The 72,089-nt window shown below is 33.3% G+C and overlaps 2 protein-coding genes across 2 annotated transcripts; one reads left to right on the top strand and one right to left on the bottom strand.

Annotated features, from left to right (window-relative positions):
- Positions 1-13,047: 13,047 nt before the first annotated feature.
- LOC137397192 (angiopoietin-related protein 1-like) lies at positions 13,048-45,142 on the bottom strand. The gene is made up of 5 exons (XM_068083480.1): positions 45,112-45,142; positions 17,031-17,249; positions 15,674-15,810; positions 15,262-15,382; positions 13,048-13,199 (listed from the first exon to the last, which is right to left on the bottom strand). The coding sequence occupies exons 1-5, from the start codon at positions 45,140-45,142 to the stop codon at positions 13,048-13,050; spliced, it is 660 nt and encodes a 219-aa protein (XP_067939581.1).
- Positions 45,143-52,506: 7,364 nt separating this feature from the next.
- On the top strand, positions 52,507-62,691 carry LOC137397191 (microfibril-associated glycoprotein 4-like). Its single transcript, XM_068083478.1, has 6 exons — positions 52,507-52,819; positions 53,464-53,526; positions 53,659-53,877; positions 54,913-55,049; positions 61,600-61,726; positions 62,113-62,691. Exons 1-6 carry the CDS (start codon positions 52,507-52,509, stop codon positions 62,241-62,243), a joined length of 990 nt encoding a protein of 329 aa, XP_067939579.1. The 3' UTR covers positions 62,244-62,691.
- The last annotated feature ends 9,398 nt before the right edge of the window (positions 62,692-72,089 follow it).

Genomic DNA, 72,089 nt, shown 5'->3' with positions numbered 1-72,089 from the left:
CTCTTTTGTTGCTCCATACTTTTCAGTGTCTTTATAAAACTTCTCACAAAGCAAGCTTTTTTAGAACAGGGCAAATTATTTTAAGAAATAAAAAAACTCGTTTTCAAAAAATATTAGCAGATTTTAAGTTTCTACTCGATGCTGGAGATTTTCGTTGCTACTAAAATGCCCAGGAATCTGAATAAAACATGATCCACCTGTTCAAAGTATCTGTAGAACTAACAGCTCGAGTTATGAACATATGTCCTGTGAATGCATAAAGTATAATATCACCATAGACATATTTATTTTAAGTAACTGTGTTCACAAGTTGAAAGTTGCAAAGCTAGAACATAATGTTGATGTCCGACTCAAATAAACTAATAACTAGTGTGAGTACCTAATTTGCTCATTACTGAGTTCTACACAGAAAGTTTATAAAACTGTCACACTTTCACTTAGGAACAATGAGATGAACAACATAAAATATGTAATAAGTGTGACCGTCTATCAAAGCTACAAAGATTTACGCCACCTGATTACAACACAATCGAAATTGTAACCAAGAGTAGATTCTTATTCGGTGGAATGAACTTGATTCGTGCAAAGTGCCTGAAGACAACTCCACACTTTTTGTACATATCCTTGATTTACATAGGCATACAGAGAAATGTTGGCAATGCCATATGTGGTTTGAAGAACTTGCGTGACATACCCTTGAATATAAAAATACTTATCAAGTTTCTCTTCATCTTTGAATGCCAAAAAAGCAACCATTGTGGCGAATCTAGTAGACAATGTTCTGTAAAACAGAATGCTTGTTCCTCTAATATACTGAGAAGCTTTAATCAACACTTGATCATCTTCCTTTAGGTTACTTCTTGCTTTCATTCTTCTTAGCTCTCGTGTGATTCTGATCAGCAACACAGAGGTAGAAACTATTATTATAATGCTAATCAATGCAAAGAGTGCTTTCGCGATATTCTTAGCTAGATTGATGCTATCACTTTTGCCGTTGGAGTTGGTAGAGTACAGCAGATTCAGTGGTAGCATCGAACAGACACTGATTATCAGAGCAAGACAAGACAGCTTTCCAATGTTCTCCACAATTTTAGAAGTTGGGTACTGAAATGGCTTACACACTGCGTAGAATCTGTCTATACAAGCAAGCAAAATCTGCCAATATTGAAAAAGAGTCACACTGTGTGTTAAGCTGTCTACCACAAACATAACTTGCACGATCTTGTGAGCAAACTTTGATGTTGTGAGAAGCAAAAGAGAGCCAATAATATAGAAGCTGCTGTACAGGATATCAGCTAGGCCCAAGTATACAAGGACCCAAAAGAAGCTTAACTTCCGCACCTCAGAGAATCCGCTCACCATCTCAATATGTAAAGCATTCAGTCCTATAGAGAACATGTTAAGGAAGACTAGGCAGATGATGAAAACTTCATGTTTCTCCCACTTTTCTTCTACTCCATTGATATGTCCATCAGTGTTCACAGACTTGTTCATTGTGCCAGGCGACCGTTACCGAGACAAACTTTCTTTTTTGTTGCTTCTGCTTCAACTGACGATGTGACCAAACCCCACTTGCTATAAAACACATTGATTACTTTTATTAAGGATCCTTGATTTGAACGTTGAATTTGTTTATAGTAAGAAGCAGCGAGTTACAAAATAAGTGGTCTGGATAAGATAGATTTGTAACTACTTTCACTGAACAACTTGCTTTAATCTTACATCAAAAAGCATCAAGGAGGATTTGCCTATGTCAAGTTTGAATATCTATTTGAAATTTTTATTGATTCATTGCAACTACAAAGGATCCAATCTGCAAACGGATCATCAAATGAATTATCGCAACTTCAAATGATCATCTGTAGTTGTGGTAAATTATTACAAGTTAATTTTAGCGAATGGGCAGTTTTGATCCTTTCCTCTGTAACTACACCGAGAGAACACATAAAACAGCAATATAACACTTGATGAACCTAATTTAATTACATTTGTGTGATAACTAATAACCTATTAACCATTTGTGAAAGAAGCCGGGCAAGCTTGTGTACTATGTCATACACAAAATCTTGATCAACAACAAAGTTGTGTTCAGATCAATATATATGTATATCTGTGTATAATAATACATGTCAACTCACACATAACAGCAAGGCACAAGTATTTTTCTAGATGGTCTTCTGTATTGGCCTCTTTATATATGGATGGCGTTGTTAGGCTCTGCCTGTTACCTAATCATGCTCCAAATTGGATGTCCGTGCCAAAAGTCCAGCTGTTCGGATTCGTTCAAACTGAGCTGAGAGTCAACCTGAGCCTACTTGCCTTCATTGCTGGGTCTGACACTCATTCTGTTGGACTGCATTTTGGTGTTTATGCTTTACCTATTATTCTAACTGTGATTTATCGGCAGCCCAGCGCAGGTGTTGCTGAATTTCTTGATGATCTTGAACGCCACATTTCTTCTTCTCACGCAAGTAATCACATCATTGCTGGTGATATCAACATTGATTATTTAGACAATTCAAGTGATGACTATGCCAACTTGTTAGCAACTTACTGTTTTTATAACACTATAACTATTGCAACCCACCATTTTAAGCCCTCAAACAAATGGACGTGCTTGGATCACATTTTGACAAACTTTGTTAGTCCGACAGTGACATCTGGAACTATAAGCGCAGACTTTAGTGACCACTTGCCCACATTTTCATTTTTTCACAAATTTAAAAATAATCAACCCATCTCCCGAAAAACTACTAATTCATATCCTGTAATTGATTATAAAAGTCTAAGAATCATGCTTGAAAACACTAATTGGGACAAAATCTTTTCAAATGATGTCGATTACTTCTATAACGCTTTTTTTGACAAATTATCTGATTGTTCCCAGAAATGTAAATACCAAAAATTAGTAAACACTAAATCTAATCAAACTTTCTTAAAGCCATGGATGACTGAAAACCTTTTGTTGAGCGTTAAAAAGAAATATCGTCTTCATAGAAAACTTCAATCTTACCCACTTAATTTAAAATTGAAGTGCCAATATAACAAACTTAGAAACGATGTTAGCAGGAATTTGAGGGACTCCAAATATAATTATTTTTCGCAAGCTTTCAATAGCTGCACCAGCTCAAAGCAGATTTGGCAGCTTGTAAACTATGAGCTTCTAGGAAAACAAAAGACAAATAGCCATAAACAGCCTTCTAAACTGATTTGTTATCTTAATCCTGATGAACTAGCCATAACGGATGTTGAAATAGCTAATGAGCTCAATTCCTTTTTTAGTAATATTGGTAAAAGACTGGCCTTGAAATTTGTAAACTTAGTACCTCAACCCCCTATCCAAAATCAAGCATTGTGGCTTGAAAATAATGCTGGTGAAGCTTTTGAATTCCAATACATCGATATAACTGGTTTATTAAAAATTGTAGATACAATAAATTCAAACAAAGCCTCTGGCCTAGATCAAATTACTGCTAAATTTATGAAATCGGTTTCACAGAGTATTGCTTACCCTTTATGTAAGATTTTTAACAAATCACTAGAGACTGGGAAGGTACCTGATGCACTTAAAAAAGCTAAAATATTACCTTTGCACAAAGGGGGTTCTTTAAATGAATGCGGTAATTTTCGTCCAATTTCAATTCTACCAGTCTTTAGTAAAATATTGGAAAAACTTGTTAATCAACAAATTGTTGATTATTTAGAAAATAAATCACTTTTATATAAAAACCAATTTGGATTCAGAAGAGCTAGAGGCACATCTGATGCCATCTCAACTTTTACTAACCAAATTCTAGAATCGTTTGACCGAAGTGAATGTGTTATAGGAATTTTTATAGATTTCAGGAAGGCCTTTGATACGATCGATCACGCAATATTATTTAAAAAACTAGAGCAATTTAATTTTAGTGAGTTAACCATCAGATGGATACAAAGCTATTTAACCCGCCGAACCCAAACAACAAAAATTAATGATACTTTTTCTAACGCTGACAATTTGACTTGTGGCGTACCTCAGGGCTCGGTGCTAGGCCCGACTTTATTCTTAATTTACATAAATGATCTTTGTGATTGTTTAACTCATCTAACTCCTATATTGTATGCTGATGATACCAATTTGTTTATGAGTTCAAAGAACCTAAACGACGATTTACCTAAAGTCCAATCTGATCTTAAAAAACTAGCTGATTGGTGTCAAACGAACAAATTAACCATTAACTTTGACAAAACCTGTTTTACTGTTTTTAAAAATTACCAGAGCAAAATTAAATTGGATCAGCCTATTCTTTTTAATAACACTTTTATTAAAGCAATTGATGAAGTCAAATTTCTTGGAGTGTCAATTGATAAAAATTTGAACTGGTCTTCCCACGCTCGTAAGCTTTTATTAGATTTACGGCCTATATCAGGCATCTTTTACCGCATAAGTGCTTTCATTCCAAAAAAATTGCTGATTATGCTTTATTACACACTTATTCACTCCAAACTATGCTATTCAATAGAAACTTATGGCAATGCATCCAAAATTCATCTTAGCAAAATAATACAGTTTCAAAAGAAAATTGTCAGAATCATTAACCGTAAGCCATTTGGATTTCCAACAAACGATTTATTTAAAACCTCTGATATTTTAACTATTGATAAATTGCATAAATATAAGTTGCTTATTCAAGCCCATAAATTATTTTACTCAAAATGTGATCCAGCACTACCATTTTATAATACTCGTCATCAATTACTTTCTCTTCCCGTACCTAATCATCTAACTTTAGCCGGTCAACGATCCTCAAACTTTGCAACACCTGCGCTGTGGAATCGACTACCTAATTCAATAAGATCAATAAAATGTCTCGGTAAATATAAGGTGGAATTGAGGCACCATCTCCAGTCTGGAGAGTGAGTGTTACGGTCTGGTTTTTGTGCTGCTGACTCGGGCTCGCGTACCACTGGCTTTGCCATTTCGCAATGGGCCCCATCATCATTTCTTACTTATTGTTATTTTTTCACGCATTGGTTAATTATATTTTGTCTCGAGTATTAATTCAATTGTGTAATCTTTAAAGGTGAAATAAAACACACACACACACACACACACACACACACACTTCTGACTGGCTCGCTTGACCAATTTTTTAAATTTAAATAAAACACCTGTCAGCTAAGGTCAACAATCATATTTAACCATTTTTTGTACCAAAACCAACTATATCGGGATTATAAACTTGTCTTAGCATACCAATCCCATAAAATGCTAATAGAATCCGATCATTTAAAATCCGACCTTTTTTTAAATCCTTTTATTTATTGAGAAAATCGCATCATACCTTCTAATTAATGATTTGAATAAATAAGATGGGCTTTGTACTACTATTTTGAGACTAATAATTGTGTCTATTACGCATGCATGAGATGTATATGTGGCAAAGATTTGATCTTTTTTCATAAAAAGCTATTCAACATCAATGCATGCGATTATTTAAGCCATGCAAAAAGCTTTATTTGAAGGAAGACATCGGCTGGTTTGGAAGTGAAGAAAAAGCTTTCAGGTCAGAAGAAAGGGGGAAGAGATAGAAGTGAAAAAGAAGATCAACAGAGTAAATCGTATTGCAAAAATGAGAGGAAAACAGCCGGTGCTGAACGAAGGGATACGGATGGATTTTAAAGAGGAGCTGATTTAAAAGAAAAATAATTACGTATTGATGAAAGCTTGGCAGGAACAAAAGTTTGAAGTTCTGGACAGGTTAATATTTTTAATAATTAAACTATTTGACCATACGAATGTTATAGTTAATGAAACAAATATATATTGCTATTAAAAACATATTAATGCCTGGAGCTTGTCGATGATAAAGATATCTGGGGGTTTTGGGTTCTTTTTGCTTTTGGGTATTCTGACATTGGTCTGATATATCTCACAGATAATAATTACAGTCAAATAGACACGTTGAAGACACATAAAGAATATATATATATATATATATATATATATACATGTATATATGTATATATATATAAATTGTATGTATATATATATACATAGTATGTATATATAGTAAAAATGTAAGAGCCGAACAGAGTGCTCAATGATAAAATCAGATCAAGTTAAAATCAATAAAAGTGACTATAACTTTAAATAAAACACTTTATTATATTAGTTTTATGTTGGGTAAGAACAATCCTCAGGTAAAGTGCTTGTACCAGTTTTGGTTACTTATATAAAGTTATAACTATTAAAGTTACTAAAACTTTGTAGCTGGAAGATTATGGATTAGTCCAATCTTAAAACCTAATGCTTCTATGAATCATTTAACGACCATGATCATAATATGAGATCAATATTATGACCTGAAGTTTTATTTTGATTCCTAGCAATCAAGAGTTTTGCTTCAATCATACCAATGGTTCAGTTCCAAGTTAAATCTTGAAACTATGTATATATTATAGAAACTCCAAACAAAACCATCTGAAGGTCTCCTCAAAAAATTGTCATTCTGTTGCTTTTTTATCTTCCATATGTATGTTAAGGTGCAGAAGTTGGTTTTGGAAATTGTTGGATGGTAACATTTATCTAAGCAGATCAAAGAAAATAATTCCTTGTATAACTTTAAACATATTCTTTTGCTCTCCACTGCCATCTTTAGAAAATTTTACATAATTATATGTTGTATCAATATTATAGAGCATATTTCAACCTTTGTAATACTTTTATGCTTGGTAAGAATAGTCCTCAGATAAAGTGCGTGTACCAGTTTTGGTTACTTATATAAAGTTAGAACTATTAAAATTGCTAAAACTTCGTAGCTGGAAGATTATGGATTAGTCAAATCTTAAAACTTAATGCTTCTATGAATCCTTTAACGACCATGATCATAATATGAAATCAATATTATGATCTGCAGTTTTATGTTGGCTCCTAGCAATCAAGAGTTTTGCTTCAATCATACCAATGGTTCAGTTCCAAGTTAAATCTTAAACTATGTATATATTATAGAAACTCCAAACAAAACCATCTGAAGGTCTTTTCTAAAATTGTCATTCTGCTGCTTTTTTTACCTTTTATATGCTTGTTAAGCTGCAGATATTAGTGACTGTTACTGGTACTAGATACTGTGACCAAACCCCACTTGCTATAAAACACATTGATTGTTTTTAGTAAATGTTCATGATTTGAACGTTGACCTTGTATGTAGTAAAAAGCAGCAAGTTTCATAAAACAAATTGTCTGGATAAGATAGATTTGTAACTACTTTTAACTTAACAACTTGTTTTAATCTTACATAAAAAGCATCAAGGAGGAATCGCCTATGTCAAGTTTGAATAACTATTTGAAATTATCGATTCATTACAACTAAAACGGATCTAATCTGCCAATGGATCATCAAATGATTTATCGCAACTTCAAATAATCATCTGTAGTTGTGGTAAATTATTACAAGTTAATTTTAGCGAATGGGCAGATTTGATTCTTTTCTCTGTAACTACACCGAGAGAACACATAAAACAGCAATATAACACTTGATGAACCTAATTTTATTACATTTGTGTGATAACTAATAACCTATTAACCATTTGTGAAAGAAGCCGGGCAAGCTTGTGTACTATGTCATACACAAAATCTTGATCAACAACAAAGTTGTGTTCAGATCAATATATATGTATATCTGTGTATACTAATACATGTCAAGTCACACATAACAGCAAGGCACAAGTATTTTTCTAGATGGTCTTCTGTATTGGCCTCTTTATATATGGATGGCGTCGTTAAGCTCCGCCTGTTACCTAATCATGCTACAAATTGGATGTCCGTGCCAAAAGTCCAGCTGTTCGGATTCGTTCAAACTGAGCTGAGAGTCAACCTGAGCCTACTTCTGACTGGCTCGCTTGACCAATTTTTTAAATTTTAATAAAACACCTGTCAGCTAAGGTCAACAATCATATTTAACCCTTTTTTGTACCAAAACCAACTATATCGGGATTATAGACTTGTCTTAGCATACCAATCCCATAAAATGCTAATAGAATCTGATCATTTAAAATCCGACCTTTTTTTAAATCCATTTATTTATTGAGAAAATCGCATCATACCTTCTAATTAATGATTTGAATAAATAAGATGGGCTTTGTACTACTATTTTGAGACTAATAATTGTGTCTATTACGCATGCATGAGATGTATATGTGGCAAAGATTTGATCTTTTTTCATAAAAAGCTATTCAACATCAATGCATGCGATTATTTAAGCCATGCAAAAAGCTTTATTTGAAGGAAGACATCGGCTGGTTTTGGAAGTGAAGAAAAAGCTTTCAGGTCAGAAGAAGGGGGGAAGAGATAGAAGTGAAAAAGAAGATCAACAGAGTAAATCGTATTGCGAAAATGAGAGGAAAACAGCCGGTGCTGAACAAAGGGAAACAGATGGATTTTAAAGAGGAGCTGATTTAAACGCAAAATAATTACATATTGATGAAAGCTTGGAAGGAACAAAATTTTGAATTCCTAGACAGGTTAATATTTTTAATAATTAAAGTTTTTGACCACCTTAATGTTATAGTTAACGAAACAAATATATATCGCTATTAAAAACATATTAGTGCCCAGAGCTTGTCGATGATGAAGATATCTGGGAAGTTTTGGTTTTTTTGCTTTTGGGTATTCTGACATTGGTCTGATATATCTCAGAGATAATAATTACAGTCAAATAGACGTGTTAAAGACACATAAAGTATATATATAATCTATATATATATATATATAATCTATATATATATGAGTAAAAGTGTAAGATCCGAGCAGAGTGCTCAATGATAAAATCAGAGCAAGTTAAAATCAATAAAGGAGACTAAAACTTTAGATAAAACAATTGATTACTATTAGTTTTATGCTTGGTAAGAATAGTCCTCAGATAAAGTGCGTGTACCAGTTTTGGTTACTTATATAAAGTTAGAACTATTAAAATTACTAAAACTTCATAGCTGGAAGATTATGGATTAGTCAAATCTTAAAACCTAATACTTCTATGAATCCTTTAACGACCATGATCATAATATGAAATCAATATTATGATCTGCAGTTTTATGTTGGTTCCTAGCAATCAAGAGTTTTGCTTCAATCATACCAATGGTTCAGTTCCAAATTAAATCTTGAAACTATGCATATATTATAGAAACTCCAAACAAAACCATCTGAAGGTCTCCTCTAAAAATTGTCATTCTGTTGCTTTTTTACCTTCCATATGCTTGTTGAGGTGCAGAAGTTGGTTTTGGAGACTGTTGGATGAGAACATTTATCTAAGCAGATCAAAGAAAATAATTCCTTGTATAACTTTAAACATATACCTTTGATCTCCACTGCCATATTTAGAAACTTTTACATAATTATATGTTGCATCAATATTATAGAGCATATTTCAACCTTTGTAATACTGTTGTAAAGTTTTCTACACACCAAATAGCCAATGTTTAACTATGCTATTATTAATAGTTCAAGCTACCGTATGATAGAATTTTCTTGCATTCTTCAGGGAATTAGATATAATCAGCAAGGTTTATAGTGGTCTGTAGCTAATTTCTGCATACAGTTAAACATGGTCAACCCCAAATTACCACACCAAGGAAAAGTGTCTGAGTTATCAGATTGTTGAAATTAACAGAAGTCTGTCACGAGTGCATGTATTTATCAATAGATACATGTGTGTACACAAACTTTGTATAAATCAGAAACATAGACTGTTTGCTGCAAGTTAAATGGCCAATCATGTCAATTTTTTAAAGATTTTATAAGAAAGTACAGATAACTTTTATCATTTGAGAGTTTACTTTTGTTTTTTATGCTTCAAGGTGATGTGACTGCTAGTATGTGTCAAGAGTTAAATTGGTAAAACTTGATTGTGGTGAACACGCTTAGAAAAAAAATACATGACAAACAAAATAAAAAAATATATTTTTCTTTCATCTACATTGAATACATCAGCGTATGATAGGTGTGATGGAGTCCATGCTTTATCGTCTCCCCCTTTCATCTCTCCAACATTAACCATAACTGATTTTCTAACAACTCTGTGACTACCAATAAAAAGTCGTTTCTTTGACTTTACACCTTCTTTGATTCAACCGTAAGAAGCTCTGGTACTTTTTAGCATCCTTAATTAAAGGTTGACCTGCAACAAATTTTACGTTACAGTTAATTGGTATTAAAAGGTTTTTCGTATCTTGCTCTGCTGTGTTGTAGGTTCAAAATATGTGGGAATGGGATTGCAAGTTCTTGAAAGCTGAAAAACGAACAGCTAATAGAACTGGCCATAGGATGGAACCCTTTTATTTTGATGACGTACTCAACTCGACGTGGTTATTGTTTTGACACAGGATGCTACGACAGCAAATGAAAGGCTAATACGAAGCGCAATAAAGCACTTCGGGAAGCAATAGTTTATGAAAAACACTTTTGGTTCTGCCACTCAGCCCTTATAAAATATAAATGCTCACTACTTTACAGTTCCTTTTCAGCTTGTTCTGATCATCTAGACATAATCTGATAACGTGATTGAGATTTTCTGCCAAATGGCGTGAACAACAGTTGCAGTATTTTTTGACCATCGCGGAGACTAACACGCTTTTCATTTCTATCAGAAAATGATATGCATCATTTCGAGCTAGGTTAAAACTTTGATTACTTTTAGGCTAGGTTTTGAGATATCAGTGCTCAAAGTGACAGCCTTGAGATGACAATTAAATAGACGCATGAGGACTATAGACATGGTTTTATTGAATGTGTAAAGTTTATTTGTGTAACTAATTCAATAAATGAGGTTGCAAGAAAGTGTAAACAGAAGCACATCATGTTCACTAAATCACATTTGAGCCATTTTGAAAAGAAATCCGGCCTACGGCCGTTTTCATTATGGCTGCAATTAGCTGTTCGTTCTTGACCTTGTAATCACATTTCTACATAGTTTGAGCCTTCCAGACAGCGGAGTAAGACACGGTGAACCTTTTGATGCCAAATAGCTGTAATTTAAATTTGATTGCAAGTCAACCTTCAAAGAGCTAGTTAGCTTTTTTAGTAAAATCAGCTCATCAATAGTTGTAGTTTTATCACATGCTACTCAACAACATACTAACTAAACTTAAAAAATTCTCTCAGCCTTGATGAACTGTTATCAAATAGTGACCTCATCCTCCTTTTCCCTTAAGGCGATGTAAACACTGTACTTCTCGGAACGTTTTTTGCTTTCTTTATCAATGATATTTTCAATCAGCAGCAATGTCTTTTATGATTTTTGGTATATCTATAGGATTTCAAGTGTTCTAGTGCTTTTTCGAAGTCATTTCAAGGCAGATGTTTTGTAAAACATTGATTTGCAAACTTTTAAACAAGTCTTCTACAAAATGTTTTACCAAGTAGAGTAATAACCGCATCTAAGAAAATACAAAGTGTAATATTTTTTTATGGTTTAAATTAAAATGATCTTCCAAAGTGATAATTACAGTCTCGATAGTTCAGCAAAAAGCCACTGTCGGAATTAATAATTTTAGATTCGAGTTATCTAAAACAACTTATCATTGTGTAAGACTGGATGAGACTAAACTGTATAAGTTAACAATCTGTTTGATGTATTCGTGGATGAGTTATCCAGATTTTGCTGTATTTTATTATAAAATTTGGGTTGGGGAACTATCATCTAATACCACATCATTCTAGAGCTAGAATAAGTAAACAATAGTCACTGTGATAATATTGCAAGATATCTTTAGCAAACACCCATCTGTATTTTTTAAAATCGCAAAATGATTTACTACTGCAGCTATTCAAATATCCTTTTAATCTGTCTTATATTCTAGTGATAATGATGTGCCACAAACAATTAATGTAGTAATTCAAAGGTAATGCTTTGCCAATGCATTAAATTTTATAAGTAAATAACAAATATGATCTATTTCCTACAGCTGACCGTAGATATTTAATTTTTGTTTTAAATATCTTAGTTAGTTGAATCAACATTTTTATTGTAGTAAAACTATGCGAATGATAGTGTCATTATCATGCATTTTACATGAGCACTACAGGAGTTGTTTACACTAACAGTTGTAGGAAAGTAACTCTCACATTTAGCTGGTAGCAAAGTGCTACTACAGTGGGTGTGATGAACACGCTTCAGCAACTGACAAATAACCAAAACCATAATTGTGTAGTATCACAAAAAAGTATATATAATCCACAATATTTCAGGAGATCATTTTCTGTCAGTTGCCGGTTTCTGGAGATGCTGCACCATCTTATAGTGCATATTGTAAAATGTTGCTTATGCCATTACTTATTGGTTTTGTGCATTGAGTTACTTACTAGATTGTAAATCATAATAAATGCCTTTAATTAAAATACAACAATGTAATACATAAAGATTACTTTGTAAACAAAATGATGTTGTATTTTTAACCTAAGCCCCTTTAAAAACTATTTAGTACATATCATATAAAATTGAGGCTAATTGATATTCACAATTAACTCAATATTTGCAAACTTAAGTAATGGTTTTCAATAATATTATGAAGGCTCCATGTCCTATTTTTTCTTTATTTGCTCTATTGCAACAATAATGTATTTAATATAGCCTCAGTTTGATCTTAATAGAAACTAGTTTTACACTAAAGAATTTCTGAATGAGTAATTTGAATTGTTTTACAATTGTATCATGAATAAGGTATTTTAGAGGTTTGGGGTTATTAATTGTAACTTTATCTGTAGATTTTATTTATCAGGGTAAACTCTTATTACAACAAAAACCAATTATTAAAATATACACTCATGACAATGTTCACTATGACACAGCATTTTGCGCTAAGCGAAAGTTTGTTAAAAGAACCAAATTAGTTACCACTGTACTTATAAAGTTCAAAAAACACAAAACAATTATGATTAGAAAATATACGCACATCACTAACGACAAGAAACACTTTCACAAGATTTAGGTAATCATGCAAACTTAATTTTTACTACAACAAAATATTATAAAATGTTCAATTGTAAAATATCAATATAATCTAGTCTGATCCTCATCTTCCCAACTTCATGTAAACTATTCTCAAAGAATATTCCTGTGGCTTCCAATTAGACCAAATGATTCCTTTTCCACGAGCACAGTTGCCTCCTTCTATCCATGGTCCATTCAAGTTGGAAGGGATACAGCTTTTGTACCACCAGGCACCTAAAAAGGTTATCAGTTTGAAGAAAAATGTACAAGAATATTATATGTAAAATAACTATATGTATTGTAGCAATAGCTGGTGAGTGGCTAGCATTTTATTGGATATTGGTAGTTGAATAAACTTCATTTATGATAATCTCTTTATTGCCATTGAAAATATTATTAACGTGTGTATATTAATGTTTGCCATAACTTACAAAACAATTTTTGTAAATCTGCATTATTTTATGGCATTCTTTAGATTGATTAAACCATACTTATTATGCTGCTTTTGTTATTATTCATACATAAAAACATGGGACTTTGTCTTTGAGGGAAAAAATCGCATCAGATATTGAATTATTAAACACATCAAATGAAGCTCAGAAAGTACTATGTGTACTAGTGATCTTATCAAATTGGCTACTGTAGTTTTCTACATACGCTCAATGGAATACATTCTGTAAATCTCATAGTGTAAGAATATATTTGCATACTGACTGCTTTTTCTTAAATGAACTTCAACAGCCCACGCTGTACTTTTAACTTAGTAGCAATGACAAAAAGAATAAAGATTAAAAAATCATTTCTCCAGAACTTTGCTGGTTCGAACTCAACCACCAAACGAGATTAGCAAAATTTTAAAACATTGAAAATATGTTATGTTATGTTAAACTTTCAGAATAAACTATATGTTTTAATCATTGGCTGTTATTGATTTACTTTTGATGCTTTAGTAAGTTAAATGCTAATGAGTTTCAACAGTTGTTTATAATTTCTTCTTTGTCAGCTTGCTAGAGAACTTATAACATTGTTTTAAATAATACGGCAGCTCTGCTTTTCAACGCAAAAATTAGATTTGAACTTAGCCAAATCTTTATGCCATATTATCATAATAATGATACATATAATCTATTGATCAGCAGAAAGGGCTCATCTTCCTTTTTATCTTGTTTCAAGTTTAATAAAATTAGTTTTTGAGATTTTCACTAAGATATTGGAAACCAATCATAATTAACTGAAATGATTCACTTTTTCTTGGATTAGGGAAATCTAATTTATTTTGTTAAGTTTGTAAGCTTTAATAAAAAAGAAGAAGATTGCATTATGTTTTATACAAAACCATGACTTGTTGCTGTGAAATCACAAAAGCGTACTAAGAGAGTTGTCAGTAACACAAGACAAAAATGAAAAAAGGTCTCAGCAGTGAGAAGCGTGCCATCATCGTTCACCTGCGCAAATATAAAAAATCTGCCAGAAAAATTTCTGAAGAGTTAAGCATACCCAAATCAACTATTGGACAAGTCATTTAAATATTAAAGGAAGCAGGTGCAGTGAATGAGAGATGTAATAGAGAGAAAAATAGCTGCAGAAAAAGATTTGCGAAGGTTTTGACTAGACATTATTTCAAAAACAGAAGGCTACTGGGTGTAGAGATGAGTAGAGAATTAAAATAATCTACAGGCACAGTATAAGCACCATCAACCATTCAAAGTATCGTCCTTAGAAATGGTCCCTATGGCTGCAAAGCTAAATAAAAATCTCTCTTGACATAGCTCCAAAAAGTGAGGTTGCGATGGGCAATAAATTGTGAGTTCCGAATTCAATCGCAATGGAAAAGAATACCGTTAAGTGGCTGTTGGCAATGTTTAGTTTTCATTTTAACTATAGTAGCAACAATTTCATTTGTAGAAAACCAGGCGACAATTACCGACCTAACATCGTTCTCCCAATCATAATTTAAACACCCAACCTCTAAAATGATATGGGACTGCTTTTGCTGCTAGTGGATTTTTGCATATAGTTGAGGGAACCATGAATGCAACAAAGTATAGTGAAGTGCTTGAAAACAAAATGGTTCTATCTGTAAGAGATTGTTCCAAGAAGACTGGTTCTTTCAGCAAGAAAATGCATTTTGCCAGATAATGAGCTCTTTCTGTAGATATATATTTTATATGTAGTTATGTAATAGAAACAGACATACGCTATAGTTAAATTATGTACGTTTAGGTTTAATTTTCAAGTATCACATTACTTAAGAACAGTGTTGTAGTGATTAGCTCTACTAAATACTCATATTTACCTTCATGGATCAAAGCGCAATTGACGTCGCTTTTGTAATCATTGTCATGGTCAAATGTTGAAAACCTTTGTTTATTATGGGAGGTCAAAGAGTCACCAGCATTACCCGTGTAGCCTCCAACCTACATGTACATTAAATTGAACTTAGACTTAAAATTTATTATATTTTACAACACTGTAAAAGGCATATTACATATAATGCAAGACGGCATAAAATTTGTTAGTTATTTGTTCAAAAAACCATCCACTGTTTTAGTGAGGAAGATCTGACATCTTTTGGAATGATAAAAATATTTACTAAGATTTATTTTGGACTCAAAATTTATATCACAGAGAGTCTATTAGAAAAGTTTAACATAGCATAAATATGATGATATGTAGATAGTTTGTCAGATTTACTTATGTATACATACATGAACAGTGTAATCAAAATCAGCATGATCTATGTAGAAGGTAGAGTAGTTAGCTGTTCTACTATCACCGTCATGTGCTTCCAGGTAGATACTCAGTTTCTTGTTAGTTCTTGTAAGGTAGTAAATAGCATCTAAACCTATCATGGATAAAATAGTAGATGTGAAGACATCTGATATTTGTAGGAAGATATGAAATTCACGTGAATGTATGAAACTCAAGGAGTTTTCAAGTAAATTTGAATACTTTTTAATAGCCGCAAATTGTTGTCTCACACACATATGGATTGAAAAAAACATGGCTACATCTTATATGAGTAAATTTTAATAAATTATATCCGGCTCACAATGCATAAACTTGGACAACCATATTGCAACGAATTAGTGAAGACGTAATAACGTTTAAGCATACATAAGTATGAAAGAAATAATTTAGTGGTATTCTGAATAACCTACATGATAAAGAATGTTATGATAAAGGAGGTTGAGAAACGAAGAAACGAAGAAAGGTTAAATCACTAAATAAGCTTTGCGTATTTCAAATGCCATGCATTAGATATGATTTTTAATTTAAGTGATACTCGTTATCACACCATGAAGTAATAATTAGTTGGACGGATGCTAAAACTATATCTGATCTTACATTATAACACGTGCCTTCCAAATGGCTACATGCCTTCCAAATGCAAAATCAAATAACCAAACATTTTTGTTAATATCTATATTTTCATAGTGAGCGTATTTTGAGGAATAAAATTTCTAACTTTTTAAATAAATGGAAAGCATCACTTTTCGGCAGACCATAATTATATAATTTACAGTAAATTCTTACTCTACAGCCGGCTACCAGTATATTGACAACGTAATTTTTTAGACAGACTTGATTGGCTATTCAAAAAATTGTGTTAAGTAGTTCAGGGTGTTCACACGATTGTTAGCTCCAAACCACAAGGTTACTAGAAATTATTGCTACCGGATTGAACCTATTTGTAACAATAACCTTGCAACTTGTAGAGCAAGAAGACAAGGCTATTATGATGACACACTAGACCTTGAACAAGCAAAAATATGCTAAAGCATAAAAGAGTAGTACATATAATTAGCGAAAAAGGTTTGTAGTCAAGAGCAGCTTATCGGTAGCTCTAAAGTATTTTTTCAGATGCTGAACAGCATTACATCAGAGTTTTGACAAGTTTTAACAAAAATAAACAAATAACAAATAGCTATTATTAGGTAACAACGTTACTGACCCTTATAAAAAAGTAATTGAAATGAAACCTTTTAATTTTATTCCTCGCATCATAACACTTTCGAATAGCTCAGAACTAGATATTCTAACATATGTTCAAAATATGGCTACCCATCCAGTACTCTCTATCGAGGTAGCCAAATCCATCGACATAGTCACTCCATCCTCTGTAGAAGTCAACACTCCCATCAAGTCTTTTCTGTATAACTGTCCAACCCGAATCATCGTCAAACTGACAGATGGCTCTGACCAACCTCCAGCTAGGGTCTGGACGAAGCACATAAACTGCACCAGATTTCCTTTCTCCTTTGTCAAACGCATCTTGACAGTCTATTAAAACATAGAAAACCAATATATATTAAACATCGTTTTACGAGAACAGTCGAAACGTTCAGCAAAATGCCTTTTTAACAGGGAACTAGCTTTAACAGTTTTTAACAGCTTTTTTACAGTTGATTAGTTCATCCCTTCATTCCACAGATGTGAAATACACCGACTAGTCATGAAGCTATGAATACAACATCATGTCTATTGTATTTAAATAAAATCAAATTATCTAAATAAAAATTGATAACTTCCTCATTAGGCATATTTTCATGTGCTTGTTCAAACAAACCTTTTGAAAACCAAATTAAACTTTTCAGATGAAGGAACATTGAAATGTTTTTAACCCGTTCACTGCCATCCATGTACGAACTTTGCTTTTGGCCTACTGCCAGCCATTCAACTGAATATGCTGATTTTGTACCATAATGCATATCCACTATTTTTTCAATTTTGAACAAAATTTGGAAAAAATTGTTACATATTTTATGTTGCCAACATCTTTAGAAAAACAACTATACAAAATTATTTAATTTAACTATATTATATGGCTTCGTAAAGCTATTTGAAAAAATCTTTTTATTGTTCCATACAGTTGTTGCAAAACTACTATTAATTTAATTGTCATCAGACCCATCGCTTTCATTATCTGCGTAACCACTAAAATCTGATTTTGAATCTTCTATTTCATCAACACAAGTAATTATTCATTTCAAAATTTGGGCAATAAATACTTGCAAAAGCCATAATAACACTAACTACATGTAGTTAAAATGACAGAAAGAAAAAATATGCGTTTTCAAGTTAGAAATTCTAAGACAAAGATCTAAAATTGCTTTGTGAACTTAGGTTAATTTCATAGAGAAAACTTTAAACATCACCTTCAATACTATCAAAGTACCAAAGATCATTGGTCAAGTGTTCAACGAATACTAAAACTAAGTTACCCAATTGCTGGAAGATTCTCGAACATGCGCATACGACAGTCGCCCATAGATTTTGTATAAATTTGCATCCGGCAGTAAAAGGGTTAGGCAACAGAAAGAATAATCATAATCATTACAATTTTGTATAGGAAGCAGCACATAGTAATGAAATTGTTTTAAGTTTGATGGGAATATTCTCTAAATGGTTCAAATATGTCTAATTTTTATAGCCAGATGATATTTTGCCTCAGTTACCCTAAGTTCTGCCACTGAAGGTATGCCACGTTTACATAAAAATGATTATAAACGTTATAAACTATTCAAGGAAAAAACCAACAGGCTGGTTTTTCTGGTTATCTTTGGAACCAATGTCATTTAGATTTCTTCTAATCAGTGAGTCCTTATAACAATATAAATTACATAACACCACCATACACAGCAATACAATCCTACTTTTAATAAAATAATATTAAATAATATTAGAAAATCGAAAGAAATTAACAAAAGTATTTTGAAACCATTGGTTTATATTTCTACTTTTTTACCAGCCTTGACAATATTTATAACAAAACTACTAAAAATATTGACTCTTATAATTTTAGACAGTCTAACTAAATTATTTTCTAAATCATTTTAGGAGCAGATTGCTATAAATATTTGGTTAATATTATAAATTTGGCGACGATTAGTTTAACTAGCACAAATGTGGCTGAGGTCTTCGTATCAGTTATAACAACAATAATATAAACAAAAACAGGAAATTAATTAAGAAAAACAGTGACTTCCTATCAGAAATTATTTGTCAAATTGTTAGTAAAAGCTTTCGAAATAAAGACAACATTTTCATGTTTCAAAAAGTTTTTTCTTATAAAACTCATCTAATAATTTTGCACACCGAAACAGTTATAACTATTTATCTATTTTAGCATAGAATGTATTAAGATATTGCGCATGTTTGATATTTTTATATATGTATTATTGCGTATAATGTGCTAATGTATTATGCATATTTCTGTGAGCATTTTCTCCGAGTATAAATAGACTCGATAAGCTTAGCATGATCGCTTGCAATGTGTTTTAAAGTAGCTATGAGTTTGGTTGCTCCAACCTGATACTGAACTTAATTGAACTGCCATCATTAATACTGGACTGTTGATGTTTTAATAAGTTGTTAATGATTGTTTCATACCTTGAAATACCGGTGTTTGATTATTCATAGAAGTACTGCTCCAATTGCAACAGTCCTGTAAACATACTATCAATAGTTAACCTCTATAAAGTACGTGAAACTTTCCTTCTATCTCATAGTTATACATCAACGCTCTAACTAAATAAACAAAGAAAAATTATGGTGCCACAATCATACTTGCTTCCTTCAGGAACTTAACTTGTAAATCATTTATTTATTATCGTACAGGATGAATTTATTCGCGGAGTTACATTTCGCGAAAATTGTCTTTTCATGCATATTCGCGGATGAATTTTTTGGCGGCTGAAAACTGCCACTCTCTAGGAAAAGTTAACTCTATTGCAGCTAGTAATATAGTTATTCCTACGCATGCGTACATCGCGTGTTCCGGTTTATATTTAGCTTACAACTGCGAGGCAATCGTGCTAAGCTACGGCAAACAATTTTTGCTGCGTCCAGAGGTTTTCACGAATATTCATCGCTTTGGAGGCCTTTGATAAGCCAACAACTTGTGGTAAGTAATGAGTTTTTTTTTTCAAACCATTTACTAAATTAATAATTGAATTTTACTTTAGTGACACGCAATATTTATTTTTTCCATCCTTACCGCTTTGTTATTCTTTTTAGTGTGAGAAAGAGCCCATTAATCTACACGAACCATTGACAGTAAAGCTAATAAACGCAGACTGCGCAACGGTTGGTCATCTACCCCGTGAAATAAGTATAGTAAGCAGCTTTTTCACTATATCCGAAGGTACAATGACTGCAAGGATGATGGATGTTATTCCTAGAAGATTACCAATCATTCAGGGATGTCTTGAAATTGAAGTGACCGCAGCTGCTAACGAGGAGAATATATGTTTTAAAAAAGGAACAATATCGCCATTACGATCACAAACTTTTGGCCAACAAGCAGAACGTTGCAATAGTAAGCCATGAGGAGATGTCTGATGATAACTGACTTACCAGCCACGTAGTAGTGAGAGAATTGCCTTTAACATCTACCAAAAACAGTGACAGCGATATTGAGCTCCTATTACCAAAATAACTAGTCAGAAAGCACCATTACACGCTAGTATTCACTTATCAAGAGTATCAGTTTAATTTTATTGCTCTAGATAACCGCCATTTGGACTAAACTGTTTATATTTACTCCATTTATTGTTTGTAAAACTGTATTTGTATTTGAAACATTTTATTTGTACACTCAAGTTTGTAATAAATTATAATATATCTATACATGAAATAAAATGTATAATTTAATCATGTTTGCTGCAGCGATATCAAAGAGTTGTTCTGATGAAGGGGTCTAGATTAACTGGTTGCTTCTCTGCCAATATTTCTGCCACGGTGAATATTAGTACTTGTCTCTAGTTTTCGTAATCGGAGTAGGTTGTTTCATTGTCAATCTGCGGAAAACACAAAAAAGAAAAATGTTAATAAGTGTTAAGGAAGTACAAAAACAATAGCTGAGGTATTTAATGAAAGTGATCAGTTTTTAAACAAAATAATTAACTAAAACAGTTAATTATGGAAAAACGTATCTGCACTGCAAAGCAAATACATACCATAATGTCCAGATCAAAATCATGATCGTCCTCAACTTCGTATTAGAAATTAGAAATTAGGTATTAGAAATTGATGGAGTTGATTTCAATGTAAAAATCCTAGGAGAGATTTTTTTGTGATGGCGAAGCCATGCCGAACAACATGTGAAAACCTTGAATAATTTTGTGAAGTTTGATGCAATGGCAATAAAACTCAAAGCCCGGTGATGATTTTAAAGAAGTTTTGGAACTCGGCTACATTTAGTACTTCTGCCTAGTGGCTATTTTTGCGATGACGCCATTCTGCATATCTTGTGACAACCTTGAATAATTTTGTAAAGAAATGTGATGCATTGGCAATGGTGTTAGCTCAAAGCTCAGGCAATGATTTTAAAAATGTTTTGAAACTCAACTGCGTTTAGTATTTATATTGGCAACCAGCCTAGCGGCTATTTTTTAATCTGATGCAGTAGTTATTCTCCCTTGTGATTAAAAATAGAACTATTTATTCACGGAATTTTATAATTCGTGGAGTTGCCTCTTCGCGAAATCGCGAATTTTTATGACCAACAAATATTTTCATCCTGTACGGTATGTTATTTGTAGACTGCAACAATTCACTGTATTTACATAGGGGAGATAATTCTACCAAATGTATTAATAAAATTCTGCAAGAACAGTTTTTAACAGCCAATGTCATGAAACTTTAGTCGTTTCAATAGTAAAGTTCTGGTAAAACTATTCATTAATTTACTATTAAAATTTATTTCAATTAAAGCATTTTAAATTCACCATTTCTAAATACCGGCTTTTTCTCGATTATTTTAGTTAAACAAGCAAATAATGGTTTAGCGATTGTCTCCTCAGACCACTATTGGTATATTATGACTAAGTATGAGCTGACCGAAGTTTCATTGTTCGAGTTTATCCTAAATCACAACATTACATGTACGTGAGTGAAAAACCCACAATGAATTTTTAAAGTCTTACCCAAACTTGCTCAGCATATACCTTGGTACAACTAGCCATGTTTGCTTGATTTCCAACAGTAGAAGGGTAGTTCTCACATGTTTCAGTATCTTGAGCACTCAGTGCTGCAAGACACGAGCTGTTTGCAGTACAACGAAGAAGGCACTTTGAAAGTGAAACGGTTTCTAAAAAAGTAGATATTTTATTCGAAAATATTGAAGTTTCAAACAAAATTCAGCTTATATAGGTCAACTTTCACATTCCAACCTTTGATTCGATATCTTACTGGTATTTCAAAAACGGAATGATGTGTTAAAAACCCTCCAACATTATCAATAGCCGTGTATACACGTAAGTAAAATGTGTTTTTTGCCAACAAATAAAGTAATAGTGAGAACAAATGAAAATGTTTAAAAAATACTTTAGTTTTAGCTTCTATGACGTCTCAGGTTCTAATGAAACGTTGATGAAGTTTTTATTGAATAGTTCTTATCTTCAATTCTTAACCTATTCTTGTCTTCAAATTCTATACTTCATCTGTTTGAACAAGTTTTTAACAAAAGTTTTGAACAAAGTCAGAAAAAAGAAATAGTATCAGTGACTAAGAAGCTTGCTGTTTAAGCGTCATTCTATAGGTTTGAAAAAATATCTATATACACACTCAATTTGCATCTGGTTCTACTAGAAAAAGAAACTTTAACCAAATTACTTCTGACATTTTAGCTTTGGCGTTGTGTGAAGTACATACAGCTAAAAACTAACTAATCAATGGCGCAACCTGCAACTAGATCAAAGACACTAATATTTTGTATTTGCAACCATTTTAGCTAATATTCAGCAACTATGGCTTTACTAACAAAAGAAGTCACAAGAAAACTATTCATGAAATGAAACTTCATAAGACTATAAAATGGCTTATTTGTTGCAAAGGAAAAAAATATAATAAACCATTTATATGATATATATGTACATACATATTATATATACATATGTATGTAGTATATATGGGAATATATATTACATATATGTCAATATATGTAATATACTTGTATACTCTCCATATATGTAATGTGTACATGTATGTATCAGTATAAAAATATATCCATGTATGCAAATATATTACATATCAGGTGAGCTCTTTGTTAAAGATGCGACACCATTAGCCTTAGTAAAAAACTCATCAAATTTGTGATTTGAGTATCCAGAGGTTTTCATGAATATTTGTCGATTTGAAGGCCTCTGATGAACCAACAACTTATGGTAAGTAATGAGTTTTCTCAACGTAAAGAACTGCAGGAGAGATTTTGGTGATGACGATGTCATGCTAAATTCCGAATAACTTGTGACAACGTTGATTAATTTTGTAAAAGGGTGTGTTGCACTGGCAATGGGCTTAACCCAAAACTTTGACAATAATCTTAAAAGAGTTTAGAACTCAGCTACGTTTACTCACTCAGTCTAGTAGCTAGTTTTTCTTTGAGGTCATAGTTATTCTCCCTTGTGTTTAAAATAAAACTAATTATTCGTGGATTTTAAAAATTCACAAAATTGACGGTACTTAAATTCGAGAGTTATAAGTTAGTGCTGCATGATATCTTTGCATGTACATTAGATTATTTGGTCTCAAAATATATTGAATATCGAAAAATATCGAATATTGGAGTTGTCTTCTTTTGATAAATGGTGTTAGGGTTTAACATGAACGGTGTGAGAGGATATTTGTTGATATCAGTTGAAAAAACAGGAGTTGGCATCTCGTTGCAATAAAGATAACAGACAACTCCATTTTTGCCAAATAATATCAGCCGATATTTCGTTAAAATATCAGCTTCCATATTCATATCGACTTGAAAACTAACCAAATATAAAATCATGCACTGAAATATATCGTCATATTGAATTATATCGTGTTATCGTGCAGAACTATTATATGTCCATCGAGTCGTTTCATTATGTTGGGAATATATATTATAGAAATGCTAATATATGTGTGTATATCAACTGTAAAACCTCCAATTGAAAGCCACCTCCAACTTTTGATCTATATAAACCCATAATATCAAGTGATCAGTAGAACAGTTTCCACAAAATCATTTTAATAATTAATAGATTGTTACACCAATAACAATCTATTATCTTGTTGTCCAACTCCAAAGTTTCACGTTTTATGTCGTTGAAACTCTTAAGGTGATTCCATAGAAAAAATTAATAACTGTATCAGACTATTATTAGTTCCTTGATTAGCTCATTTTGATACTTCAAAGTCAATTTATATAAAAAGTGGTTTAAATTTATGATGGTTGAAGAATGATTGGTTTTAGACCAAACATAGCATCTAGCGAACAAATAATTATTTGCCTTGCATTTGTACTAATGCAAAGTGTAAAATCTTTGTTCTGTTAAAAAATTGTTTGGCTGTTGTTATCAATTAGTTCAGCAGTGCAGATAAAAATTTGAGGTCTGAAGAATTGTGGAAAGTATTTGACAACCCCAAGACGTTCGATCCATTGAAGCGACAACCGGAACTCAGCTATCCGATCAAATTATGCACACATTATTGCTTTGGAAGCGTTAATTTTTGTTTTTGCATGTAACATAATCACTGTCAATTTATTTCACCTGTTCATAGATATATATTTTTAGCATTTGGTAAATAACCATCATGTATAACTTATAAATTTACATTTTTATAGCATATTATTTAATAACATCATTGCAGTAATCTGATCTTGCAATTGATCAACGCTCGAAACCTTCTATTGAACATAAAAAGCTAGTTTGTGAGCAAACTGTAACAAACACAACAATAAATGCAATGATAATATATGTAACAATGATAAAATTAAATGTAAAACAAAAATACGGCTTTAAATTCAAAATTAAATTTAAAATGAAAGCTCAAAAAACTGCTAAAGTAAGATACAAGCTTTAATGTCATTGGAGGTTAAATGCACGCAATATGTCAACTGGGAGAATTAATATATTTTGCGGTTCTACAATGCATATTTATTAGGAGATCTTTGACAAGTTGAAAGTAAGTTAACATTATTAACATTACTTTTAATATAAAGTTAATATTATTGCATTCAAAAAGCGTAATATTGCTTCATCGAAAAAAAGAGAGCAAAATAGAGGCAACATTTGCTTCGACTGTAGAAGGGCTAAATTTATCTTCCCAAAATGTTGATGGGGCTTTTGGAAAAATAAAATGATAGCCGCTATTCGAATGCCATCATCAATTGAATGCCACTATAATAGAAGAAAGGTTGAAAAATAGAGCACCATTGGCATTCAATTACAGTTTATGTATAGTATAAATATTTAAATTTAAATACAAGTAAATATATGTATATATTTACATATAATATACATGTAATACATAAATATAAGTAAGGATAAATAGATATGTAAAATATGTATAGGTAAATTTATATGGGTCTGTAAAAATAGATATTAATTTATGTATATTATATATAGGTGAAGTTATATATGTCCATAAACATATATATATATTTATATAAATATATATATATATATACATATATATAAATATATATACCTATACATAATTGTATAGGTATATATCGAAAACTTCTAATTGAACACCATCTCTATTTGAAAGCCACCTCTATTAGCCCGCAACCACTAGAGAGGTGTTAAAAAATAGAGTTTTATCCTCTATTTGAACGCCACTTCTATTTGAACGCCACATTAACAATCTTTGTACTCTATGAACCCGTAATATCAAGCGATCAGTGGAAAAGCGTCCACAAAATAGTATTAATAATGAATCGTTTCCATTAACGACAATTAATTTTCTCATTGTCGAACTCCGGAGCTTTTTGCTTCTTTTTTAAAACTTTGAAAGCAACACCATAGAAATAATCAATCGTGGTCTCAGGCTAATATCAGTCCATTGTTTAACGTAGTTTTAATAATTTGAGGTACATACACATATATAAAAAATGGTTTAAGTTTGCGATGGGAGATTTAACTCTTGATGCAAATAATTACCATCTATCTCAGGCTAATAATTGTTCCTTTTTTACGATGTCTTAATACTTCGAAGAATATGCAAATAAAATGGATGGTAAGTTTTTGGCCGAAGGTTATGCTTAGCGAGCAAACTTTTACGTGTTGCATTTGCACTAATTACAGCGCGTAAAAGTTTTGCTCTGCCAACACATTGTTTTGAGGCTAATATTGACTAGTTCAGCAGTGCAGAACTACAGTTGAGGTCCGAAGATATTGTGGAAAGTTTTGTACAATGTTTGTTCTATTGAGAGCAGCAATCAGAGTGAAGCTATCCAAAGAAACTATGGAAATATTTTTGTTTAAGAAACGTTATTTTTTGTTTCTGCATGTAATATATAAGTATGGTTCCTTTATGCCATCTGTTCATGAGTATATATTTGTATCATTTGACAGATTATTGTTATATAGCTTGAAAATTTGCAAAATTATACATGTAGAATGTTATTTAATAGTATCCTTATACCAATCTTAATACTGCTTGCAATAATGCTCAATGCTCATAACGCCAATTGTATTGCGCATAAAAATCTAGATTTGTCTGCAAACTGTAGCATACATCAATGAGTGTAATGATTTTTTATGCAACGTCGGTCGATATATTGTAGATAAAAATAAAATATATGGCTTCAAAACTACAATGGAGTGAGAATTGAAAGTACCAACAAATTGCAAAGAAGGTCACAGGCTATAGTAGCATTGCAAGTCAATTGCAAGCAATAAATATCAACTGATAGAAATATTTCTCGGTTTGTCGATGCATATTTATTAAAATACATGTATCTAAAGCAAGTTGGAGGTAAGTTAGCAGATTTATTGCGCTTTAAAGGTGCAATCTTGCTCAATTAAAAAAGGAGCAAAGTATAGGCGACATTTGCTTGGCAGCCAAAGGGCTAAAATTATCTTCCCAAAATTTGTATGAGCCATTCAAAAAATATGCAGGCAGCCTCACTTTAAATGCGGTGTTCAAGTGTCCACCACTATACAGGAAGGGTTGCTAAATAAAGCACAATGGCATTCAATTAAAGGTTTCACGATATATATATATATACATCAATAGATATGGATCTATAATTATATAAATATTTATACATGTATACAATTATATAGGCCTATATATATACATATATATATATATATATATATATATATATATATATATATATATATATATATATATATATATATATATATATATATATATATATATATATATATATATATATATATATATATATATATATATATATATATATATATATATATATATATATATATATATATATATATATATATATATATATATATATATATATATATATATATATATATATATATAGTTACTGCATTGAGGTACTAACACAGTTGATATATAGTTATATATATATAGTTATATATATTTATAGTTATATATGGTTATATATGGTTATATATCTATGTATAAGAGCACAGCTTCATCCCTGTATCTGTAGATGTATATTAAAATGAATTTTATAGTGCACTGCCGTTCAACTAAGAAAAGAATAACTCAACTACGCATACTCTCTATCTACCAAAATTAAACTAAAAATAATTTATCTGGTTGTTCTCATTATGTAATTTTCTAAAAGTACCTGTAGGCTACAGCAAATCAATATAAATTGCACTGATGAACACACGCAATGTTTTATTGCTTCTAATGTATGAACTGATAGGCCATGTAAAAGCAAGACTGCAAAAAAAATGCTATATTTAGCAGAAAAAATACAACATGCATTTGGTAGAAAATGCGATTTAAGTACTTACCAGGCTTTAGTAGGCTGGAACAGTTTTTGGTTTTATCTTCAGGTAAGCTTCGGCTTAGTGAGTACATTCGTGATATTTGACGGGCAGAAGCAATGCTTATTAAACAATATGCTGCCAGGAAGGTCCCTGTTATGAAGTACATCATGAATCTACAATGTACCTAAAAATTATTACAAATATTTTAACGACTTGAAATGCTCGACATTCATATAGGAAATTTAGGCCACAGTTGATATGTCAGTTACTCGCTGACTATAGCGGGCATTTTAGCAGCTTGTGATACTGATTAGTTATTTAACCGTTTAAACCTGCTAAAGAATTCTTAACCAAATGACCAGTATTGATTTTTCTAATGATAATGCATCATCTGACACCATATTTCTATGGCTGTGACAGTCAATTGACAGGACCTCATTGTATGTCAATTTTTAATTCGTAATCAGTGCCATGTGAACATGTTTCTTTCAGAAGTTTGCGCAAGTTTCAATATCAAATCTCACAATATTTTAAATTATATTTTATTAAACAAGTCTAGTAAACACTTAAAAATCAGCATGAAAATATGACTGGACGACAAGCATAAATTATATTTTCTGAATAGTTAAATGCTAAAATATCCTTGCACATTATACATTCAACGAAACATAATATTCTATAAAGTCGCCCTTCAGAACATTATATTACTAACTCCCACTGATTGTGATTAATGTAGATCTAGTTTAGATTCAATGTTACAAACACTTTAAATAGTTACTATGTTACCATAGTTACTATATTACTATAACTACAGCAGTTGTTAGATTGTGGGACTACTATGTTACACTATTCTAAAAGTCTTACATAAAACCTGTACAAGTCATTGCCAGAAAAGTCACCACAAGCATACATAGTGTTCTATATAATTTCATACTCAGAGCTGGAAAAACATGAGTTCACAGTTTCTACAGCCAAGCAACAGAACAATCATCAAACTAAATAGTTACACTATGTTTCCGCTAAAATCAGGTTAAGTTATGAGCTTCTGTGATAGCTTCATTCACAGTTCAATGTCAAGCAGTATTTCAAAGCTTGAACCCCTTTGCTTTACTCAATGCTGACAAGGAGTATGTTATAGAGCCTACTAACACCTGGTACTTACCTGCATGTACACTCGACTAATGCTAGCCTAACTCATCTGTAAGAGCTCGATAATTGCCTAGAGGGAACAATGCAATAAAATCATAACTTCTGTCAGACAAAAAACCTTATTTCTGTTGCCAACACAGCCTTTTATTTTCCTATAACACAGATACGTGAATGTGCAATGATTTATTTAACTAATTGTTTAATTATTTAATAAACACGTGTCTGAACACCTGTCATGTAAAGCCAGCTACATAAAATATACATAAATGCAGCTGCTCATCTGTACACACAAACTCCCTGCAGGCCAACCTACTTTGTCTTCAGAGATCATATAGTGCGTCAGCAGGAGTAAGTACGTCACCTTTAGAAACTGTGGTTGTAAACAGAAACAAAAACAACTCAAGCTCCCCTCTAGAAAGTTAAACCTTTAAAATTGAGGTGCCGGTGCTGATTTTTAAATTTGGCTGATAGAAAAATTTAGCAATTCAGCCCAAACAACAGTTTCTTGCATAATTTAAAAATTATACATTAACTCGTTGTCTTCCATCTCTAGATAATTGTATGTACTCATACATTGTATTAGTATTATAGAGCAGCTATCTACATTCATGATACTTTGGAAAAGATTTCTACTACTGGACAGATGTTTAACTATCTGGTTATTTATAGTTCAGGTTACAGTATGATTGAGTTGTTTTGCCTTCTACCATAAATTTGAGGTAATCAGCAAGGTTAATACTGGGGTTCAGCTAACTTTTTCAAACAAATAAATATGGATAACTGAAGCCTCTTGAGACCGAGCTATATTGTTTGAATTATTAGAGTGTTTAAGTTAACATAAATCTGTCACAAGTGTATAAATTTATTGGTAGATAGTTGTCTTTACACAAACTATGTACAAGTGGAAAACATATTGTTTTTTGCGGGTTCAAGGACCAATCAGGTCAAATTTCAAAAAGTTGTATAATCAAGTATAGATAGCTTTTCTCATTGAGATTTTCTTTGAATTTTTAGATGATGTGATTTCCAAAATGTTTTACGACTAAAAGATTAAAACTGGTAAAACTTGATTGTGATCAAAATGTATAAATGAAGAAAAAAAAACCTTTTTTTTTCTCATATTGATTATCTCAGCATCAGCGTATGCTAGGTTCAATTGAGTCAATGTTTCATTCCTCCATTTTTAACCTTTCCAACACTACCACAACCGACACCCTGACAACTCTGTGACCACCAATAAAATTACATTTCTTCAACTTTGCTCGTTCTTCGATTCGACAACAAAAATGATCGTCTCGTTTAAAAATGGTCAATTTTCTTCCATTTTCTTTTATTCAAATTTTAGCCTCATTTTAGTAAAATCAGTTTATTGATAAGTATACCTTCATCACACACTATTAAACAACACACCAATCAAACCTTCGTATGATGTTGCTCAATCGCTCAGCCTTGCTTAACTTTAGTCATATTATAGTGACCTTATCCTATATTTCTGTTTAACCAATGTCAGCGTTGTAATTTTTGGAAAGATTTTCTTTTTTAATATTGCTGATAGCTTTTGATCAGCTTTGATCTCATCAATGATTTTATATTTATTTATAGGTTTTAAGCTTTTTCTTGTGAGGCCATTGCACAGTAAATATTTGGCAAAATTTCCGTTAGCAAACCTTCAAAAAAGTCATTTACAAAAATATTTTGCTGACCAGAGTATTAACGACATTTAGGAAACACTATCAGTCAACTTTAATTTCTCCGGTTTAAAATGCATAATTTTCTAAAGTGATAAGTAGTCTGGATAACTGTTGAGCAAAAGACTGTTTGAATTAATAATGTAATATTCTAGTTTGCGAAAGCAATATTTATCATTGCAAAAAATCGTGCCAAATTAAGATGTGTAAGTTAACAAGGTATTTTAACCATCTGCGGGTGAGTTATCTGTGTTTAGCTGTATTTTATTCTAAAGTTTGGCAGGAAGAACTAGCATCTAATAACACATCGAGGTATTTTATAAGTAAATAGCAGTCATGGTGACAATACTGCAGCATATTTTCAATCAACCCTAGTCTGAATTTTACAGAAATGTGCGGTTTTTTCTGTTTTCTGTGTCTAATTTGGAGAAAAATATTTTTTGACAGTTTAAGTAGTGTTCTCAGTTTATGTAAACAGCACACTTTTTCTTTTTTTTTGGTAATTCTTTGCATACAATACAATGCTCTTTTACTTTCTTTGGTCTGTATACCTTTTTACTGCTAGTCAGTTGAAGTGACATTAAAACCCAACTATGAGATCCAAATAATTATTTATTGCACCTCATAACTACAAAAATTAGTCTGTAAGACACTATGATTACCAACCTTATTTTAAGATATTGCACTATTCACTCTTACTTCACATTAATAATTAATTTCCTTAAAGTTTGTTCAGTGATTTTAAGCATGAGCAAAAGTAATTTTTTTTAATTTATTCTAGATAACTGTGAAACATAACAATTTATATATTCTTTTTGCTCAACTGACATTAGTAAGACCTGCAAATTTTCTGAATTTTTTTAATCAAAGTTCCTTTTTTGACTATTTGGATGACAGAAAAATTCTGGTAAATGAATAAAAACTGTTGCTATTCAAATATTCTTCTAAATTGATTTATATTTCAGTGCTAATAAGTACTAACAATTATGTCAACACTAAGTAAAGTAATAATTCAAAGGTAATTCTGTGCTGGTACATTAACTTCTAGAAATGAATAACAAATATTATATAGTTTCTGCAGTAATCAGATAAGTTTAGTTTTTATTTTTAATCATCTTGGTTAATTCTATTGATGTTGTTTTATTGAAGTAAAATTATGCCAAACATATTGTTATTGTCATATTATTTATATGAAGTTGTACAGGAGTTGTCTACCTTAACAGTGGTAGAAATGTAACTCTTACATGAGACAGCAGCAAAATGCTATAAAGGTTGGTATGATGAACAGACTACAGCAACTGGCAAATAACAAAAACCAAAAGTGACTACTCTCAAAAAAAATTATTTCTAGTCAAATATATTGCATGTGTTGGTTTTTATGTCAGCTTCCGGTTTTTGGAGTTGTTTACCCATTTCATAGTGCATGTTGTAAAATACTGCTGATCCAATTATTCATTGTTTTAATGCATTTGATTATAGGTTAGCTTGTGAATCACAATAAAATGCTTTAAGCTAAAATACTATAATGTAATACATGCAGATTATTTTGTCAACAAAATCATGATGAATTGCTAAAATGAGCCTCATTTAATAGCAGTCTAGTTCACAGCATATAAAAAGGAGGTTAATTGATATTCACCATTTACCTAGTATTTACAAATTCAAGTATTGTTTTCCGATAAAATTATGGAACCTTTTTGTTGCACCTTTTTATTTACTCTAAAGCAGCTAAAATGAACTTACCATCGAATTAGTTTAATTGTAATAAAAACTGCTTTCACACAAACACGAAAACGTGATACGAACAATTCTGAATTGTTAGACAATTTGATCAGAATTAAGGTTTTTCAAAAGGTTTTCCAATGATTACAAATTTATTTGTGTATTTCATACATTAGGGTAGACTCTCATTACAACGAAAATCAATTATTAAGTATATTTTCGGGACATAGTTCACTATAACATATTGATATTGTGCTTAGTGATAGTTTTGTATGTGGACCATAGAAGACATACTTGTGTTCCAAAATTTTAAAAATACAAACATCAATTACGAGTAGAAAATGTATGCAAACCACTAACAACAACAAGTATTTTCACCAGATTTAGGTAACCATCAAAATTCAATTTTTTATCACAACAAAAAAAGAATAAAATTTTCAACTCTAAAATATCAATATAATCTATTCTGATCCTTATCTTCCCAACTTCATGTAAACTATTCTTAAAGAATAGTCATGTGTCTTCCAATCATATCAGGTTATTCCTGTTTCATAGACGGATTTGCTTCCTTCTAGCAATCATTAAGTCAAGTTGGAGTGGTGGCATCTAATAAGGTTGCCAGTTTGAAAAACCATGTACCATATTACAACATGGACAATAACTATATAAAATGTAGCTATAGCTAATTGGTGAAGTAACTGGGTTTTCAGCACAACATTTTATTGGATGCTTGAAAAGATTAAACTTCATTAGATATACTTTCTGGCTAAAGTTTTAAATTGTTTTACCTGTGTATAACTGTTGTCTTGTTATTTAATATACCAAATTGTTATATTTATATGTATTAAATCATTACATACTTAAGAGTAAATAAAGCACACTTACTATACTACTATTCTTATTTATTCCAAAAAGAATGATACTATCTTTTGAGGTCAAACTACATCCCGTGCTGAAATATTAAACAACAAGTGTAGCTCAGAAAATACTATTTTAACTGATGATTATATTAAATTAGCTACTCTATTTAACTTAAATCTACTTATTAAAATATTTTTCAATGATCTAACTGTGTACAAAGTTACTAACATGCTTTAGAGACTGTTTTTCTTGAATAAAATCTTAACAAACATTGCCATACTGCTAAGTTTTACATACAGTAATATGCAATACTGTAATTATGTTTGAAATAAGGATAATAATGAAATATTATTTTTGCAAAGAAACATCTGGTTTGAATCAAACCAAATCAGCAAAACCCAATAAACAATGAAATGATTTTAGTTTTTAAATATTTGCTGAGCAGCTAGATTACATCAATAAATTATATATTTCAAATCCTGACTAAAAAAGGTGCACTCTGAATGCCTTAGTAAATTAAACTCCGAAAATTGCTTCAATATTAGTTTAATAATCATTGTTGTTTCACTGCCTAAAAAGTAGCAGTAAGTGCTATTAAAGCATTATTCACCTTCATAGAGTCGAACCATTTTTTTTGTCGAATATAGACAACTTTTTTATATGTAAAGTGAACCCACATATGTTGATATAATTAAATTATTTATACATGTTTATACTCCAATTATTCAGACGCCAGATTACCTAAGAGCATCATTGTAGTAATAAGCGCTGCTAAATACTGATATTTACTTCAAATTGAAAAGCGCAATTGAAGTTTTGTGAATCATTGTAATTGTCAAATGTTGAAAACCTTGGTCCATCATGGTAGGTCAAAGAGACACCAGCATTTCCGATGTAACCTTAAACCTATGATAAATTTAACTTCGAGTGGAAAGTTATCATAATTATTTTACAACAGCCTGAAACGCATGTTAATAACCTACTACATATTATATGATTGCGTTCTTTTTCAGCATTCAATTTTATAGAGTCAGGTTGGAAATCCTTCTGACTGATAGAACCTTTTACTAAAAATGTATTTCAATCAAAGTGTTTCATATTCTATCCAGGAGTCAATGTTAAATAAAAGATACATGTAATTTTCGACTACCACCTTTAGGTATTTATGAGCAATGGCGCAGCTATCCTATTTTCTGTTTTGTAGATGGGTTGATGATTTATTACTCCGAACTAGACTAACGCTACAGAACCATCATTTTTTATTCCACAACTGTGGCGAAATAAATTAACAATCAATTTGATTTTAAAAACTCACCCGACGACACTTTACGTTATATTGAATTATTTATGTAATACGAAGCAAAAACTTACCATAAATTTTTCAAATTACCTGGCGATAATGTTGTAGGAGGCACACGTTATGTATCTGTAGGAGCGTCTACTGTATGACCAGCTATTGTGAATATATATATATATATATATATATATCTATTTGAAGACCTCAATGAAGAACGATCAACGTCACAATGCTCAAACATGAGATATAGCCATTTTAAAGTTTAAAAACTAGGACATTGATCAGTTTTGCAAAGAGGTAGTTTATTTTAAGTAGGGATATCCATGGACCTGGATCATTTCTGCTGAAAGTTTGTCACAGATACTAAGCTTTGTGGCCAGAACTATCTAATAGAAAATAAACCTAGTACTTTGAGAAAATGTGAAATTGATCGTTCTTCCGTTGAGGTCTTCATTTATATACGTATATATAAATCTCAGTGTGTCATATGTCAGTGTATATGCAGCAGTTATGAGTCTGTAAATATATTAACCTCAGTGTGTCATATGTCACTGCATATCAAGCTATTGTGAATCTATATAAATACAAATCTTGGTGTTTTTTATATTTTGATGTATATAAAGCTATTGTGGTTTTATATATATATATATATATATATATATATATATATATATATATATATATATATATATATATATATATATATATATATATATATATATATATATATATATATATATATATGCCTTGTTGGGAGCACTTGCCCAGGAGCAAGTGCTCCCAACAAGGCAACTCCAAACGAAAATCTATCACACTAGAGACGATCCTAGATGCAGACTGTGCAAAGAAGCACCTTAGACCATCCAACACATCATCAGTGGATGCAGGCAGATAGCAGGGAACGCATACACTGAGCGGCATAATCATGTCGCAGGTATTGTGTATAGAAGTCTATGTGATGAGTATGGCCTTAATAAACCACAACACTGGTGGGAAGCTCCTGGTAAGGTGAATGAAAATGACCGCGCTAGGATCCTCTGGGACTTCTACATCCAAACTGACAAGCATGTCCTTGCAAACCAACCAGATATAGTGGTGGTAGACAAGGAGAACAAGAGGGCTACTATAATAGATATAGCGGTACCCAATGACTACAATATAGCCAGCAAAGAAAAAGAAAAGGTAGAGAAATATCTCCCTCTTGGAGAAGAAATAGAAAAATGCTGGAATGTAAGAACAACTGTAATCCCAGTAGTCATTGGGGCACTGGGCACAATAACACCGGCGCATAAAATGTGGCTTGCCCAAATACCAAAAACAATCAACTCAGGCGAGTTGCAGAAAATTGCGCTATTGGGAACAGCTAAGATCTTGAGGCGAGTGCTCAAACTCCCAGGTCTCTGGTAGGAGACCCGAGTTAGAGCAGAATTTACCACCCATACGGGGTATCCGGGGTGAGGAAACAATTATATATATATATATATATAAATATATATATATATAAATATATATATCTACTATATAAACGGCAATCGTTGTCTGTGTGATTGATTAATTGTCCGCCTTATAGAGCGGTCTTTTCTTTTATCGTCGTACGAATTTCGGTCGTACAAAGCAAACTGAATTAATATGTGTAGTAACGGTAAATAAATTATAGAGCAGTCATTCTTTTTCCATCTGGTCGAGCGAAGCCAACCGAACTAATATGAATACTAAATATCGTAATATGGACTATTAATCGCTACTTTTCTCTGACGATTTGAGCCAAATGGCTTATATAAAGGTGTGGCGATTCTGTTGTTTTTCTTTCACCGCTCGGCACATTAACCGAAATCCCCGGTTAGCACGCTTTTTCAACGGCAAATTTTCTGCCGTGTTAAAAAGCACCTTCCTGAGTTCTGCGGTCTATACAAAGGTGTCTATACAGCTATACAAATGTATTATTCATTAAATAAAATAAATTAACGAGTAGTTATTTACATGCAATTAATAATTACTGCCAACGTGTACCGAGAAGGTCACGTAAACGTTTGTTTCTTGGAACCACTGGAAAAACGCATTTCTCACCTACTTCCCACATCAAAAAGGTAAGTGTTTCTTATACGATGTTGTATTGTCTATGAATTGCCACATCTCCACTACTTAATGACGTTGGATTTGCCGCTGTTCGTGATAGTGGGTCATGTTCATTTCCTTCAGCAGCCGAGTTACTAATTTTTTTCCAGCTACGAGTAGGCCTACTGTAACTTACTATTACAGAATTTTCACGAGTACTCCGAGAGTTGCGATACGCTATTGTGAAAAGAAAGAGAGCAGCTGCTATCGACTTACTGTCACCCTGCATCAGCCATGACCAGCTATACGTCGCCTGCTCAAAAGTAGGCACACGCCGAAAACTGTTTCTTCATACGCCCGACAGAAAAACTAAAAATGTTGTCTATCCGCAAGTGTTGCATTGAACTAACATTGTGTTATTGTTTTATGCCCTTCATGTTCTGCTATACCACATGCAGCATTTTCTAACATATTTTTCAGTATATATATCTTTTCATGCATTTCTTTTCCTTATTGTATCTCATAAAAAAGGCTATAATGTCGGCGCTTTGTTCTACTATCGTTAAGTGCTAATGCTGTATCTGCCTTGACATCATACTGTCTGTGCTGTTATACTTATAAATTTTATTGACACAACCTCATTACTGTTTGTATATACCATGTCAAAACACAGGCTATAGACAAAAAACTGGTGAGCTATGATTAGTGTTTTAAGAATGTAGAAGTCTCCATTCAATAAATGCTGGCGATAGCAAAATATTTTGTATAATTTTTTAAAAGATGCCAAACTTTTCAATACTGCCAGTTTGAAGAACTTCAGTTTGCCTAGCAATGTCAATTTCATTATCAGTTCTCTGTACACAAATAGGGCTACTCCGATTTGAGTGGTTTGAGACTGATGCATTGTAGACTAGCTGTAAAACGTATGGCAGATTTACATTGTTCTCCCCTACATTATTGACCTATATGACTGCTATGTGTATTCGTAATGCGATCAAGGCAAAAAAATTCAGTAAACTGCATATTTTGAGTTGTTTTACAATGTAAAAGACAACTCTCAATAAACCTCTTGCTGTACATGAATCTGTTCCTGTGGACGGGTTATGCAGCTAGCGGTTTGAGGCTGTTGCGTCACTCGGGGATGTGCGAAAGACCTTTTTTGCCCCGAGTGCAGCGAGTGTTCCAGGCGCGGCTTTTCGGATGAGTTGGCGGGTGCGAGGCGATTGATTGCGAAGCGATTGAGTGCTAGGCGATTGATTGCGAGGTGATTGATTGCGAGGCGATTGATTGCGAGTGCGAGGCGATTGATTGCGAGTGTGAGGCGATTGATTGCAAGTGTGAGGCGATTGGTTGCGAGGCGATTAGTTGCGAGTGCGAGGCGATTAATTGCGAAGCGATTGAGTGCGAAGCAATTGACTGCAAAGCGATTGAGTGCGAGGCTATTGATTGCGAGGCAGATGCGGGCCGGATGATTGCAAGGCGATTGATGGCGAGGCGAATGCAAAAGCGCGATAGTCAACTGCGAGGCGGGTATAGACTGGTCAGCCAAGGCGGGTAGATGGGCCATGGACGGGTATGACGGGCCAGGCCATAGACGGGTATGAACGGATGCATGAATCTAGACACATGAATCTAAAATATTTACTAGATTTTACACGCATCTAGCTGTAAAACACATTGTAGACTTTTTTTGTTTTTCCCAATCATTATTGACATCATGATATGTGTATGCATATTCAGAGCAACAATTTCAGTAGACTGCATATTTGGAGTTGTTTTACCGTATGAAAGACAACTCTCAATAAACCTTATGCTGCCCGTGAATCTGCTCCTGTAGACGGGTAACGCACCTAGTAAGTATATATAGGGCACAGTGTGTCACGTGTCGGTGTATAGCCAGCTATTGAGAACTAAAATTAACAATGAAAAAACGAGCAAATTTGATTCGAACCCAAAATTGCCTGACAACAATGGCAACAATTTGACCTGTTAATTCACATAAAGTTCATGCAATTTAAAGGATTAATCAACTAATACCTATTAGACCTGTTAATCTTAATGATATACCTCTGTGAAGTACCTCTGTTCATCGATTTAACAATCGAGGACTACAAGACAATTAGCAAAAAAAACTCCTCAGAATACCCAAATATAGAACATGAGCATGATCAAAATTATAACACACACAAAAATAAACAACTTCATTAATTTTAAAATCCATTGGCAAAAAAATGTTGATTTGTGGTGCAAACCTTTTTATTACCGGTGCAAGAACAGGCAATCCCCTAGTATGATGATATTTACATAGAGTCAGCTTTACTTATTCATACATACATGATTTCTGTAATCAAAATCAACATGATCTATGTAGAAGGTGGAGTAGTTAACAGCTCTACTACCACCATCGTGTGCTTCCAGGTAAACACTCAGTTTCTTGTTAGTTCTTGTAAAATAGTAAATGGGGTCTAAACATAACATAAAAAATCATTGATTGTAAAAGTCAAAGATTTATTATAGCATGTTAGGTATCCAATGGAAGTGAGAAACAGCAAAAAAGTTTGATAGCATAAAACAGATTTTGAACAAACGCTAATATATGTCTGGGAATTGTAAATATAATGTTGCTGCATCCTATATCAGCCACACTTGAAACTTTTCCCATGCTTAGAAAACCTGATTACAAGGAAATGCATTAAAGGAATGGAACCCACCATACAAATTACTAGAGATTTTTTCCACGGACATTGCTAATATAGAATGTTATGAAATAGGGTCAACGATTTAACGTTGACCTTATTTAAACCAAAAAACCAAAATAAACCTGTTGCTTTCTTTTTTCGATTATCCAACTTTTGATTAGTCTTTCATCATAGATAGGAATATAGAACGTTATGAAAATGAGTTAACGATTCAAACCAAAAAAATAAAAACTTAAATCTAAATGTCAAACATATTTTGAAATTTTATTAAATTTTGAAAAGTCAATAAAAATTGAACTTTGTTTAGAGAAAACTGTTGAGGCACATGTTGTTAATTAGGTTTCTAATTTATTCTATAGGTGTGCACCACACCAGTTAATTATATAGTTATAGACACTTCATCCTGTCTCTTTCATTATATAAGATCTATAAGATTCTATAAATGGTAACTGAATAAAAATTGTTAACTTGCCCATTATCCATATTTTCATGTAATTACAAAGCAAAATAAGTTTAAAAGATTGAAATTCAGGTTTTTAAAGAAAGTAATTTTGAACTGCTCGTTTGCAATGAAAAATATATTAACGGATATCTCCAAATTTTGATTTTCCTCGTCTAAAATGAGACAGAGGTTAGAAAACTTGAATCTGATAATTTTAACTATTTTCTATGCTTAAATGAAGATGATCTGTTGCATTAATTGCCTTAAGCTCAGGCACATAAGATACGTTTTTACCTCCAAACTCTTTTACTGCATTTTAAGAAAATTGCATTTAATTCAAATTGCCGAAATGTGTCTGAGCTTTTCTATTCAGTCAAAACAACAATAATGAAGGCAGACCATAAATATACATAATTAAAACCAGTACAGTCTTAACCAAAATCTGAAGTTGATTTAAAAGATAAACACTTTCCAAAAGTATTGAAACCTGCAGACGACAGGTTCCATGTTTTCGAGATATTCATTTTTATAAGTTTCTCTTGCAATCTTTACACACAAAGCTATGTTATATCTATTATGGTAGCTTTTGTGGTTTTTATTATCTTTTTTTTAAAATGGCAAATTATTAGGTGAGCTTAAAATGATTGCTAACAAATTGTTTTAAAGTAAAAATTTTAGCTGTATGTTCATACCTTACAATGAACTTCATAAAAACGTAAACATCGACTGTGATCAATTAAATACTGTCGAAGTAAAGAGAAGTAATTAATAAATATTTCATATCTTTAAATATCCTGGTCTGAATTTGTATAGAAACACTGCTCTAACTACAACAGTCCTGAAAACATAATATGAATAATTGATTGTTATAAGCACAAAAAGGCATGTTCTATCTTATATTTTGCATCAAAATTCAAAAATAATTAACCAAGAAAAGTGCATTACAAATATTTGGGGTGCCGTGAGCTCTGCGCAGAGTACTTCGTCACACCATAGCTATGACTATGGTTTGCTGAAGGCAGCTGATTGTGGAGACCAAAAGCCAACCAGACTATTTTTCTACTTGAAAATAAATGAGTATAATATAGTCTTTGCAACTAAATAATCCAGTTTTCCAACAAAGAGTGAAGCAGTAGTCAATCTGGTAACTGTGTCCATAACTTGTTGTTCGTTTATGTTTTATAGCTGAAACATAAATTACTATAGCGAACGTTGAGACAGTATATTTTTCATATCAGTTTAACATGACAGCTACAACAGGAGTGACCAACTTTTTAATCACACCATAACAAGTATTATCAACAGCTGGTTAGCCAAGCTAAAAAAACAAAAAAAGCCACATAAACCAAAAAGCTATAATTACATTATACTAGAATTAAGCTGTGAAAAGCTTGACAAAAAGGACAATAATATTTCAGCAATAAAGCTCTTGCAATTCTATATATAAGTCACAGTGTGTCACATTTCAATGTATATCGAGTTATTGTGAATGAAATTGAGCAATACAAAATCTGGAGCACATTTGATTCAAACCTGGAACTGCCTGATCAAGTGGCAACAATCAGAACCATTTGGCCTCATAAGGTTCATGCAACTTAAAGGATTAATTGATTAATACATACTAGACCTGTAAATCTTAATTATATTAGTTAAAGTACCTCTGTTTTTAGATTTAACAATCCTACTAAAAGACAATTACTAAAAAAACCTCCTCATAATACCCCTATATAAAACATAGGCATGATCAAACTTATAGCGCACACGTAAATAAACAAACACATTAATTTTAAAGTCAATTGACAAATAAATGTTGAGTCGTTGTGCAAACCTTTTTATTACCGGTACAAGAACAGGCAATCCCCTAGTATGATGATATTTACATAGTACGAGATTTTATTATGCATACATACATGAATAGTGTAATCAAAATCAGCATGATCAATGCAGATGGTGGAGTAGTTAGCAGCTCTACTACCACCATCATGTGCTTCCAGGTAGACACTCAGTTTCTTGTTAGTTCTTGTAGGATAGTAAATGGCATCAAAACCTATCATGGATAAAATGGTAGATATAGAGATCAAATATTTATCAGAGCATGTTAGATACCCCATGAAAGTCAGAAACAGCAAACAAGTTTGATAGCATAAAAACAAATTTGTAATAATCACTAATATCTGCTTTGGAATTATAAATAAGATGGAGTATTGCTGCATCTTATATTGGAAACACTTAAAACTTTTCCCATGCTTAGAAAACCAGATTACAAAGAAATGGAGTAGAGGAATCAAACCCACCAGACAAAACCACTAAAGAGATTTTTTCACTGACGTGGATAATATAGAATTTTATGAAATACATTAGGGTTACGAATTAAAGTTGATCTTATTTAAACCAGAAAATCAGAATAAACCTGTCACTTTTATTCCTCCCATTATCCAACACTTAATTAGCTCATCATTGTATAACTTTTGACAGTTGATTTAGTCCTAGCTACTTATCCAGTACTTTCTATCAAGGTAGCCAAATTTATCAACATAGCCACTCCATACTCTGTATAAGTCAATACTATCATCAAGTCTTCTTTGTATAAGTGTCTAACCCAAATCATTGTCAAACTGGCAAACAGCTCTGACCAACTTCCAGCTAGGGTATAGACGAAGGACGTAAACTGTACCAAATTTTCTTTCTCCATTGTCAAACACATTTTGACAATCCATCAAAATTTACCAAATCAATAAATATTGAACTTGGTTTAAAGAAAACAGTTGAGGCACATGTTGGTAACAAGGTTGCTAATTTATTCTATAGGTGTGCACCACCCCAGTTAATTATATTGCTATAGACACTTAATCCGGTCGGTCTCTTTCATTATATAAGATCTATAAGATTCTATAAATGGTAACTGAATAAAAATTGTTAACTTGCCCATTATCCATATTTTCATGTAATTACAAAGCAAAATAAGTTTAAAAGATTGAAATTCAGGTTTTTTGAAATTCAGGTTGTCAAAACTAAAAGCTAACCAGACTATTTTTCTACTTGATAATAAAATAGAGCTGACTAGGTGATTTGTTCAGACCACTTTAAAAAAGAGCATTCCTCTCACCAAGTTTATAGTCGGCCAAATGCCTTTGGAATTTTCAAAAAACTGACAGGGAGTTTCATAAGGTCAAATACTATTTTGGGACAAACTTGCTGTTCAAAGACGTCAAGAAGATGTACGTATCTAGCGACCAAAAACAGGCCAGATCGTTTGCTAATGATAAAGTCGCCTTTGTGCTACATATTGAAAAAAAGAAAAATAAATATTGGAAAAAAAAAATAAACAGGCACTATTAAAGGTGGTAAAACCTTTGACTGCAGTATATAATGTAGCACTAAAACCTTATTTTGAACCAATTTATGACGCAAATCAAACAAAGAAAACTTTCCATGCTATACTAACAGTCCTTTTACCTCTCATCTCAAGCAGAGTCTGAAAATAGATGAACCGGCAGGGATTTTTGACTGACCAGTTCAAAATTTTTCAACAAAGATACAGCTTGTCTAGTGTAAGTGATAGTAGACTAGGACTGCTCACTCCTGAAATTATAACTTTTTTGTTATTTAAATGCAGTGAAGAACACTTTAAATTTGTTGGTGACACATTGGTGACTCTTTTGTTACTCTAAAAATAGTTATTTCTTTCGTTGGAGATTTCGACAAAACAAAAAAAACACAAACATTTGAAGACCTCAACGGAAGAATGGTCGGTGTCACATTTTCTCAAAATTTTAGATATATCTTCTTTTAATAGTTCTGGTCACGCAGTTTAGTCTCTGTGACAAGTTTTCAATAAAAATTATCAAGGTCCAGAGATATTCCTGCTTAAAATAAACTAGCTCTTTGCAAAAACGATCAATGTCCAACGGCTACCCAGCAACAACAATCATTATCCATTCATGTGATTACTTTCAGCCAATAGTAACGCATACATGTTTGGGAATTCCCAACTTATAACGATCGTTTTTTTCCTTCGGACGTTTAAACTATTTAGTGTTGTTATGGCTTTCGTAAGTATCTCTCAAGTTAGAAAACAGAGAATTACTTATGCTGAATATATCAGCTTTCTCTATAAAATTACCCTAAAATAATGAAGCTATTTCACATTTTGTTTGAGAATTACCAATCTGAAAACGAACATTTTTGTGTAAGTTTTAGTAAGTACCGCCCGTGTTAGAAAACTGATAATTACATATGTTGATGACATTATTGTTAATTCAGATTCAGATTTTCGTAATTACACAAACAATGCAAGTAGCAGCACTGACTTCAATAGTGGTGAAATTGATAGTTGTGTAGGAATAAAGAAAATTGTTGAGTAACGCTTTAGCTTCGTGGCGATCGTAGCTACATATAGTTTTAACAATGCACAAAGTGTAGATACATTGATTTTTATAGCAATAATTGTTAACAAGTGTACAAAAATAAAATATATAATAAAAATGTTGTAGATGTAGGTTTAAGTTGAAAAAAATTGCATACGTATCATGAAGCAAAATCCATAAATTTTGGCAAAATGGCTGGCAATAGGACGATAGCTAAATTTGTACATGAATGGCAGTGAAAGGGTTAATAACTTGATACAATGGACAGAGGCCGTGGGAGTGAAGGGAGACATCCGAATAGTACTATAGTGAACTTTTGCACTTGCCTCTCGCTAATATAGCGACTTATGGCACTTGCAAGCACTACTATGTGGGATCTGTTACAAGTTGTCTGACCTTATCAAGTGTGATTAAATAAATACGGCTGTATTAGCGTACTGCGTGCCTTAGTCAGTGACTGTGTAATACCTGTGATTAGTTGAGTGCCAAAGTAGACCGAGCGGTACACAAACAGAAGACAGTGTGCAGACCAATACAACAAAATATATTATCTAATAAATAATCACTTGTCACCAATAAAAGATAAACTCACGTTGTCGACACATGTACTCAGAAAACTTTACATATGTTATTTTACCAAAAAGAATGAGCACATTAACTGTTACAGTCTGCCATAAAAGAAAATCAACTGAATTACACGTCGATCCTTGTAAAAGCTCTCGCTCTCCTTTTTTAATACCTCGGCTTTCCAACAAAGAAGAAAAGCTAGCAATCTTCTAGTTACCCTAACCTTAGCTCTTTTATGAGCCGGTATTCATAAAGAAAAATGGTAACCTCATCGCTTACAATGGACAAACAAGTGTGGAACACAGGCTATCAATAACTTTGCAAAATTCCGTGAGAAGCTAACTATCAGGAAGGGCAAAGACCTGCGCTTGACAAACAGCGTTATATTAATGACTCGCTAATGCATAGCCTGACCACGTAATTTCACCACATTCTCCACCCCTAGATGTAGCTCAGATATATGAAAGATTAAAATGCTACATCGATCGAGTAGATTTCATGGTGAGGTATGATGAAGGCTGGGAGAACTATTACTGTAAATCTGACGTAACGTTATCGCTACGAAGAAGATTCAACAGGGCAAGTTTCTTCACTAACCTAGACTGCAGTCAAGTGCAGCTTGAGCCATTAACAGCTGCTTGTTGCTTACCACAGATTGATCAATGTGCTGCTTGACTTTTTGGAGGGTTCTCAGGGTTTCCCCATATTTAAAGTTCAGCAGCTCGTATTTCTCGGTGATCTCGTCCCTCTCTCTCGTAACCTGCTGGAGTTACCTTTGAAAATCGGACACTGTGGGTTGGGGGAAGGATTCGGAAGGAGCTTTATCAGTGGGGACTCTCTTCGTGGGGTAAGAATGATATTCTCTCCTCTTGCTCTCCCATCTCAGGGCTTTCTGATTGTTGAGAAAATCTCTTAAATCAGCTTTAGGCTTGGGCTTACTTTGTTGCGCTCTATGTTGCCTAATTTCTGTGACATCCTCGGCAATCTTGCTCGGTGTTTTTCTGATCCTAATATCTTGACTTCGAAATGAAGAGGAGGCGAGAAGAGCAGATGTAAACATAGCAACAGCTGGAGCGGAAGTCAGAGCGGGAGAAAGAATCTTGGTGCTTCTGTCACACTTCTTAAGCTTTCCATAAGGAGTATCTGCGGGCAAATTATGCTCTTTTAGAAACCAAGCAAAATTGCATTTGTTTGACTCATAGCAGGTCAGCACATGCTTGTGGAGATGATCATCAGCTTTCATTAATTTGAGCACATGCCCAAATATAGAGTTCTTGGTGGATGCCGAATAACCACAGAGGCAAAAGAACCTGGTGTAATGCTGTCGAACATGTACAGCCACCTGCTTGACGTCTCCCACAAAGGAGCACAGGTCACATCCCCGAAATCCCTTTGCTCTCTGGATAAGAGAATCTACCTCCTTGTTGTATAGTCTCTTAATCTTCAAGCTTGGAGTTTTCATAGTTGCTCCTTCCTTTTGGGTTGTTCCCCCTCTCTCTACATCCTCAGCAACCTCCATGGTCTCAGATTGAATCATTGAGGTAGCACTGGAGACTGGTACTGACTCTGTAGTAAACGGTGTCGTCTCTTCAAAGGCCGGCAGAGACTTTTCATTATCACTTCGGTGAGTATCCCCAGCTTCCGACACTTCCGCTTTCATCGCATTGTTCGAAGCCATCTATACATACAGTATAAGCATACAGCATCTATCTTATCATTTTTCGAGATTTGCTATCCTAAAATGAGCATGGAGGGTCTTGTTCAAATTTTTGATAGATTATTGTAAGCACTACACTGCTGCTCAAAAGCAGTAATGGAATGGCTCTCAGAGACACTGGATCACCTAACATTTGATTTTTCAATTGAGTGCTGAGAGAGCTAAAGGTTTACAATCCGATCAGACTGTGAAAAAATTTCTTAATTGCGAAGTCATCACAATAGGCAAGGAGATGACGCACAATAATCTTCTCAATATAGCCGATACAACCCACCTTTTTAAGATATACCTTAAGTACCTATTTATTCCATATTAGTATTGCCTAACTTGTGGTACGATTCCTTTTTGTTTTTGTGATTAGCCCTTTTACTGCCGCATGAGCAATTTTGCGAAATTTCCAAGAAACTGTAAAGTAACCTAATTTTATTATTCGTTGACAATGTAAACAACGATCTTTAGTATTTTTATTGTATTGACAGTGTTTTCTGAATTCTTTTCATAAAATTAGCCTAACTTTGTAAAGCAGTTTTTAATCTTTGTTTGGAAATTTCCAACACAAAAACACATGTTTTCTCTTTCTGATGTTCAAACTATTAGTGTTATTATGGCTTTCATAAAAACCTACCAATTTAGGAAACAAAGAACTTTGATGGCATTATAGCCAGTTCAGAACTAAATAACTGTTTATGCAATGAAAGTGAACTCACTGACTGTGATTGTGGCAAAAGTAAGAGTGCTGTAAGAATAACGAACATTGTAGCAGATGGGTATAGTTTTGTACCGGTTGTAGTCTCACATAGCTTCAGTAACACGAACAATATAGATACATTGACATTTTTTTATAACTGTTTGTTAACATGTTGCTAACATATATATATTAAAAAATGTTTCAGATAGAGGGTCAGTCTGACACAAACAATGTATACATCTCCTGCAGCAAAATAGACTACTTTAGTAAAACGGCTGGCAATAGACCAAAAGCTAAAATTGTACATGGATGGCTGTGAAGGGTTAAAACTCAAATGTCATTAATTTATGTAATAGCCTAACCTGCAGAAATAACCATATTAAGACCATAGAGCAAGTAGCTGACAATTCTTAACCTTATTTGTACATATCACTCCTCCTAGGCTGCCAGTGCAGCACAGTAGCAAAGTTCAGCCAGCATAACGAAAAGAGAAAATGTTTCGTCAATTTGTTTGCTGGTTTACGATGAGGAAGCTGATGTTCCTTGCGTACACAGTCTGTAAAGGTGTTTAACTTACATTTCTTGTGTATTTGCATAAAAAAGGAATCTCAATGTAAGCTTCTGTTTAGGAGTTGAGTTTTTCAAAGTGAATTTTTCTCTGCTCAATAATATTGCTAAGAGACATCAGTTTTAACACTTTTGACAAGCCAGCAAAATTGTTTGCTGCCCCTCAATTTGAAATATGAATGTTTTTTCTTTTTTATTGCCTTGCTCACCATTATTTTAATAATTGCAATTTTTGTTATAGCACAGGTTAGCAGAAATTTTTAATGTCATCATATAAGGTTATCATGAAGTGTTATAAAAATTTAATACTGCCATAGCAAGTTATCATAAGGTGTTATAAGACTTTAAATTACAGCAAAGTTATTCCTCATGACTTGAAAGCAGTATTTTTGTTGTGTCATTATTTGGCATAGAAGGTTCAATGTAGGTGGTTCTGGGAATAACCAGCTTATGCTTAAAGTTTGCTAGTTGTAGCTGATCACAACATACACCCACACGCACACACGCACACACGCTCACGCACACACACATGCACCACCTAACTGGTTAGCCATCGGTTCTATTAATTCCATAGTTGGTAATAAAACATATTTAAAAGTATACACAAGGGCACTATATATATATATATATATATATATATATATATATATATATATATATATATATATATATATATATATATATATATATATATATATATATATATATATATATATTTTATTGACTGGTACTGATCTTACATAATTTTTCCCATAGCATTAGGAGTTACTGTTTTCACTATAGCATACCGATTATGACTACTACAAAAAACATCTATTCAGAAATAACAACAGCTCCTATGTGAATGTAGTTTCGGTTTTAGGATTTATTCAATTAGATTAATGCAAAGATAGTTTCATTTTAGATACCTAATCAACCAGAACAAAATCTAAAGTTCCCCAAAAATGTTTTACAGAAAAAACAAAAAAAATTGAAAATTTCAGTCAGTCACAGAGCTTTCACCAAACTGACCTATCAGAGGTCAGCAGTTAATTAACAGTGATTAATAAATGATTGAACTATGCGTTTCCTATTGTGATGCTTATTCGGTCACAAACAACCTCTATTATAACAGCAACATTGCCTTAACTATATCTGCTCAGCATGAACTATGGTACAGCTAATCACGCTTTCATGCTTTCCAACATATGAAGGGTAACTCTCACACAGTTCAGTTCCTGCAACACCCAGTGGCACAATAAATGTTATCTTTGCGGTACAACAAAGGAGGCCTCTTGAGATAGAGACCGTATCTTAAAAAAAGATGTAATATTCTTTAAAAGCCTTGCACAGTTTTAAGTCAAAGTTTTATTATATCAAGATCAACTCATCTATGTTTGCTCTAAAATTTTAGGTACTATTTTCAGCTACTTAGGCTTGTTTTATATAGCTTATGCAGTAATGTTGTTAGATTTTTATTATTCCTGTAAATATAACTAGAACAAATATATGAAAAAAGTTGCAAAAAATACATTTAAAACGAAGTATAAAGGCTGTTTTAGAATATTCATACATCAAACATCTATAATTTCCCATGCTTTACCATTTTTTGCTAATTCATTTAGCTAATACCTAAACTACGAATTAATAACAAATATTATATTCATAAAAAGGGATAGCATAATTAAAATATCTTTTTAGGTACCTTTTGGCCAATAAGGCTGCTGTTATAAGGCTACAATTTCAGCTACTATATTTACTAGCACTCACTATAGAACCCATCAGTTAAACTATGAATAGTAATGGCAGGTGTTACTAGAGAAAATGCCAGAACATATAACGATAATCAGAGCATTCATCAGTATTTTTTCAAAGATGTATTATGTGTATTTGTATTGAGATTGAAATGTTGCGGATAATAATGAATATGCTGTTCTCACACACTTAGTTGACTTTTTATTCAAACAATCAAAACTATACTGATATAATTTATATGAATATATTTTACTTCCAAATCCATGAGAAAGTGGCCTATCATGGTGTTGATTCACTAAAACTGTCCTTAACTTTTACTTCTGACAAATTTTGAGGTTGAGAGATTCAGAACAGTATAATCATCTTATCTTTACATTATCCACCTTTTCTCACAAGTCTACTACAAGACTAAGTTTATGTGAGCAATAGTAAACCCAAAGCGTCATCATATATGTTACAGGGATCAATGTTTTGGCCAACAAAAAGAACGGAAAATAAATACAGCGCCCAGTTGTGTAACAAACATTAAAAATGGAAAAATAAGCATAAATATTATTAGTCTAGAAATGTCAATGAAAAACAAAAATAGACTGCATTTTACAAACGCAAATCTAATAATGGCAAAGCATATCGTGAGTGTTATACGTTTATATTTAGTACATCAGCATCATTATGTATGTTTGAAGCTGGCGCCAAACAGTTACTGAGAGTACAGTCTATGCTATGAAAACAAACATGCAGCTAGCAGTATATTGCAATGTTGTGGCAGGCAAATAATTGATTGAAAAGAATATTTGTTGATCCACTACCAATATCTTATTGCAGTCCAAATCTAGGGTTTGGAATGATAACACTCCTGTTTGAACTAGAGAGTGGCAGCTGTATCTGATAAAAAGTTGACTCTTTTAAAACTGTTTCTATAAGGCAGATAAGAAAGTAGCAGACATCATTTTGTATGCATTTGCTTGCTGATGACATACACTATTTAGAAGATACCAGTATTAAGCAGCAGAAACTACTTGCTTAATCATTATTAACTGTGATCACAATCAGATTAAAACTATAATTATAATAATCATTCTTCAAAGAAAACCATGACCTCTGTCAGAGCAATGTTAGCAAATATACCTATTTAACCAGGATTTTCTCAGTTTAATAGAAGCTACCTTCGGCTGCAGCCATATATGTGTTTGCCTTTACTTGAGAATTTTAATTGCAGCTTTGATATTTAAAAAATCAGCACAAGGTTGTCATTGATCCAGCTAATAATGTTGATTCTACCTTACCATGAAACTGGAAGCTCTACAAATGACAATTTTACTCAATTTGGAAATAAACAGTATATAAACATAGAATACAATTAGAATACAAGAAAACCTTTTCTTATACATAAAGTGTGGCAAATATACTGCACGAAACTAAAAGTTATTGTCAGTATCTCCAGCGAGGGGATTTTGAAGGGAGAATGAAACATGCCTATTAGTTTTTTCAAACCAACTCATTAGATAAAGTAACAAAGTATAGCATATATTTACTAATGCTCACCACTAACTAAAAAACAGCGAAGTGTCTGCTAATAAAATACATCCCACCGTTTGAAGAGTGTCAGTGTGTGTGAGCTACATTTGTACTTTAACCAGCAAGGCAAGTGTACTACAATATAAGCAATTGTTACCAATTTAACTACAACATAAATCCTTTGGTTCATGACAGAAGTTTTTTTTTGCAAGTTTCTATTGTTTCTGACAGTTAATAACTCATAAATTTCATTTGCATGTCCTATTTGAACAATTGTGTATTCGGTTTGAGTTTAGTCAGAGATTGATGTTAGTATTGGAAGAATTCAACAACAGTGACAAAAAAAACATATTTGGTTTTAGTTGTATTTCAAAATTTTAAAATAATTAGTCAAGTTTTTATCATTAAAAACCTGGAAAAATGAGTTAACATTATGTTTTGGCAGCAAAACTAATAAAAAACATGGTTTAGGAAAAATTAATCGAACTTTACAAATTATTTAATGTAATTTTATAATCAAAGTATTTTAGGTACTAACATTTACTAGGTGAATCTTTTATTTAACGAATTTGAAGTAATTCGGTAAAAATGGTCCTAAAAGTTTTTGGTTCTGTGTTATGCTTTGATGCTTTGATTACTTTAGCATATATGTGCCTTCTGTACTGCAAAGCCGAGCTGATTGGTTTTACCCATTTTACTTCACTAGCGCAGAGAAGCCAAAAAACGGGGACCTAAACTATTTATTTATTATATAAAGTTTGTCGCTCCTCAATTAAACACAATAGTGACTGGTATGCCTTCATGCTACTCAATTACATATTTCTGAAGTATAAGCTTATACTAACTTGTGTTTGTTTGCTTGTGTGCATTGAGGTAGAGTTGATGTCAAAAAGACAAAATTGGCCTAATTGAGACTCGACCAAGCCGTAAGTGGAAGAAATTTGGGTGTACATCACACTTAATCAATGATGATTCAATACTTAATTACTCAGTTAGGTTAGATAAATGCTTTTAATAGTTGCTAAAATAAATTGTTATTTTATTAGAATTGATACATCACAGTTTAAGATTTGAATTGAAAATAAATTATTTTGACCAGAATGTTAATTGAACTAGTATATGAGATTGCAACAAGGCATGGTTTAATGTCACTGGGTTAGTTTGATTGGAGCCCGAAATGGTTGTTAGCAATCAGGCTATTTAATCACAATCAGAGGCAATCTGGGTTATATTTTTAGCATTTTATGGCAGTTTCCAGCTCAGTAATAAATATTTGTTTCGTCAAAAACATTTTCGAAAGTCAACATTATCTTCAACAACTTTGTTTATGTGATTTACATGCGAATGTTTCTTACTAAAACGTGGATGTCAGCATCCGCTGTTGTATGGAGTTCTTTATTGCAGCATGATGAACTTCACAGTATCAAATGCATGACTTTCCTGTTGACACTACTAATCTTATCTTACCGGTCACCAGCTTGACGTTACAAATATGTTACAAAATATTTACTCAGTCAACATAATGTTGATAAGCAGGTGACATGCAGTCTACTTCCTGGTTACTACTCTTATTATGATGAACTTTGTCCACCAACGTCATATGATAATGTGGGTGGTCTGTTGTACATTAAGCCACAAATAAATACAAGTTTGATCAATGCCAATGCTTTGATTGGCTCGTGAGAGGAGCTAATCATGTGCTCATTCTTTTAGTATATAACTACAGAAAGCAAAGTGATTAGAGCAGTAGAAACTTGACAACTTTACCATGTCGACTTTTCCACAAACCACCCTGCTCATTCTGCTAATATCAGTTGTACAATCTAATGTTATTGAACCTGGAAGTGTTGAGCAAAACTTGTTTTTTTATCAACAGCAAATCCTTACTATTCATCAACTTCTAAAGGCTGATTGCCCTGACCTTGACAGGTTTAAACGTGAACTCACCGATGATCACCTGAAGTCTCTAAACTTAGAGTTAGCAAAGCTTACACTCAACAGATTGCTGCAAACTCTTGAGTCATGTCGTTCTGATGCTTCTAAAAGTCATCCGGTAATGACCAGCTCTGCCACCACACCAGGTAATACATGACTTCTACAAAGTATGCATTGTTTTCTATATAACTCTACTAGCTTCTATAAAATCAATCCCTCCTTGTACAATCAGCTTGATATTTGGATTCCTGATGATAATAATTTTTTGCAAAATGCCCAGCTTACATAAACTCTCAAACTCAAAAACTGCTTATAGAAATATTTAGACATAATCTACAGTACGGAGATCATCATTAGAAACTATGAAGAGAGAGATCACAACATTGTGGCAAATGAGTGGTAATTGAATACTTTGTCTATTAAAATTGTTTTCGTTCTAGTAGTGAGTGACAGGATTTCAGTCTTGTTAAGAGTAATTTGCTATAAATGGCCATAATTTCTCGAAGGATGCTAATTGTCTAACCAGTACAACGTGAATTGCAAGGTTCAAATATTCATGTTTTCTTTTGTTTAGAAATAAATCATTTTAACATGCAAAGTTAATCAGTCAAACTTGAAACAGTAAAAATATTGAATACCTCTATATCACAGAAAGTTTCAACAATATGACATAGTCAAATTGGTTTGTAGCAAACTTTTCATGGATATCCTTGTGCCAGGTAAGTATATCAGAGTATATCAGTATATCAGTTTATAAAGAAATTATCTTTAAACCCATTTTAATTTACAGAAGCCAGGTCGATGTCAGCAGTAACAGAAAAAGACGCAACAAAAACACTGTCTATAGCCAAAGGTAATCTCCTTTTTTCTTGCATGCAGCACATTTCATTGCTGAAAAAAATGGACTATGTTACACTGTGAAGTACTATTTAGGCATTTGCTATACCAACCCACATAATACTAGCTTTTAAAAATGTTTTGTTAGATTGCCAAGAACATTACGAAAATGGATCAGCTACTTCTGGAGTCTACCTAATAGATCCCCCTACCAACAACTCCAAACCATTATATGTTTGGTGTGATTTTTTTGATGATCATGGATGGACTATTGTCCAGAAACGTTTCGATGGCAAGGTCGATTTTTACCAAAACTGGTTGCATTATAAAGAAGGATTTGGTACCATAACAGGAGAGTACTGGCTAGGTATGAAAGTTGGACTTATCTTCTTTTCAAGTATATTATTACTCTTTCACTACCATAAGCTGACGTATTGGCTAGGGTTACTATCAAGTTATGGCCGGAAGCCAATACATCGGATTTTAGACAGTGTGTTAGTTTGTTTACAATTACTCAGCTTTCACTTCAGATAAACCAAAATTTGGTCTCCATAAAAGCAAGCTCGTTGCTAACAATATGAAATAATTAGCAGGCCTCTCACTAGCTGCTCACTCATTATCAAACAGAAGTTCACCGCACAAAAAAAACACAGGCGAGAATAACACCGCTATCGTTTAAGCCGTATAAGCTTCTAACATTCTTCGCCATTGAGACTCCATTAACTCTATATTGAGTGATTCCAATTCTTTTGGTGCATGTATTCCAGGAAAAAATTGTACTAGTAACCGAATAATAAGGCGACAATCGAAATACCAATATTGAAATCATTAGCAAAATAATGTTGGTATAGTTTGTAAAACTTTTTGCTGATTTCAAATGGCGTTGAATTAAGATTTTTTTTAATTTACAAATGAAAAATTGTCTTTTCAACAACTTGATTTTTACGGTATGTAGATAACTTATTTAATTCTCAAGTTAACACAAACTTAGTGACGTTACGTCAACATTTGTGTGAACACAAACATAAATTCGGGCAAAGCTAGAAATAAACTTGGTAGCGAAATAGTTAACACACGTTATCATCTACACAATAGATGTTTTTCCGAGGTTGATGTTTAAACAGACACCCAAACAAATAAATAAAAACATAACATTCAAGTATTTTCTGCTTGTGTTGTAAAATATATAAAACCTGTAATTTTTTGTGAATTAATTAAAAAAATTTAATATTAATCAGTTGATTCAACAATTAATTTTGCTACTTCATTGCTAAATGTAATGCTTAAACAAACTGGACATCCTTGTGGATATCATGACCAAAGTTAATATTTTTATAATGTATTACCGCCTGCATTTAATTTTTTTTCATTTAATAATAGTATTTGTATTATTATATTTTAGGACTAGATAACATTCATGCATTATCTCAGACTAATTGGAAGCTAAATATTCTTGTCAAAGCGGCCAATGGGACTACAAAGTCAGGAACATGGCCGAGCTTCATCATTGGCAGTGAGGAAGACAACTACAGGCTAAATGTGAGTACAAAGCATGTAGAGAGGCATGCAAGTGAATGAATGTTATTAGTGAGAGAAAGAGAGGACTATGAAGCAATTGTGAGTACATATGGCCATGTAGAATGAATGTATACTAATAGTGAGATATGCAACTACAAGATGAATGTGATTACATAGTGCACGAAGACATCAGGAAATTAAAGTATGCTAGAAAAGATATAGACAACTATGAGTGTTAGAAGGTGTACTACCTGTATTATTTGTGTTGTTTTTCAATAGAGTTAGAGACAATATTACAAACCTAAGTGGCTGGCCAGCCTTACTAAATTTCTAATTGTTTAACCCAGTTTGTTTACATAATATCAAAAGGTATTTCGTAGCAATTTTGTCCTCCATGCGAAACAAGTAGTATGTTTTTTTGTATATTAATGCTAAAGTTAAAGCCATGTGACGATCATGTAATAAGTTACTAGTAATAATATGACATACTCAATTTTAAGTATATAATGAGTCTCATAGTAAAACGAGTAATTAGTGTTAGTAGTCCTCACAAATATGATTTTGAGTAATCTGTAGGACTAATTGAAATAATCCTAGCCAGATATTACAGAACAATAATTTTAAACAGGTTACTGGCTAGGTGAGTATTACATTCGGTTGTAGCCACTGGTTAATAATATAAGTACATGTATACAAAAGCAATCTAGTATCGATTATCTCACGTAGTAGTCACTAAAATGTGGTGAAAGGGTTTCTCTATTTTCTCGAATACTCCTTACACAAAACCTGAGTGTAGATAGGACCTTTAGTATAGCAAGAAGTGTGACGCTGTCATCTTCTCTCTAGTTGGCCACATGTGAGACTGGTGATTCAATTGCCACTGACAGAGTATTCTAATGGTTGTCATTTGTAGCTGGTTTGATGTGTACTCTTTTACTACGGATACCGATCGGAGCATTACCAAAAAACGTATTATTTTGATGTATCACTTCTACATCATGAGTTGGCATTCACCTTTCTTCCTTTTTAGTTTTGATCATCACAACCTCTTTATCGCCTAAAGGTCTGAGAGGTTTCGCCATCTTGTGATGAAGTGATTTTGTTATCTTTGTCTCACCAGTACAGTGTCATAAGCAATCATAGCTCAATGTCATGGATTATTAAGAATGCAAGGTGATGGACATTGAATGATTCGATTAAACAGCATTTCAGCTGGGTTAAAAGATAGGCCAGCAAATGGCGTTTAACATTATGCAAGTATGGCCTCATACAGGGTATTAGTGTGACCCAGCAGCTTTACGTGGAAATGTATTGATGAGTTGCACAAACCGTTCAGCTAGACCCTTCAATTTAGGGCTGTTGGGGCTTGACGTAGTTATCTTGAAACTCCATTCAAATGCAAACTTAGCCATATCAATGCTGTTAAAGGGCATGTTGTCAGCAATTACCTTTAGTGGTACACCCTGAAACGCAAATAATGGTTTCGGGACCTCAAACACATCTTCGCTTAGTTTTTGTTTTACTAGACACCCTTCTGAGTTGTGGGAATAAAAGTCTTCGACACCAACATAAGCTTTGTCTATAAAGTCCATCACATCCATAGCTACTTTGCTCCATGGCAGCTAGAGCACCTCATGAGAGATTAGTTAGTGATTCTCGCTGTTTTCGTTGGCCTACCTCCAACATGTTGCACAGTTGGATATGATCTCTTTGATATCCGCAGTTATGCTAGGCCCTAACATGCACTGATGAGCTCATTATGTGCACTCGGTCACTCCTAAATGCCCTCTGTGTAAGATCTGTAAGTATTCTTTGCAAAACTTAAAAGGTATCAATTGCTTTTCTCCTTTGTAGATGAAGTTGTCTTGTATGCAGAATTTGTCGCGAACGTTCCAAAATGAGTGGATTTTTGAGGGTAAATTGCTTTTGGTGTTCCAATACCAACCATCCAAATATGACGGTTTTTGATTGAGTCAAGGTTTGATCATCTTGGTATGCAGCAATGGGGCAACTTTTTTGCTAACACAAATTGTGTAAACCACCATAAAATCTTCCTCGAAATCTCCATCTACATTGTCAATATAGGCATGAGATGAGGTGTCAGCCAGGTAAAGGAGTTTTCCAGGGACATAAGAAATGCAGTGCATATGGTGCTTAAGCAGCCGCAACAGAAATTTCTGCAGGTGAGGTGATGCTTTGTACCGGCCTTTGTTCACACTATTTATTAAATAGTTGTGGTCAGTTTGAACATCGATTGGGCGACATTACACATAGCTAAGAAATTTTTCAAATTCATGTACAATAGCTGGCAACTCTTTATCAAATTGAGGCCAACTTTGCTCTGTCTCTGTTAAAACATGGAATGCATAAGCTATGGGGTGACTATATTGCATAAAAAAAACTGTTGCTAAACCCGCTTTTTAAGAGTCAATTTGCAACATTGTCTTTTTCTCTACACAACACTAAAGTGAAAGGTTTACTAGTGAGAGCTCGGTTTATTTTGCCTATGACTTTATTTTGTTTTGCGTTCCAACACTATTCTAAATCATTAGCTTTCAAAAGCACTCTAAGTGGTTCAGTGAGTTCAGATATGGTGGGAATGAAAGCTCTCAGAAAATTCATTGAACCCATCAATCTTTGAACTACTGCGGTATTGGTTGTATTGGGCATTTCAGATACGGCTTTCACTTTCTCAGGGTCTGGGCGTAAACCATCTGCTGATACTTTGTGGCCAAAGTACTTTACCTCACATTTGTTCAGCTTAACCCTATCTTGGTTGAACTTGAAATTATATTTCCTAGCTCTCTTCAGTACTTGCCTGATATTGATTCATGTTCCTGTTGTTTTCTTCCCTACCCTATCAAATAATCCAAGCATATGGCTACTTGGAGGTCACCAAATATTTCCTCAACTCTCTTTTTAAAGACCTCAGCTGATGAGTTCATGCCAAAAGGCAACCTTTTAGAACATCACCTTCCAAAAAGAGTGTTGAAGGTGGTAAGTAGTTGACTCTACCTGTCCAATGTGACATGCTGATATTCATGTTTCATATCAAGAATCATAAATAGCTTCATACCTGAAAATTGATGAGCTAGGCTATCAAGATGGGTATGTGAGGGTATTCTCAATACACAGCTTTTTAAGGTCTTTGGGCCCAGAAATATCCTTATACTGCCATATTTTGTCTTGGCTACAACTATAATGCCAACTGATTCTGTAGGCCATCAACATTGGCTATGATATCTAAAGCCTCCAGTTTATGACTATCCGTTTTGACTCTGTATGTCATGAATAACTAAATTATGTGAGCTCTGTTAATAACGGGTTTCACATTGAGATCAACTTTGATTTCATGTTCCCCATTCCTTTTTACGCAAACTATGTTTTTGCACACCAGTTAATGTTGACCAAATGTTTTCTGTCAACCGAGACTATTTCTTGCTAGACTTCCAGGGAGAATTGGTCACCAGAAATAAAATTCTCAGAGTAGCGGCCTCACTGATGTAGCTCATCACAAAGACTATCCCTTTCTTAACATTTCTCAGGCATATGAGCAGCCGAATTACTTTGTAGATGGGTAACCAGTTCTTTTCAGCTGACAGCCCGTAGCTGCAACTCTTCTCCAAATAGTCTCAAGTTAGTTTGGACAGCTGATCAAAAATATTTTTGCTTAACAAGAAAACGGTACAACCTGCATATTGCAAGAAGTGCACTGGCGATTTCCCCAGCTTCCTTTTAAGGAGGTTTCTTAAATTTTAGAGTCAACTGAAAGTCTAAAAAAAAGCCAAACTTTCCTTCTTGTGCTGGTGTTGGTGCTTACCTAGTGGTAAAACTAATTTGGCATTTTTGAGTGTTTGGCTCTCTTGTTGGTCCCACCAGCTCTTGTAACCTGGGCCTGAACCAGACCCTTTTAAGGAGGGTCCAGCTGACATAGTGCTTTAGCACAATTAGTTTGAATTAGGATTGGCTTTATAAGTTTTATGGTTTTAGGGCTGGTGTCCATACCACATTTTTAGTTGGCTTGAGTGTCACCAGAGGCCTACTAGCAAAACCTTCAGCCTTCTTTTCATTGTTCCAGCCTGGCTTTAGAGTTGAGAATTTGAAGTCACTCATGCATATATGTAGTTCCCTGGGTGGTTCACATAATACTTCTTTTAAAGCTAAGAGCATTTTTTTCTGGTCACACATGGCTTAAGCCATGATCCTCTCTTTTCTTACATTTCCGAGATATTAAAACCCATTAAAGGTTTTCCACTCTATTTTGCCAGTCGGCTGACTCAAGTCCAGTCTGTTTAGTGACTGTTGAAGACCTATGTGCAAGGCGTAGTAGGGTTTACTGCTGCAGCCCAACTCCGTTTCTCGAACTAAGTTGCTCCTGGCTGGTGCAGTAACCCTGGACATTTCTATCCTTTCTGTAATCTCAGTGAAAAGGTATGTTCGGTTTAAGGAAATATATGCCTTTTGTTGGTCATGAGGCTAAACCGACCTAACTAATTTGAGATTTTACCAGTCAGTTGCTTTGCCAATACAGTTAGCTGACTGATCACCTCCTCAGTCAGAGTCTGCACTAGACTCAGCTGTTGCCCGTCTCTCACAGGTTAGACCAAAGTTCTGGTCAGTTGCTTGTATCTTGTTTCAATTTGCAAACACTGACTTTTAGCCTGCATAGGATCTGCCAGTGTGAGCATGGAAACAGCACGAATGTGCTTTCGCAAAAGGAAACCATTCAATGGTTGCTAAAAACCTTGGTCATAGTATCCTGGCAAGAAGCAAGCCTACTGCGGTGATCTGTCAAAATGATTTCTAATGTTTAACCAAACTATAATGTTATCCAGTTTGCAATTAGAAACTATTTAAAACTTCACAATTCTGGTGTATGTGTACACAAGCGAAAAGCAAGCAAATCTTAATGAACTCTATATACTTTGTAAAAATACATTAACATACAACTTAAAGCACACCAGTCTTTAGTGTAATATCTGCGACCAAAAGTGTTTTATATCTAGTGGTCTAGCTGGTCTAATTTTTCTGCTACATTAGTTTGCTTTTTTAAATTAGTTTACATATAGTTACATGAAGAGATACGCCTTTTTTAAAAGCCAACTTTTATTTAAAACAAACAGTTTCACCTTACTTTCTTATCGTGATTAGTAGTTGCCATCTAAAAAATCAACAACATGTCACACTTTCAAATGAGTGTAGTATTTTGAATTACTTCATTCTTTAAAGGTGGAATATATATTAAAAACTTCATTAATTTTACAAAGTAAAATAATGTATAAAATAAAACTCTATCTTATTACATATCCAATGTTCACCTAAATGCATCATTCTTGCTAAGCAGTAAGGTTAGAAATGGGGATTATAAAACGCGTTCATTGAGCTATTCTTTTGATTCAAAATATCATGTGGACCCAAACTGTGATATTGAACATCTAAAAGTATTAGTACGGTTTACTTGTAAAGCCTTTACAAACATGGTCTCACATGCGCTGACAGCTGAAGTTGTATGCGACAATTAAACAAGGTTTTAATAGAGTTGATATATATATATACATACATATATATGTGTATGTATATATATATGTATATATGTATATACATATATATATATATATATATATATATATATATACATATATATATATAGCAGCAACAAAATCTTCGATCTCGAATTGAACGTGCAACTTTCAAACTTCAAATCTACTAACGGACATGCATAATCACCTTGCTAAACTTTTCCTATCTTTCCCATCCCTCTCACCATATACTGTATATATTTTCTGGATGTCTTTTGCTTTGTGTGCACATTTCATCATCAAATAATAATACCATTTGAGTTTGTTTTTAAAAGCTCATTTTTTCTGCATCGATATCCTATTCTGGCAATTTTTAACTTTTAAATATTCAATTTCTATTTCAAATGTGTCATTAAACTCATATTTTCGATGTATATAAATCTTTAAATGATTTCAAGTTGACAGTTAGCTTTCATTTATTGTCTGGAATAAGAATCCTTCTACATTCTCCATTTGTTTGATCAGACATAGTATCAGACAATGAAAGTTTGATATCTCATTTTTAGGTTGTCCCCGGTATCATGGACCAAAAAGTTGACACCATAAGTTTCTGTTGAAGCATTAATCTGTTTACGTATGTGATTTTATGTACTCGTCGTTTATTTTTATCTCAACTTATTTGCACTACACTAAAACACTTTTTTCCATGATATAAATTTTTAAAGTTAAAAGGGGGATATGGTAAAAAATGATTTTTTCGCAAATACTTTTTTATCACCTGGGCTATGCCAAGAGTTCAGCAAGTTGTAGATATAATATTGTACATTAAAAAATGACCAAAAATAATTTTATATTTTAAAATTCAACATTTAGCGAATAGTAAAAGTATTGTTTTTCATAAAATTCAGAATTTGAAAAAGTAAACAATTTTCATTAAACATTATTATCGCATTGAACTTCCTATTCATCTTAGGTAGTAAGTTATTTGTGGTATATTTCTTCTTTTCTATTGTATAAATATGTATTATGTTATGCACTGTATCTTAAAACAGGTTAGCAGTGTAGCTTATAATGGGAGTCTTGAAGAGTTTGGTCTCTCTTTCCACAATTTGATGGCCTTCTCGACAAAGGACAGAGATAATGATGGATTTTATCGCAGCTGCGCAGAAGAATGCTATGGTAACTGTAATCTTTTTTTGACTATCTATTTTTGACAGCACACTTATGCATAATTATTGTTAGATATTTATTTTTTCCTTAGTTGCCCGATAAATGAGAAACATTATGTTATATAAGAACTATTAACCCTACAACATTTGTTATGCTACAACATTTATTGTTGTAGCAAAACTAGTTAGCGTGCATATTGTTGATTGTTTATACCAAGTGAACGTGTAAGAAAGTTAACAAATATTATTCTTTAGAAAATAATAGCGTTATCATCAATGCAGTTATAATAAACACAGACTATCCAGTAAAGGGCATTTGCATATACGACATAGCATGGACATATAATTATATTTAGTTTTAATATGGTCTTGGCTTCAGGAGTGTGTATGTTACAGGTGCTTGGTGGTACAAGAGTTGTACCGTGTCTAACCTCAATGGAGGCTACAACATTTCAAGCAGGCAAGGAACCTACTGGTCTGACCTATACCCTCTTATAGAGACAGTGATGAGAGTCAGTAGAAATTAAATTTTACCAACTCGGCTCAACAGACACAACTTATTAGTAACTAAATAGTATTTACTAGTTGAAACAAAAACTTGACTTTGTTGACACTTCAACATATTATATTTTTGATTTGAGTATAAGGTGGTTGTCTGATTGCATCATCATAAGCACTTTTATAACTTCCTGATGATTTTATACAACATCAAATATATAACATAATACACTTATTTTCTACAGCTATTGTAGAGAAAATTTTGTATAATTAACTAAATATGGCTGCTGTCAAAAACAATATGTAAAAATAATGAACATGGGAATGACTGAGAATCGTCTGAGGTTTTGAAATGGTTACTGTTACAAAAAATGAATCATAAACTGTTTAAAACTTCTCTGTGACTCATCTTAGCGAGTTTTAGACCATTTTGAAAATGAACCATCAGTTCGAACGTCACTTTTCTACACTGCATATAAGAGCATAAGTTACTAATAGACAAACATTTTAGTTATGATGCAATGCATAAAAATGTGATACAATTTTTTTTCTTTTTTGTGCTGCTTAAAATTATATTCTGTATAGTTTTGTTGTAGCAATAAAGTTGCTTTTTTCAGTTTGTTGTTCTATTGCTGTTTACCACAAAGTTTAAATAGGATGCGGTTGGTTTCAGATTTTTTTAGTTTTGGCTAGCAACAATATATCATGCATAGGTTGATGTTGGTTTTAGTTTGGCCTGTTACAGCTACCAGCTGTAGATGCTGTATAGGCTGTTAACAGTTTCAGTTTGATCTGCTCTTGCTGGCTACCAATAATGGAGTATAGGGTGTGAGAAGTTTCAGTTCCTTTTGTTGTTGCCATCAACCATATGCATTGCATATGTTATTAGTTTCAGTTTGTTTTGTTTTTCCAAGCAACCATTTATTTGTATCGGTTGTGGATATCGTTTGCTTGTTTGAGTTTTGCGTGCAACCATGTATGTTGTATTGGCTGTTGGCCCTGTAAGTTTGTCTTGTTGTTGCCTAGCAACCATATATTTGTTATCGGTTGTCAATACATCCGGTTTGTTGCTATTGATTTTAGCCATATGTATAGTATTGTTGGGTGTTGGTCATTTCAGCTGGTTGTGTTACTGCCTAGCAACCATGAATGCTGTATAGGCTGTTGCTTTATAAGTTTCGTTTTGCTAGCAACGAGTTGAATTGTGACGATTGTTGCCAGCTTTGATTTGTTTTTTGCAAACATTTACATGTTTTTGCAACAAGTTTTAACTCATTCGTGACCATCGTGAGAAAACTCATGCATGTTGATTTTGGCTGGTTTAACAACGAGAGCTATCTTGCCTTAAAAACTCACCCATTTCATGTACATATTTTTCTAAGTAATGTAATAAAATATTTGAATGGGGTATGTAAAAGGTTTCTGGATAATCGGAATAGAACTTCCATATTTGCTTTGAAGAGATCTCAAGCAAAGGTTATAACCAAAATAGCAACCTTATATTGAGGTCTTCTTGAAAACAGAAAACATCGTGGCGACTTAAATTTTATCGCTTGAACCTATTTTCTTTTAGTTTTAAAAATGAATTTTCAGTATTATAAGTGGAGGGACGGTATAAGACAACATAAATTAAATTCAAAAAACACATTTGTTGTGTAAAAGTTATTACTACCTCATAATTTTGCTAGATTTAAATTGCTCAATGAAAGTAGAGATTTTTAGGTAGTCAGTAACTGTTGTAGTCAGACAGAAGTTATCATTCACCTTTGATTGGACCGTATTGATTCTTAAAGCCGACCATGAAATCTAAAAAATCAAGAACAAATTTACTAGACATGTTTTTACTAATTGAAAATGTTTGACAGTTTTTTGGTGATATATTAGCATGTACATAGATATTTGCAATGTATTGGTTTGAAAGAGATTATTCATGATGAAGAGTTCTAAATTAGTATAACATGATTTCCATGTTCATGACAAATGCATATATATAATATATATATATATTACATAATATTATATATATATTATATAATATTATATTATATTATATATATATAATATATATATATATATTATATATATATTATATAATATTATATATATATATTTATATATATATATGTAGCTATATATTGTAGTTTATTTATGTTTTATAGCTGAAACATAAATTACTATAGCAAACATTGAGACAGTATAATTTTCATATCAGTTCAATATGACAGCTACAACAGGAGTGACCAACTTTTTAATCACACCATAACAAGTATTATCAACAGCTGGCCAGCCAAGCTAGAAATTCGAAAAAGCCACATAAACCAGTAAGCTATAACTGCATTACAGTAAAATAAGCTATGAAAAGCTATGAAAAGCTTGACAAAAGGAACAATAATATTTCAACATATATATTCATGTAGAAATATTTTTGTAATATTGTATTGTATGTAACAATACAATATTTGAAAGTCAATTGGTTATATTCTATCACTTATTTCAGAAATTCAAATTTTATTTAAGCAAGTAGAGGTTTTTTGAAGTGTAAATTCTTTCTTGAATTTTTTTTGAGACACAAGCTTACATGAGATTAATATGTTTTTTCTCTGAATGGTATACCATCTGAAAGGAGAGATTTGAATAGTTATTTTAAGAGCTGAATGATTAATTTATTTCAATTTAGTATTCCACAGTAATACATAAAATTATAGCAATTTTCTAAGAAATGGCTGGAATTTAAAATATTTAGCATGACAGTTAGTCTGTTGCGACTGAGTTGAAACGTGAGAAACCGACAAAGGACACCAAATCAAACAAGTATGTTAGTTGTGAATTGGAGCTGTGTAAACCCTAAGCAAACAGAAATAGAAAATAAGTACAAACTATTAACCCGTGCGATGTAGTGAAATATTCGAAATATCAACAACATGAACATATGTCGCTGGTACAGTCTTGCAAAATTTATATTTTAGCTTTAACAATAGCTAATGAACCATCTCAGATACCACACTCATGTTTTGCAGATTTGGCTTAAAAAAATTTAACTCCCTTTTGTCAAGAAGTATTTTGGCCTTTGCCGAGTGTAGTTTGTTTAGCTAAACCCAATAGTAATACTTAATTGCAACAATACAAATTTGAAAGACTTACAAAAGCAGCTAGCGAAGAGTCTATGAAAACCATTAAATAACTCCTAAAAACAAAGCTGTGATTATACAATACTTTTTCAAATAAGTCAGCTAAACCAACTTTTTTGGTCACTTTAATTTTAAATCTACTGCCAATTCAAAGGTACATAACTCGTATTTTATATTGTTGACTAGAATTTTATTCATGGGCTGCTACTTTTTCTTGATAAAAACAAGCTGCTACCTATTTATTGACTTTAAGCATTTCAGACCCTTTAAACAAAGTTTTCATTAGTTCCGTTTTTGCAATTGTGTTAAATGCAATTATTTGTCGCCTTGAAAATTAAGTTTATCTACCTTTCTAGCCCTTTTTCTGAGTGTTTTTGAGAAACTTTTGGTATCGGTTTAGCAAACAAACGTAAAGTTATCCCAGAAAATCAGGTAACACAACTCCAGAAATTATGAAGTTTGCTGCTGCAGCATAATGCAAGAGCTCTGCAATTACCTTGCTCCATTGTGGTAGGCAACATCTGCAGCAGATGTATGATGAAAATCCGATTAATAATGTTTTGAAAAAAGCTGCTACATTTTCGTTAGATTGTTTAATATTAGCTCCTATGTAGACATTGACCCATTTTTTGTGTCCTATCATGTGTTCAGTTTAAGTCAATATTATAAAATTATAAAATTGAATATAAATATATAGAAAATAGAATTATAAAATTACTTTGATTCAGAAAAAACGAGCAAAATGATTGATCTGTAGTTGCTATGAAGATTTTTAAAAGATTCTCTAAATGACTTGCTGTGAGTCTTTACTGTTCCAACTGATAACAGCCACTTTATTCAAGTTTAATGTATTTGTTTGTTATAAATGTTTAAGATACGGTAAACAGTGTGCGTGTTTAAGTTACTGCATAGAATGAAGATTTCCCTTGCTTTAGCTCTCTTGCTCATTGCAAATCTCTAAATATACACTAGGCTCGCTTCTTTCGACATCAGTCATTCTTCTCAGTGCTGCCCAGTAGCTGGCCCAGTAGCTGGGGAGTCATCTCGTCATCGCTTAATGACCGGCTGGTTATCCTCTCAGGCTTTCTTTGTTTGGTTTGGCAGAGTCCAGCTAGCTTCATCTCTGTCCAGCTGGGCCAAGCAATCTTTCTGTCAGCCAGCAATTGTGATGGTTGACTGGTTGACTGTTTCATTGTGTGACCGAAGGCTTGGCTATCGTATTCTACACTTTCATCCCTACTGGCTGTCATAGGGTTGTCTATAGCTCCGAGAGACTAGTGTCTGAACCTAGAGTCAGTGCAGTAAGGTTCCATACTCCAGGTGTCAGAGTTCTTGATGTAGGATCTTTAGGATTGTCGCAGGTCCTGATGGTTGAGCTTTGCAATAGCAGCAATGTCAAATGAGACCTCCGCTGCATTCAATGGGTGTAGGATGTCCAACATTAGTTAATTGTCTATCTTTTCTTGCCGGTCCTATGAAAGATACCTAGCTGAACAGCATACTAAAATCTGGATGAGGGGGTCAGTGGCTAGATAGCCCAGCTCCTATGTTAGTGGGTGAACCGGGATCTCCTGTTTTTTTCACCTGGGTGATGGCCTCTCCCATTTGAGGCTCTTGTCAGTCATTTTTCCTCTTCAGTCCACCAACTTATGTTTCTCTTCTAAAGCACATGCATCTATCCAATTACCTGATGCCTCAACTGGTTCTTGTGAAGCCAGCAATATGTGGTAAAAGAGGGGTGCACTGTTCTATGGACAGGTCCAGCCCCAAGCCTCGTGCCCATATATCCTTTTACTAATTTGGCAGTTTGGTACGATGTACCACAGGTCTACAACTACTAATTTTGTAGATCCCTCTAAGCTGGACAACTCAGTCCTTAAACACACAGTGCCAAGTGGTCATGTTGGAAAATTTCTAGACCACGTAGTCGCAGCTCTGCTGATGACATTTCTCATAGCCACAGATGCTGCATCATGCTCACCAACCCAAGCAGCCATGAAACCACCGCCTGTGACATGACAAAGGCATTTTTTTAGTTTTCAAAACTTCTTCCTTGGCTGGCGAGTTGTCTATCCAAGTTTTCTTTAACTATTACACTTCAAGTGTCAAAAGTTAAGTTGCCGGTTTATTTTTGAGCCAGATCAGCCTCAGCACAATGAGGTTGTTCAGAAAGTGTCTCCTAGTTGTGGCTTGTTGTGAGCCATGACAGATCGGGTTGCCTTTTCAACTCCCTCATGACAGTCATAGTTTTCTTTTATTCAAGGTGGGAAAAATCTGGTTTGTTAGATCTGACTGGCTTGACCGATTGCTCCTACTCCTAGCGATTGCTCTTTGTAAAGCATAATTGAAACCAGCTTAGGCGCTTAGTGCGGAAGGAGGGGTGAAGTTCGAGAGCAAGCCAGGTGAGACTAAAAACAAGCAAGTCCTACTTTAGAAGAAAGTGGAAAAGTGCTCACTGAGTCAGCTGGATCTAGACATCGTACATCGCCAGTCTTTTTCTTATTTGGGAAGACTGCTGCGTTATCAGCAATGAATTAGCAGTAATCATATCGTTGCACATGGACTCATACTCTGGTTCCAGTCTATGAGAAACTCTTGTTCTCAAATGAGTCTCTTGGTGCTCTCCTTATCTTGTCTTTAAGGGACTCAGCTGACTTATCATTTTTACTAATGAATCAGATAGCTTATTCTGATGAGAATATATGTCAACAGGGTGAGAAGGCCGTAACTCATAAGATATTTGGAGTTAAAATGCAAAAACTCTGTAATTACCTTGCTCTGTTGTGGTAGGCAATGAAAATTTTTTTTAAGAAGCGGCAGTTGCGCTGGGAGCATTTTTGTCACCATATCACATCATTGAATTCACGCAGGATGTGCATGTGGAATCTTAAAACATGCCTTATTAGCATAGCAGTATGGCTTTTTTGATGGTCAGAGACTGTGCTGCATGAAAGTCAAAGTTGATTTTTAGACCTGCTGTCTTGATGTGACAAGGCTCTTTTGATTTCGAAATTTGTTTCAATTGCTTGCCCAGCATGTCTTAAGAGGTCTTCATACGAGGATCATGCTTCTGAAGGTTTTGAGTATCTAGCTTTTGCATATTCCATTCTCCATTCATTCTTCCGACCAGAGTTGTTGTTCTATTTATGTTAGTTTAGCTTCGGTCAAATATAAAATCTTTTGTTGGTCTATGAGTAGTCTGGGCTAGTCCCAGTTTTTTTAAGTAGACCCGGTAAGGCTTCAGAGAACCTATGATTTCTCTGCAATACTTTTCTCGCTGGTTCACATGGTTAGAGAAGGCTTTCATTATTTTGTAGGGCCACATAAATCTGGCCTGCAAGTTTTGGTTGTCGCCTGCACTCCTGCTCTTATTTATTATCCACACCCCGTTGCCAGGGTTTGAGGGGTTGTTCCTTTTGGATCATTTAGCATCTTCTATATCTGCACCAGATGTAGTTTTTCTGAAAAGTCCAAACCCTTTTAATATTAGGTGAAGTGGTCAGTCCAACCCAAAAAATCACTTCTAACCTCAAGGTGTTTTTGGCTGGGGCCCCACCAAGTCTATCGTCAACTTTTGCTTAGGCTACTGGCATATAGTCTCTGCCTTCCTCTGGCTGCCCTTTTTGTTTTGTGCTTTGCTTCATAGAACCAAAAATTTTCCCCCATAATCAGCCACGGGCTGTGTCTGTCAGACAAAGCTTCCTCAAACAGACAGTCGGTAGATAGCGCAACATTTAGGGTGGTCATAGAGAGAAAGTCAAGCTGATCAGATTTGGCTGTATCCTAACCAATTGCTGGACTTTTAAAAGTTTTCTGACAGCTACATGTCCACTCTCAGTTGCCTGCATTTGCGGCCATTCTTTATCTGTAACACTTTGAGCAGAGTCTGTACTATAGTGGCAAACTTCACAAAGTACTACCGGTAGTAGAATACCGTGTCAGACAGCCTTGTAGCTCCCTGAGATCTAAAGATGTAAGCTATTCTTGAACAGTCTGTTTTTTCTTAGGACTGGTAACCAACTCAGTTTGCTCACGATGTGTTTCAAGTTGCATACTTGCAGCTGGTGAATCTTGCATTTGGTTAGCCTGAGCCCTGCTTTATTTAGCACTGAGAACACATCCTCTAATTGATGCAGGCTGGTGTCAAAGTTTGGTTTAATGGCTATGATGCCATCCAGATAGAACTACGATGTCTATCAACGAAGCCTATGCAGTAGCATTTTATCAGCTTTTAGAAAGGGCTAGCTAAAGTAAATTAAAAAGAATGACTTTCTGCTCTCTGTAGAAGTAGTTGCTTTTTGAAGGGGTCCCAAGATGGGTACGGGCCACGAATGCTAACTTATTTCATGCATTCCAGTATAAAATTGCTTGCCACTAGCTACTGATCAGTTCCAACAAACTGAAGAGCTTGATGTTAGATAGGGCCTTGAGGCGGTTGTCGATGTGAGTCCTGAAGTAGGCGTCCTGTTTAGTAATCTTATCAAGCTGGCGGTAGTCGACGCAGAACTGCCATTTTTCATTTTTTTATAAACCAACACCACATGAAAATTTAAGTCTCATTTGGCTGATCAAAAGAGCCTTTTGTCAAGTTGATCACACCCTGGCATTCCACCTCAACATTCTTCATTAGCCCCAGCTGTTGGGAGTTTGACTTACTGTCCTTTATTGCAACACTACAAGTAAAGATTCTTTATAACACGGGATAAAAGGCAGTTAACTGCCATAAAAAAATCTTAAAGTGTGACAATGAATAATGAAAAATAAATATAAACACAATTATTAAAAAACCATGGAAGATGCATTATTGGTCCTGGTGGTAGTGTCTAAGGGTGAAGCTGGAGGTCATGTGTACAACCCCTTTACAATGCAATTTTCCATTTTCTAAATGTGCCTTCAGACATATGTATAGGCACAGATCTTATTATTATGAAGGTTTACACTACAAAGGTTTACAAATTAATTTGATAGATTTCTGCTGTTACTTAGATACAGCTTTTGTAAACAAAGCCTTGTAAATTCCGAAAAAGCGGCCTTTGGGGATTCTGACACACCCTACGCAATGCCGCAAAACCAGTCGTTATGGTTCAAAAGGTTAAGGTTGATTTGTACGCCATGAAATAACGGCGCAACAGTTGTATATGTAGTAGTCTTCTCAATGTCTGCTTAATGTTTAACGTAATAATGAGGCAGTGATATAAACTTTGCCAGTTTTTGTTTACTAATTGAACTCTGTAAAAGTCCTGTTAGTACTTAAATTTGTTGGGACTACAAATGTATGCATAAGTCAGTTTTCCTAACTTCGTAAATTGACTCTTCCAAAAATTAAAAACAACTTATTTACATCAGCTAGCGGTTTGACTACTTTTAATATCTCATGCAAGCTACAACAGGTTTTTGTTAAAAATTGCTGTGTGTAAACCAACTTGATAGTTCAATTTCCATAATGTTCAATAAAACCTAGCTGAAAAATTTCCTCACAGGTGTTTACGTAACAGCTAAAATTTGTGTTCAGCATTGTTTAGTGTAAAATTTTACTTACATCTCCAATTGTTTTCCATTAATTTTATTTCCACTGAACAAAGTAACGATAACTTGAACCCCAGATGTTTGCCAATCTTCAACTAATGTTATTGGATATACAAATTGACTTTGTTATCTGCACCTTAAGATATAATTAAGATGGTAAATGTTCACGACTTTTTGTGTATTATGAAAGTAAAACATTTTCAGCTACTGAGGACTCGTGAAACGTTTAATAATGAGTTCATGAGGTAACTAAATTTGATGACTGTAACCACTGCTCTTGAAAAAATCACAAAAAATAAATGATAACGTGTTCTGTTTATAATATAAAAGATACCAGATTAAAACTATTTGGTAGATTTCAAAAAAGATAAAAAAATGTAAAAAAATATAATCTCAAATTTGAAAGAACTACTAAAAAAGCAAAAGTGCAGTTTTAAAAAAGTGTACTAGTTGCTTTTGATCAATAGTATCACCTTCATGTGATAAGTTTGCTGATAAATAAGTTAAAAGTCAAAACCGTATACTGATAAAAATATATAAAATATCCACTGCAACTCTTTACCTCCTCACAGAAAACCTAAACAGTTAACAGTACTTGGCTTTATATGTATTGAGAAAAAATGTGAATATAATTGCAGTGAGTATGTGAGCATGTATAAACTGCTTCAGGAGAGTTTCCCACACGCTCCCTTCTCTTGGATGATCTCGCTCTTCATTTAGTTTTCTGGCAAGCAGGTTTTATCTCCTTTTTGAAATAGTCAGCTCATGAGTAGGTCAGTTCATTTGGTGCCGGCTATATGGTAAGTCAGTTTATTTGTAGCGGGCTCGGTTACCATAAGCCCTGCCCATCACTAGCTTCCTTTTTCTTTTGACTAGCTCATCAAAGTGCAAGCCGATACAGTCTTTTCTAGCCTCGGCCTGGTGAGGCCAGCATGAGACTGCCTTTGTTCTGCTAAGCTGACCTTAAGGCTGTGCTCAAACAAAAACTCTTGTTTGAGCATGGCCGGCTTACCGTAATGGTCCTTTGTGGCCCTTAACCGGCTTCCGTTTCTCATCACAATAATTCCGACTGATATATGTTGTATTACTCAACTACTGTTGACATACAACTAACTACATGCTGTGAACATTTGAATGTAAGAAAATAACTTTTGTGAATACTTCATTTGCTTTTGTTATAAAAGTATTTAACCCTTGGAAGCTTGGGCATTTTTGTGAATG

This window comes from Watersipora subatra, chromosome 5, assembly GCF_963576615.1.
Source record: "Watersipora subatra chromosome 5, tzWatSuba1.1, whole genome shotgun sequence".
Lineage (NCBI taxonomy): Eukaryota > Metazoa > Bryozoa > Gymnolaemata > Cheilostomatida > Watersiporidae > Watersipora > Watersipora subatra.
The sequence above is the reverse complement of the archived record's forward strand: the minus strand, read 5'-3'. Positions and strand labels throughout refer to the sequence as shown.

What these genes read in the sequence shown, in the direction of transcription:
- LOC137397192 (XM_068083480.1), bottom strand. Translation starts at nt 45,142, where the DNA reads ATGGCTCAAGCTGCACTTGACTGCAGTCTAG. An exon ending in CGATAGAGAGTACTGGATGG is followed by an intron (nt 15,811 to 17,030) that starts GTAGCCATATTT and finishes TATCCATGATAG; the next exon opens with GTTTAGATGCTATTTACTAC. An exon ending in TTGCGCTTTGATCCATGAAG is followed by an intron (nt 13,200 to 15,261) that starts GTAAATATGAGT and finishes TAACCTTTTTAG; the next exon opens with GTGCCTGGTGGTACAAAAGC.
- LOC137397191 (XM_068083478.1), top strand. Translation starts at nt 52,507, where the DNA reads ATGTCGACTTTTCCACAAACCACCCTGCTCATTCTGCTAATATCAGTT. An exon ending in AACAGGAGAGTACTGGCTAG is followed by an intron (nt 53,878 to 54,912) that starts GTATGAAAGTTG and finishes ATTATATTTTAG; the next exon opens with GACTAGATAACATTCATGCA. An exon ending in CTGCGCAGAAGAATGCTATG is followed by an intron (nt 61,727 to 62,112) that starts GTAACTGTAATC and finishes TGTATGTTACAG; the next exon opens with GTGCTTGGTGGTACAAGAGT.